General features: G+C 40.8%; 3 protein-coding genes across 3 annotated transcripts in view; 2 read left to right on the top strand and 1 right to left on the bottom strand.

The window, feature by feature from the left end:
- The window catches only part of MBOAT4 (membrane bound ghrelin O-acyltransferase MBOAT4), a gene marked incomplete at its 3' end in the record, with an annotated part of 10,724 nt that extends 5,373 nt beyond the window's left edge, over positions 1 to 5,351 (top strand). The window contains exons 2-3 of the mRNA XM_080710708.1: positions 627 to 851; positions 4,391 to 5,351. Of these exons, the coding sequence (XP_080566834.1) occupies positions 627 to 851; positions 4,391 to 5,351 (1,186 nt within the window). The remainder of the gene's footprint in view (positions 1 to 626; positions 852 to 4,390) is intronic.
- A 19,249-nt stretch (positions 5,352 to 24,600) lies between these two features.
- On the bottom strand, positions 24,601 to 30,309 carry LEPROTL1 (leptin receptor overlapping transcript like 1; the record flags this gene model as incomplete). The annotated part of the gene is made up of 3 exons (XM_080710136.1): positions 30,239 to 30,309; positions 26,458 to 26,644; positions 24,601 to 24,717 (listed from the first exon to the last, which is right to left on the bottom strand). The coding sequence occupies exons 1-3, from the start codon at positions 30,274 to 30,276 to the stop codon at positions 24,601 to 24,603; spliced, it is 342 nt and encodes a 113-aa protein (XP_080566262.1). The 5' UTR covers positions 30,277 to 30,309.
- Positions 30,310 to 46,315: 16,006 nt separating this feature from the next.
- Positions 46,316 to 65,984, top strand: SARAF (store-operated calcium entry associated regulatory factor; the record flags this gene model as incomplete). Its single annotated transcript, XM_080710248.1, has 6 exons — positions 46,316 to 46,427; positions 54,179 to 54,357; positions 59,719 to 60,133; positions 62,209 to 62,347; positions 62,829 to 62,983; positions 65,959 to 65,984. Exons 1-6 carry the CDS (start codon positions 46,325 to 46,327, stop codon positions 65,982 to 65,984), a joined length of 1,017 nt encoding a protein of 338 aa, XP_080566374.1. The 5' UTR covers positions 46,316 to 46,324.
- Positions 65,985 to 72,089: the final 6,105 nt, after the last annotated feature.

Raw genomic sequence — 72,089 nt, 5'->3', positions numbered from 1 at the left:
ACACACACACACACACGAAAACTTAAACAACAGCTACAATGACAAAAAAGCAAAAACACAAACTCAAAGATCCAAAGTGCAGTAGTGAGGGTGAAGGGGAGATACAAAGATTTTCTCCTGAGCTTTCAAACACTTATCCAAGGGAGCGGCTGGGTCTGCTCTCTCCCTGGGGCTCTCTGCAATGCTCAGGGCAGGGCAAACCTTCTGAAGGGAGGCCCCTTGATGAGGAGCATCTAGAGGGCTCTTCTAGAGGCTTTGAGATCCTCACAGCAGATTCACATCCCTTCTCAGACAGCAGGCTGGTAGGTGTTCAAGACGCCCCTCCCAGCAAGCCCTCCAGGATTGTTAGGCCAGCGGCGGACTGCCTTGGTGAGAACCGCTTGAGTGGCGGGCATCCGAGAGAAAGAGAAGCGCCCAGGGTCACCGAGGCGGGCGTGGGGATTTGCCTCCTAAGGTATCAGTGTACAAATCAACCCGGGCTCTTTGTCTGAAGACCAAGAGGAAGGCTTCCGTGTGTGTGACAGGAGCGTGGCTCCTCGGCATTCTGGGCTCCTGGAACGACCTCTGAGTGGTTCCTTTGCCTCTGTGTTCTGAGCAAGAGCCACACACTGTCCTTTTTCTTCCAGGTACCTCTTCCTGCTGGCCGGCGGGGGCGCGCTAGCCCTGGCGGCCATGGGCTCCTACGCTGCGCTGGTCCTGGTCCCCGCGCTCTGTGCTGCGGGGCTGCTCTCCTCGCTGGGGCCGCGGGAAGTGCACAGATGGACCTTCTTCTTTCAGATGTGCTGGCAGACCCTGTGTCACCTGGGCCTGCACTACACCGAGTACTATCTGCAGGAGCCTCCTTCCACGAGGTAAAGCAGCTGCCCATTCAGTAGCAGCAGAGGAATTGTGAGGGCTGAGTTAGCATCCAAGCTCTCCTCAGTTCAGCAGTGGGGTGCTCAGGTTTGAACCCAGATGTGTTCTACCTCAGACCTACACTCCCTAGGTTATTTGTGATCCCCCTGTCTCAGGCTCTTAAGTGCTAGGATTACAGGAGTGTGCCATCATGCCTGGTGCACGTTTATGTATATATGCATATACAAGTATACGTACACACACACACACACACACACACACACACACACACACACGAATAGCAATACCTGTCTTGTTGTGTTAGGGATAACGAATCTAAGTATAATTCTAGGACTGCCCAGTCACCTCATGTTGTCTAGGTAGCACAGTGTCAGGCACTTGGCTGCCATTGTCTCCATGCCCGAGAGGGAGGGGCAGAGTCCCAGAACCCACTGATGAGGTCTGCCTGGAAGCGACAACACAGCTTGCTCACCTCAGCATGGAGGTTTGCATACAACCACAGGTAAGAAATCTGCGGAAGCCCTTGCTGCCTTCCCGTGGTGGCTGCTTACGAAGAGGCAGCTACTGTGTACCTTTTATCTTCACCTGGGCTCCCAAGAAGAGTCTGTTCCATCCCCTCAAGACACACTAGTGTGATGTGTCTAAAGTCCTAGTACTAGTACTTGGAGGCTGAGACAGGTAGATCACAAGTTTGCAGCCAGTCTCAGCAACGTAATGAGGCCCTGCTTCAAATAAAAAAAATAAAATAAAACAAGGCTGAAATGTAGCTCAGAGGCACAGTGCTCCTAGGTTCAATCCCCATCCTCAATAACACACACACACACAACGGTAGTCACCCAATCTAGAGAAAACAAAGGTCCAAACAAGCCAGGCATGGTGGCACATCACAGTACCTAGGACACGGAGACAGGAGGATGGCAGGTTCGAGGACAGCCTCAGCAATTTAGTTAGACACGCACCAACTTAGCAAGACCGTGTTTCAATAAAATAAAATAAAATAAAATAAAATAAAATAAAATAAAATAAAAAAGAGGGCTGAATGTGTAGCTTAGAGGAAGCTTAGAAGTTCAATCCCCAGTACCGCATGCACACATATACACACAGAAAGCCAAGAGTGAATTGTAATCTAGAGAAATGTTTCTATAAGTCAGTGATGTTGCCAAGATTAGGGGAATGAATGTCTTTGCACCTTGAGGCCTAATGTTCCTGGCTCCCTCTGGTTATGGTTTGGTGTGGCTCTGGCTTGTCACTCTCGGGACCGAGGCTGCGGTCACCCGAGGTGGTTCACATGCCTGGTTCCACTGCCACAGGTTCATTTGCTTCCCATCCCTACTGAATTAAGAATCATCAAGGATCCTTGCTGAGTGTGGTGGCACATGCCTATAATCCCAGTATTTCAGAGGTAGAGACATAAGAATCGAAGGTTGGAAGCCAGCTTCTGCAATTTAGTGAGACCCTAAGCAACCTCACAAGACTAGTTAAATACATAAATAGGGCTGGGAATATAGCTTAGAGGTAGAATGACCCTAGGTTCAGCCCCCAGTATCACACACATACACAAAAAGAATCCCTGTCAGGCATGGTGATCCCAGTATTTGGGAAGCTGAGATAGGAGGATCGCAGGTTCGAGGCCAGCTTCAGCAATTTAACAATACCTTATTTCAAAATAAAAAAGTTAAAAAAGGCTTGGGTTACAGTTGAAAGCTAAAATGCTCCTGGGTTTAATATCCCAAACAGAAGAGAGAGAGAGAGAGAGAGAGAGAGAGAGAGAGAGAGAGAATCTTTGATGATGATTGCTAGAAATCAATTTTAGGAAAGCCACCAATAAACAAAACAAACCTCAGGAAACCAAGAGTAACCGGCCAAGGCAACCCACTTCAGCGCAGAAGGGCGCGCACCCTGGGCGGGCATCCACTCGGCATCCGTATGCGAAGGCCACTACCCCACTCACATCGGCTGCAGTATGGCTTTTACAATCTAGTCTGGTTGGCTAGCTTTCATTGGGAGATTTTACAAAAGGAGAAACAAAACCAGCACATTGGACCATCTGGACACGTGTGCAAAAGCTATGAACTGGAAACCTAAGGCACAGCCACAAAAGGGAAGCCTGCAGCTCCATGCGATCTGGTAACTTCAGTAGAAGGCTTTGCATTTCCTTCTTACAACGATGATGACACTTTTCACCAGAGGCTTCAGGCCTTCCTCCCTGAGGAAAATTCAAGATGGCGGGGGCGGGTAGGGCACAGGCATGGCCAGTGGGATGTGGTGAGTGAGGCTTTCAGAAGGAGGCCAGGACCCGATAAGGGCTGGAAGGGCAAGAAGAACAGGATCTGGCAGGCTGGGCGGAAGGCTGAGCCAGACTTGAAACGGGAATGTATAATAGGCTGCTGGAGCTTCCGCACCACAGGCTGCGGCTTAAGCCACGCCATCTCGCGTCCTCCCGCATCCGGAGGCTGGAAGGCCCGGGGGAATTGTCTGCTGCTTGGTCTCTTGGGAGCCTCCTGGCTTGGCTTGGCCACCTTCTCTAGCTTTCCTCTTCATACTGGATCAGGGCACCTTATACAACCTCATTTCAGTGACCTCTTCAAAGACCCTGTCTCCAACTATGGCCACGCTCTGAGGTAGCAGAAGTTAGGACGTCAACCATAAATTGGGGGACGCACTCAGCCCCTAACAGAGGGTGAGTTTTTCAGGGCTTGAAAGCCAGGTTGCTTGCAATGAGGACAAAGGGTCAGATTGCTTTAAATCTTCAGACACACAGAAACAGCTGCGGCAGGAGAGCATCTCTCCATGGGACAGCATTCCTGATTGTAGAATGCATCCCCGGGATTTTCCCTGGTTATTCTCTTTAGTCATTGTGTGAGCGGATGTTCATTGCTGGAGCAGTAAGAGTTCAGGAGACTGGTAAAGAATACAACATAAACTGCTAGTGACACACCACACACCCTGATCTCTTCCTCAGCACAAACCCTAAATCACTCAGAACCTTGCTGTCATACTTGTTCATATTTAAAATCCTCTAGCTGGGTGTGGTGGCACATGCCTGGAATCCCAGTACTTGGAAGGTTAAAACGGGAGGATCACAGGTTTGAGGACAGTCTCAGCAACCTAGTGTGGCCCTGTTTCCAGACAAAAAATAAAAAGAGCTGGGGATGTAGCTTGGAAGTAGAATTCCCCTGGGTTCAATTCCAAGTACTCCAAAATAAATAAATAAGACCTTCAACTTCCTGTAATATCTTCTATACTGTTTTTGTTTCTTCTCTGGCAAATTTCTCCCAAGTCCTCGATCCTAATCTTCACAAGCCGTTCTTAGAACCATTATAATCAATATTTACCTACAGTATTCCTTATTCATCTTTCATTTGCATCTCCGACTAATGAATCATTTCTCCATTTGATCCCATTTGTAGTGGTTTGTGGTTCTGCATTAAGGGTCTTTGGTGGGTGGCATACTTTCCTGTGGGGTCATGTGTGGCAGACTGGACAGAGAGAATAAATATGGAATATTTTCACATTAAAATCAAATCTCTTTCAGGTTCTGCATCGCTCTTTCTTCACTTATGCTCTTGACCCAAAGGATCACGTCCCTCTCTCTGGACATCTGTGAAGGGAAAGTAGAGACAGTCAGAGGCAGCAGGAGCAGGAGGTCTTGGTCTGAGCAACTGTGTGAGGCTCTGCCCTATTTCAGCTACTTGCTCTTTTTCCCTGCTCTCCTGGGAGGCTCCCTGTGTTCCTTCCAGAGATTTCAGGCTTGTGTTCAAGGGTCCAGCTCTTCATGTTCTGGGCTCTCTTTGTGGACTCTGGCCTGGAGGGGCGTGCAGATTCTTGGGCTCGAGTGCCTGAAGGTGGCCCTGAGGGGGCTGGTGAATGCAGGAGCAGGGCTGGCTGACTGCCAGCGATTCCAGTGCATCTATGTTATGTGGTCCACAGCCGGGCTCTTCAAACTTACCTACTACTCCCACTGGATACTGGATGACTCTCTCCTCCACGCAGCAGGCTTTGGGTCTTCTCCAAGCCAGAGCCCCGGTGAGCAGGGCTACATCCCTGATGCAGACATCTGGACACTGGAAACAACACACAGGATAGCCCTGTTCACCAGAAAGTGGAACCAAAGCACGGCTCGGTGGCTCAGGCGCCTCGTGTTCCAGCACAGCAGAGAGTGGCCGCTGCTGCAGACTTTCGCTTTCTCCGCCTGGTGGCATGGACTCCATCCAGGACAGGTGTTTGGTTTCCTCTGCTGGGCCATGATGGTGGAAGCCGACTACCTGATTCACACCTTTGCCAATGTATTCATCAGATCCTGGCCCCTGAAGCTGCTCTACAGAACCCTCACCTGGGCACACACACAGCTCATCATTGCCTATGTAATGCTGGCCGTGGAGGCCAGGAGCCTCTCTTCTCTGTGGTTGCTGTGCAACTCTTACAACAGCATCTTTCCCATGGTGTATTGCATTTTGTTCTTTCTATTAGTGAAAAGAAAGTACAAACTTAACTGAAATCTTTCTCTGCCTTTCATCTTATCCATCCATGAAACAAAGATTAGAAACTGCCTGGTGATGCATTGATGATGTGTATGTTTCAACTCGTCCATAATAAAATGTCAAGTTATTCCATGGGTATACTTCATGACTTCCATAGAAATGCGTGTATCTAATTTAAGAAGCATTCTGAGCCAGGTGTGGTGGTGCAGTACTTGGGAGGCTGAAATAGGAGGATCAAAGGTTCAAGGCAATTCTCAGCAACTTAGTGAACGGCTCAACAACCTAATGATATCCTGTTTCAAAACAAAACAAAGAAAAACAAAACAAAAAAAGGCTGAGAGTTTAGCTTGGAGGTAGAATATCTAGATTCAACCAACCAAGCCCCTGTACAAAAAAAAAAAAAAAAGGAAAAAAAGAAAAGAAAGACAGAGAGAAAAAGCAGTAGCATCTATTCTGCTGCTGCTGAGGACATGGCTTCTTTTTCTTAGGGTGTACTCTTCTAAATGTGAAAGCAAAGTTTAAAGCAATAAATAAAAACACAAGGAAGTAGCATGACAGCATACACCTGTAGTACCAGTGACACGGGAGACTGAGGCCTAGGATCACAAGTACAAGGTCAGCCTGGGCAATTTAGTGAGACCCTGTCTCAAAATAAAATAAAAACATAGAAAGGGCTGGGGTATAGCTTAGTGGTAGAGTGCCCTTGGCTTCAATCCCCGGAGACCCTCTCATAAAACCAACCAACCAAACAAAAACCTCCACATGGGAAACGGTATATTTATGGACATCTAGAAATTGAGTGTCATTCCTGGTGCAGTGGCACTCACCTGTAATCCCTGTACTTGGGAAGATTAGATTGAAGCCAGCCTCAGTAACTGATGAAACTCCGTTTCATAATAAAAAGGACTTGGGGTGCAGCTCAGAGGTAGAATGCCCTTGAACTCAGTCCCTAGTACCAAAAAAAATCAAAATTAAATTAAAAAATTGTCCTGTTGGTCCACTTCATCCTGGAATATAAACTTTAGCAATACTGTATGGTTAGTTTTATTTTGAGCATCTCAAATGATTTTATTATAAAACCTGTCATTTATTGTTCATTCATTTTTCTAAAAAGCAAGAATACAAGAACAGAAAAAACACATCCAAGACTCCCTAGCCCTTGCAGGACAAGAAGAAACCCTGGACAGAGGAGAACCTGCAAGCGTTTCCCTCACACTTAATGTCTGCTCTTCCTCATTCACTCCGGGTTCCAGGTTTTTTCATCTCTGATGAAAAAGGAAACTGACTAGAAGACTCATGCACAGAAAGGTCTCAACCAATTTTAAGGCTATGTGACGCTAAAGGCATTTAAATTATAGTTTGTAACTCTGAGAAACAATATCAGATAAGCACTGTCAAATACTTACTCCCAGCTAACCTTTACCGTCCTTATTCTGAGAATTGCCTTCGGGAATGTTATGTTTTTTCATTGTAGTGTCTGTTTATTTAGGGAGCACAAAACCCAAAATCCATGTGCAGTCTCTGTGTTCAAGCATAAACGTTTGTTTCAGGATAACCCCAGGCTGCCAGTGTTTGTACCTCTGTAGTGTCTGCTGGGCATCAGATCCTTGGTCAAACTGATTAAGTGGCAGTCTAATGTAGGAGGCACACATGGATGCCTTTCCACCGTCAAAGATGTTCCCTGTTTAGTTTGGATGCTGGCCCACAGTCAAGGAGAAATCTTGGAATCAGCGGTCCTGGTTGACTATAATGGTACTCCTTTGGAACAGCTTCTGTCTCTTCACCATTCATTAAAGGGAGTTTTCAAAAGTGTCAGGTATATTCGTAGAAAGCGTCCTGGGATGGAGCTGCAGGGTCCTTGCTTTCAGGCTCTGGAGAGGGCTCTGGCTGAGCTTTTTTTTTTCTGGGCTGCCAGGAACTCATGAACTGCTCATTCTACTGTGGCTTGAAGATGTGGTTTAGTTTTGGATCCACCACTTAAGAAATAATCCTGTCCACTCCTGCTTCCAACATCCCTGACTGAACCACACTCTCCCTCAGACCATTTTGCAACTGGTTCTTTTTCATCATAGGATTCCATTCCTGCTTGTCCAGATGTGTCGACCAGAAATTATCCACTTTTGGCCTCAGGTTTTGTTAAGCTGGTTTGGTGTCCACGTTGGCCAGGCAGTCTGGACGGAAGCTGTCAAACAGGCCCAACTCTTGAGCTGCTGCTCCACCACGAGGGTGATGAGCTGCGGTTTTCCGGGAGGCAGCGAGGCGGGGGTTGACTGGGCCGCGCAGCTGTCAGCCAGGCACAGAAACCCAAGCCAGAATCCGCTCCAGGACCAGGACGGCGGGCCTGGGTGAGAGGGAGGAGGCAAAGAAAAGGAGGTTTGTTTATCCCTTGGTTTTGGAGGCTCAACGTCCAAGATTGGATTGTGGTGGGGCATTTGTTCATCTTGTCGAGGGCCCAGTGACAGATGGTGTTCACATCATGGCAGCTACGGTGAGGGCAATGAATCTTATTTCAGACTGGAAGCCAGAGAGCTGGTGGAGCAGGACTAGGCTTTTGTAACACACCTCTTGGGAGAGCTACCAACAGGTCCATAAGGACTACCTTAATCTCTCTCTCTCTCTCTCTCTCTCTCTCTCTCTCTCTCTCTCTCTCTCCTCTACCTCACTCCCTCATTCCCTTCCTCCCTCTCAGAACTGGGAATTGAATCCAGGAGTATTCTAACTCCAAGCTACACCCCCAGCCCTTTTTTGCTTGAAATAGGGTCTTGCTAGGTTGCCAAGAGTCTCACTAAGTTGTTGAGGCAGTCCTCAAACCTGCAATCCTCCTGTCTCAACCTCCCAAGTAGTGGGATTACAGGTGTGTGCCACCATGCCTGGCTCTACCATAATCTCTTTGGAAGGCACTCTCTCATTTAACCTAACTACCTCAACAGTGGGCTCCATCTCTTTTTTTTTTTTTTTTTTTTTTTAATTTCTTTTTTTTTCTTTTTTTTTATTGGTGCACTGTATTCATACATCATAGTAGGATACATACTTTTGTAGACATACATGCACACTTTTCCCAGTCAGCCCCCACCCAATCCCCACCCCATTCTCTCCCTATCCCTCCCTCCCATGCTTGGCTTAGTAGTTGACATCTAGTATTATGGCAATTTATCTAAAATTAAAAATGATAATCTCACATAACAGTTTCATTTGTCTGATACCAAGCTTTTGATGACTTAAAGATAACATTTCAATATTTCTTTTTGCTTTCTTTCTTACCAGAGAATATTTTTTTCTATTTTTTAGGTGAAACTATCATATATTTATATATATATTTTTCAGAAAAAAATCTATCCTAATATGGAATATGGACTCTAGATACCCAAAACGATCTTGAAAAAGAACAAAGCTAGAAGATATATATTTTCTGATTTCAAACCATATAAAGCTACAATAATTGAAACAGTGTAGTACTATTCTAAAGGCAGATATATAAACCATTGGAGTTAAATAAAAGCCTACAGCTAAATTCTTCCCTATATTGTCAAGTTATTTTTGACAAGGTTTCCACGAACATTTGGTGGTGAAAATGATAATCTTTTAACTAAATATTGTTAAAAAATAATAATTACATGGAAAAGAATAAAATTGGACCCTTACCTAATCCCATATACAAATATTAACTCAAAATAGATAAAAGACCTAAATATAAATCTTAAGACTATAAACTTTTAGGAGAAAATCTGGGTCATAAAACCTCACAACATTGAAATTGGCAGTGATTTCTTGGTTATGATTTCAATGGCACAGGCAACAGAGGAGTATACAGACTCCCTAAAAAATAAAAAAAAAAATTGTATATCCAAAGACAATGTAAACAGAGTTAACAGTTACTAATAGAATGGGATAAAATATTTCCAAATGCTATATCTGAAGGTATATTAATATTCCAACTAGAAATCCTAAAAATTAACAACAATAAAGGCAAACAATACCATTTAGAGATAGGTAAAAGACTAACATAAATAATGAATCTCCACAGATAACCAATATTAATTGTCTGTTGGATGGAAAATCTTATTTCTCTGGTTCTGGTGTGTGTTACCTATTTCTTCTTTGTAGTTAATCTCTTTGAGTATTTTCTCTAGTGCTGGTTTTGAAGACATAAATTCCTTCAGTTTCTGTCTGTCATGGAAGCTTCTTATTTTTCCATCTAATTTGATAGAAAGTTTTGCTGGGTAGGAAATTTTTGGCTGAAAGTTGTTTTCTTTCAGGGTTTGGAATATGTTACTCCAAGCCCTTCTGGCTCTCATGACTTGGTTTGGGAAGTCTGGAGTGATTCTAATTGGTTTGCCTCTGAATGTCACTTGGCCCTTTGCTTTTGTTGCCTTTAAGATTCTCTGCTTGGCTTCCACATTGGTCATTTTGACAATTATGTGGCGTGGGGATCCTCTTCTCCGATCCTGTCTAAAGGGAGTTCTATAAGTTTCCTGGACCTGTGTATCGACTTCTTGCTCTATGTCTGGAAAATTTTCTGCTATTACTTCCTTGAAGAGATTGTTTATCCCTTTGGTTTCACTTTCTTTTCCCTCCTCTATTCCAATTATTCTTAGGTTAGCTCTCTTAAAATGGGCCCATATTTCTTCAATATCAGATTCCTGCTGTCGGATATTTTTTTCTAGATTAGAAACTATGCGTTCATTTTTGGATTGCTCATCTTCTAAGAGCGAGATTCTGTTCTCCATGTGTTCTAATTGGTTGTTTGTGCTTTGAATTGAGGCCTTTACTTCATTAATTGCATCCTTTATCTCTTTTTGGCTCTCTCTGAGTTCTTTTCGAAGCACCTCTATTATTTCTACAGTTATTTTCCTGATTTGATCTTCTAGAAATCTCTGATTTTCTGTTTTATCGGGTTCTGATGTTGTGGGGTTGTGGGCATTAATTGCTCCAGTATTATTCCTCTTTCCCATGATTTCGGATGTTTGTGCCTTCTCTGGGTTCTTCCCTTGGGTCACTATGACTTCCCTTAAGGTGTTCTGGATCTCGAGTCAGTAGTATCTCGGACCCCACTACTCCTTTACTGGGTTTTATCACAGAGTCTCCGATCCAGAGAGTCGATAGAGGCTGCTTTAGACTGTGGGGGGTGCCAGGTTGCACGTTCTCCTATGGTGTGATATCTCTGCCACCGCCCCTCCCCCACTGGGTCAAGTCCCAGGGAGTACAGTACTGGGATTTCTCCTCTGTGGCCCGCAATTTGACTCACTGTTCTTGAGTACGCAGATGTAGCTGTACTGGCCTCGCTGAATTCGCTGCTGCTGCCGCCGGTGGCAATATGGCGCCGCTGCTACGCCCTCGGCTATGGGGCTGGCATTTTTCTTCTTGATTTTGATTTCTACTCTGAATCCCTGCAGCGTGTGCTGAGCTCGGCCACTGGGAGCTTTAGATGCTCTCTGCGCGGAGAAATCCCGCCTAGCTGTTCCGCAGTGGCTCACCTCGGCTTGCTGTAGCCGTCCTGTGAATTCGCCGGTGCCTCCGGCAGTATGGCGCTTCTGCCGCGTCTGCAGCGTCCTTGGGCGCGAGGCCGGTGTATCTCCTCTGTGGCTCTGTTCTCAGTCCGCTTTCTCTCTGGAGCCTGGTGATTTTTTGTTTCACTGGTGATGGTGTTTTCTGGCTATGAAAGGCGCTGACTTTGTGGTAATGGAGATTTGTTGTTAGCGGGGCTCTTAAGCCCCGCTTTTCTCGGTCGCCATCTTCCCGGAAGTCACAAGTCGGGCTCCATCTCTTAAAGGTTCCACCACCTCCCAACATCACTACCCTGGGGACCAGGCTTACCATGCAGAGAGCTTTGGGGGACACTGAAACCATATCTAAACCGATGCAAAACCCAAACAAAAACCTCAATTATTATTATATTTGCTTCTTATGTGAAGTATTATATTTGATTCTTATCTCTATGAGTGTGAAAAATTAGGCTTAAACTTGGAAATTTGAAAAATTAGTATAAACTGAAAAGGCTGATATCATTCCTATGAAATAATAGGTGACAATCAACAAGATAATTACTTACATAATTGTTAAATACAAAATAGACTCAAAATGGAAACACACAAAGACACCAATAGCAGGAAATAAACGCTGTTTTAATATAACTTTGAGGATGGGTCTTATTCCTTTTCCTTGGCATATCCTAAATAATGCCCTCTGTGTTTCTTTCTTTGTTAGGATTTAAACTACACCAGGAGAGCCAGGCGTGGTGGCGCACGCTTGTAATCCCCGCGCTTGGGAGGCGGAGACAGGAGGATTGCGCTGGTTCGAAGCCAGTCGTGCTGGCTTAAGAGACCCTGTTTCAAAAATATAAGATAGGTCTGGGAGTGTAGCCTGAGGTAGAAGGGCTTCCAGGAACCCCAGTACCACCAATAAAATAAAATATAATAAAATAAAGAATAAACAATTGGGCAGGGGGAGTAGCTCAGAGGTCAAATGCCTCTGGGTTCCATCCCCAAACCTGCAAAAAGAAAAAAAAAAAAAAAACTACACCAGGAGAAAGGGATTAGAAATTCCAAGTTAAACTGAAGCAAAGCCATTTAACTTACACTTTCATGATACTGTCCCATCTGTGGGCGCCTATACTATTATATAATTTCCTTCTGTTATACTTTTTATTTATTTTGAAACATAGTTTTTCTAAGTTGCTGAGGGTCGCCCTAAGCTACTGAAGCTAGCCTCAAAGCTGCCATCCTCTTGTCTCAGTCTCCCAAGCACTGGTATAAGTATGTGCCACCACACCTGGCTATGGTTTTTTCCTCTTTAAATCAACTTTAGGGTGGCTTAATTTTTTAAGTTTACCCTCTAAGACATGTGTGGTGGCACATGCTTGTAATCCCAGTACTTGAGAGGCTAAGATAGGAGGATCACAGGTTCAAAGCCAGCCTCCGCAATTTAGTGAGGCTCTCAGCAACCTAGTGAGACCCCATTTCCAAATAAGAAATAAAACTGGGCTGGAGATGTAACCTGGAGCTACAGAGCCTCTGGATTCAATCCTCAGTACAAAAAAAAAATTACCTTCTAGATGCTGGAGACAGTGGCACATGCCTGTAATCCCAGCTACTTAGGAAGTCAAGACAGGAGGGGACTGCAAGGTTAAGGCCAACCTGGGCAATTTAGTGAGACTCTGTCTCAAAATAAAATGAAGATGTAGCTTGCTGGTAGAGTGTTTCCCTACTATGCATGAAGCCCTGGGTTCAATCCCTATCATTGCCAAAAACAAACAAAAATCTTACCCTCTGACTGGGGGTGTAGCTCATTGGTAGAGAGCATGTTTAGCATGCCCTGGGTTCAATCCCTATCATCGCCAAAAACAAACAAAAAACTTACCCTCTGACTGGGGGTGTAGCTCATTGGTAGAGAGCATGTTTAGCATGCACAAGGCCCTTGGTTGAGGCTTCAACACACACACACACACACACACACACACACACACACACACACACACAAATTTAACCACCTTCTAAGCAATGGCATTGATGAAACTTGGGTTTGATGTACTAACTATATCTTATTCTAATATTTACTAAAAGAAACACATACTTGTTCAAAAGACAAAGTCGGTGTACTACTTAAAACCATCTGCTTTCCCAGGATGACATATATCCTACCATAAAAAAGTATCAGACAGGGGCTGAGAGGCTGCTCAGTGGTAGAGCACATGCTTGGTGTGACCACCATGGGTTCAATCTCCAGCACCCACTCCCAAAAAAGCACTGATATTAAGAAAATAAGATATAAGTATCAAAGCTTATCATGTATTCCAAACCAATACTTTTCAAAATGTAAAATTGTAAATAAGGTGTTTTTTTTGGTACTGGGGGTTGAACGTATGGGCATTCTACCTCTGAGCTATACGCCAAACCTTTTTAAAATAAAAAAAATTGAAATAGTAGGTTGATGAGGGTCTTACTAAGTTGCTAAAATTGGCCTCAAATCTGTGATCCTCCTGTCTCAGCCTCTCAAGTACTGGAATTACAGGAGTACACCACAGTGCCCAGGGCAAATATACTTTTGATGTTTAAAATCTAACAAAGAGCCTGGTGTGGTGGTGCACACTTGTAATCCCAGTACTCAGGAGGTTGAGACAGGAGTATTGCAGGTTTGCGGCCAGCCTCAGAAACCTCGTGAAGCCCTCTGCAACTTATTGAGACCCTGTTCAAAATAAAAAATAAGCTGGGCATGGTGGTACATACTTGTAATTCCAGTACTTGGGAGGCTGAGACAGGAGGATCACAGTTTCTCAGCCAGCCTCAGCTACATAGTGAGGTCCTCCAAAACTTAGTGAGATCCTATTTCAAAATAAAGAATAAAAAATAGGACTGGAGATGTAGCTCAGAGATAGAATGCCCCTGGGTTCAATCCCTGGTAACACACACACACACACACACACACACACACACACACACACACAAATTGGGCTGGGTGTGGTGTGTAGCTTGGAGGTAGTATGTTCCTGAGTTCAATCCTCAGTACCAAAAAACAAACAAACAAACAAACAACAAAAAAACCCTCACATACTACTAGCCAAAAGTTATAGATCACCTACAAAGTTATGAGCCAATGCAACTAACTGCCATTAAGGCAAACAAGCAAGCCCAACCTTGGCCCCACAGACTAGCTTTCAGCTTGGCTGAGCAGCAAGGGTGTGGATGAAGAGACACACATGTATTGAAGTGGCCTTATCCAGATGATTCTGCACTTTGTCTCCTCATATTCAGTAGCTCAGAGGAGGCAAAGCAGACAGTGGGTTTCACAGAGTTGGAATAATCAAGGGAGGAAACAGTTGATGATTTGGGGAGCATTAGATGACTCTAGATATTACAAATCAGTTGCTTAAATAACCATCTTTTTTTTGGGGGGGCGGGGTACTAGGGATGGAGCCCAGGGGTATTCTACCTCTGAGCTACACTTTTTATTTTACTTTCCATCTTTTTTTTTTTTTTTTTTTTTTTGGTGGTACTGGGGTTCCTGGAAGCCCTTCTACCTCCGGGCTACACTCCCAGACCTATTTTTACATTTTTATTTGGAAACAGGGTCTCCTAAACCAGCACGCGTGGCTGGCTTCGAACCTGCACGATCCTCCTGTCTCTGCCTCCCAAGCGTGGGGATTACAAGCGTGCGCCACCACGCCCGGCTACTTTCCATCTTTTTTTAAAAAAATTTGCGAGTCTGGGGATAGAACCCAGGGGCATTTGACCTCTGAGCCACGCCCCCTGTCCTAATTTTTATTATTTATTTTGAAACAGGGTCTCACTAAGTTGCAGAGGGACTCACTAAGTAGCTGAGGCTGTCCTTGAACTGCGATCCTCCTGTCTCAGCCTCCCGAATGCTGAGATTACAAGTGTGCACCACCACGCCCATCTTGAAAAAGGGTCTCACTAAGTTGCTGAGGGTTTTGCTAAGTTTTTGACGCTGGCCTTGAACCCACAATCCTTTTGTCTTAGTCTCCCAAGTACTGGGATTACAGGCATGTGCCACTGTACCCAGATAAAATGATTATCTTTATACTAGCCCAGAAAGGCAAGTGGGGTGGTTGTGATACTATATGGGAGGAAATTTAAAATAATCATCATTGCTGTATTTTTTATTACAAAAAAGAAATCAACATTTAAGAGAATGGTTAAGCAAATGATTAACCATTATGATTGACTATCATGGAGCTATTAAAAACAAGTGCTTTTTGGCCGGGCGTGGTGGCGCACGCTTGTAATCCCCGCGCTTGGGAGGCAGAGACAGGAGGATCGTGCAGGTTCGAAGCCAGCCGCGCGTGCTGGTTTAGGAGACCCTGTTTCCAAATAAAAAATGTAAAAATAGGTCTGGGAGTGTAGCCCAGAGGTAGAAGGGCTTCCAGGAACCCCAGTACCACCACAATAATAATAATAATAATAATAATAATAATAATAATAATAATAATAATAAGTTCATTAAAAATTAAATTTCCTGAGACAGGATGAAAGCCTGCCCTCTACTGAAAATATTAGGGATTTGCCTAGATGATAAGGCTCATATTCCAGATGGTGAGGGACAAATTCATGCATAGAATAGCCACCAAAGTAAACTACAGTTGCCTTTACTTATTAGCATAGTAGAAAACACTCCCCAAGGTGGAGACTGAAGAGGGTAAGGAGACATGCCTGCCATAAAGAGCAGGATGAAAAAGAGTGCAGGCTCAAGTAAAACACGCTGCTTGTGAAGACACTGACAGACTGGCTACCTGCCGACCTGGTGATGCCAGCGACCACCAGCCACATGCCTATCTTGTAGTTTCTACCACTTGGGCCTCTTTGATATAAGGGCCCCCTTGGCTCACCTGCCCCCTTTTTTGTAGTACTGGGGATTGAACCCAGGAGCATTTTACCTTTAAGGTATACCCCAAGCCCTATTTTATTTTTTATTTGAAAACAGGGTCTCCCTAAGTGGCTGACAGCCTCACTAAGTTGCTGCATCTTGCTTCGGACCTGAGATCCTCCTGTCTTAGCCTCCCAAGTACTGGGATTACAGGTGTGCACCACCATGCCCAGCTCGCCTGCCCCTTTATGGTACTATTCTCCCATGCTTGCTGCAAGCATTTCAGGCTCCAGTTTCTCTCCTCAATTTGACTCCTTTTGTTTTCACTGAGCTAGTGAAAACCTAGTCCATAAAATATTTAACTGTGTGAGCCCTCTGCTTATTATAGTTAAATCTCACATCCACTTTATCAAGCAGGTACTAAAATTATTATTTTATAGATGTAGAAATGAGACAGAGGTTAAATAACTTGGCTAAGTTCACTGTGTTAGCTTTCCATTACTATGACAAAACACCCCAAGATAATAAACTTAAAAGGAGGAAAGGTCTATTTTGGCTTAGTTTCAATTTTTCCTGTTAATTTGGACCTGTGGTGGTTCAGTATATCATAGCAGAAGTGTGTGCTGGGAGTCAGGGTGGTCAGGGAGCAGAGATAGGAAGGGGTTGAGGTCCAAATATTTCCTTCAAGGACACACCTCCAATTATCTAACTTGCTCTCTCTAGACCCCACCTCTTAAAGGTTCTACTGTCTCTCAAGAGGCTGGGGACCAAGTCTTTAATACCTGAGCCTTTGGGTGACACTTCATACTCAAATCATAGCAGTCACATAGCCTCTATATGGAAAAACTAGAGGTTCAGGCCATCTGACTCCAGAGCTACACCGTAACCACCATGCTGTGTACTACTATGCCAACCTTCAAGGGACTCATAACATAATTATAAAGTCTCACAAGTCTCAGTAATGCTACTGTTTTGTTTGATGAAGTTCTGAAATAAGGCATGATGGCATTTCTAGGTTAACAAATGGATATGAACTCATAGTTTGGACATGTAGCTCATAACCTTATTTTTTCCCCCCAACTCTCCATACTATTTCTCACACCTGCCCTCCTTAAATGGACAGTCTGAAACTTGGCAGTCATCCTTGATGCTTCTCCAACAAATCTGCTTGGTCATTCCTTTAAGAGGCCAACTATTCTCACCTCTTACTTACCTCTTGTATGGCAGCTGAGACCCAGAGAGGGAGGGGTCAGAATGGAGCTACTGCTGCCCCAACTGCTTCCCAAACCCCAGGAAGCTGAAGAACTAAGAGCAGAATGCTGACCCAGGGAAAGGCACCCATTTCCAAGCCCTGTGTGCCAGCATGAGGCTGCTCAGAGTAGAATAAGCCTTCTGCTTCTCAAATCTTTTCCTTCCATGAACCTCCACATTTCTCTCCTGGCCTAGGACTAGTTTTGCTTTTGTGTCTTGCCTTATCTCATTAGATTGCTAGTTCAGAGACCATTTGGTCATTTCCCTCCCCATTTCTCAATCCCACCTAGAAGGCCGTCATTCATGTAGTTTGTAACTGCCACTAGGAACAGGGACATTTTCTAGGTGAAAAGCTTAACCAAATGTGGAGTGTCAGCAAAAGGATCTCAATGGAATAGCCAAGGTGAAACAGGTATGAACACTATTTTTTTTTCTTTTTTTTTTCTTGGTGGTGGTACTGGGGTTCCTGGAAGCCCTTCTATCTCCGGGCTACACTCCCAGACCTATTTTTACCTTTTTTTTTTTAAATTTGGAAACAGGGTCTCCTAAGCCAGGGTGTGCGGCTGGCTTCCAACCTGCGCGATCCTCCTGTCTCTGCCTCCCAAGCGCGGGGATTACAAGCGTGTGCCACCACACCCGGCCACTATGTTTTTTTCTACCTGATTGCTTCCATAGTCCCTCAGTATCTACAAGGGATTTTTACTAATATATTTTGAAATTATTATTTTAAGCTCTGGATTTAAAAAATTATTGCTTGTCCATTTATATTTGTAAATGGCAAATATCAGTTGTAGTAATGAAGTATGGCTCAAGACCAACTTTATTTTTTTCTTTTGTACTACTGGGCACTGAACCCAAGGGTATTCTACCTCCAAGCTACAACCCCAGCCTTTTGTTGCTAGGTTGCTGAGATTCTTGTTATATTTGAGGCTGTCCATGAATCCATGATTGCTGTCTCAACCTCCCAAATACTGGGATTACAGGTGTGCACCACCATGCCTGGAAAGATTTACTCTTTTAAACCCTAGGAAAGTAAGGCCCTCATCTTTATTGCTGTACTCATAACTAGGTTTTAAAGCAGATTCTTATGTTTTAGAAATTGATTATATATATATTTATTTATTTATTTTTAGTGGTACTGGGGTTCCTGGAAACCCTTCTACTTCCAGGCTATACTCCCAGACATATATATATATATATATATATATATATATGTATATGTATATGTATATGTATATGTATATGTATATGTATATGTATATGTATATGTATATATATATGTATGTATATATATATATATATATATATTTTTTTTTTTTTTTTTTTAATTTGGAAACAGGGTCTCTTAAGCCAGCAAGGCTGGCTTCGAACCTGCGAGATCCTCCTGTCTCCGCCTCCCAAGTGCAGGGATTACAAGCGTGAGCCACCACGCCCAGCAGAAATCGATAATTTAGATCATATAAAAAGTAAACCTGCCTTAGTTTAATTCTAGAAAGCTGTTTCAATTATGAACACCTTTAGAAACAATACCCAAATGTTTGATATTAAGTAAACCTAGCTTTCAGGAAAACATTTGCCTTATTTTTGGAAGGGTCACAATTAATTCAAGTTCACTTAACTTTTATTTCAGAACAATACTCATATTTTATGTAATAATTTGATTTCCAAAAAAAAGATCCTCTGGTATTAAATGCCACACATATAATGAGTCAAGGTAACTTAATTACTAAAAGCAATGCTCTTATGAACAAATATGAAAATACTCAGGTTTATTCCTTAGTATTTTATTCTATGTAATGGTTTCTATGGTTGTAAACTGCAACAAAGCTTTTATTTCTTAGTATTAGCCATTCTACTGACTTCTGTAATTAAAAAGATACCCCAATTTCCCCCATTAACACTGCTTCTGCATACATGTCTCCCATTAGTAATATAGAAAACAAAATTATAACTGAAAAAGGAATGCTTTTTTGGTGGTACTGGGGTCACCTCCGGGCTACACTCCCAGACCTATTTTTTATATTTTTATTTGTAAACAGAGTCTGTTAAGCCAGCGCGGCTAGCTTCGAACCTGTGCAATCCTCCTGTCTCCACCTCCCAAGCACAGGGATTACAAGCATGCGCCACCAAGCTTGGCTGAAAAAGGAATGTTTTATGGTTATGATCTCTCCCTCATGATGGCTTTTTGAATTCTCTCTGCCTATTCCCACTAGAATTTACATGTTTAACAATTACTGTCTGAACTGTGACTATAGTGTGTGGTTTTAAACCCAAGGATGGCTTTGAACAATCTTAAAAAAATTAGAGGCAAAATAGAGTACAAAATATCTTGTAAAAATTAACTTCATCCCTTGACATTTTGTAATTAAAAACAAATGGTGAAAACCCAGAAATGAGAAAAATGTCTGAGTATCTTAAGCTCAGAAAAACTATTAAAGGACAGAAAAATAATTAGGTTTCTGCTGCTGTACAGCACAGTAACACGTATATAGTGACACTGGATTATATGGTAGACAAGAACTAGCTTTTTTTTTTTTTTTGGTGGTACTGGGGTTGCTGGAAACCCTTCTACCTCCGGGATATACTCCCAGACCTATTTTTATATTTTTATTTAGAAACAGGGTCTCTTAAACCAGCGCGGTTGGCTTCGAACCTGCGCGATCCTCCTGTCTCTGCCTCCCAAGCGCTGGGATTACAAGTGTGTAACACCACGCCTGGCAAGAACTAGCTTTTAAAAAGTCCTTTTAGCAGGAAGAATAGCTATCTCCAAGAAATTCATTTGTATGAGGTGGGAGACACTAATTATGTACACTGATGTTGCGATGTGTATTCTTATATAAATTGAGTAATTTTTTCCTGAACTTTTCACTCTTCCTAATATACTGTAAATTAGCACATTAGAAACAAATGAAGTGGTACTAGGCACAAGCAATTATAAGAAAAGCCAGCAAAACAAAACAAAATAAAAACCAAAACTACAAGTCTGTGACCACTTAAAAATAGGGGAAAGAGGGTTTATGATGGTGACAGTCTTGAATTACAAGGACAAGCTAAAATGTTTTATTACTTAAAAAAAAAAAAAGCACACAAGCTGGGCATGGTGGTGCATGCTTATAATCTCAGCATTTGGGAGACTGAGACATTTGGGAGGATTGTAGTTCGTGGACAGCTTCAACTACTTAGTGAGGCCCTTTGCAACTCAGCGACACCCTGTTTCAAATAATAAAAAATAAAAAATAGGGTGGGGGTGTAGCTCGGACGTAGAATGCCCCTGGGTTACATCCCCAATACCACCAAAAAAAGAATAAAAAGCACACATATTATGCATTTAATAAACTTGTCAAATGGCTAAAATAAAGCCATTAGTTAGTTGTTAATGAGTTAAGCTTCACCTATCTGGAATATTTAAATATTTAATTTACCTACAGGATATGTTTTCTTTCCTGGGAATGCCATACAGTAAAAAAGCTTGTAATAAAATAAGAGCTCCTAGTCTTCACTAAAAGACAATTTCCAACCAATTTTATGCATCAAAAAGCATCCTGAGGTCTATAACATATATTCTAATTAACAGTGACAGGTTTTGTAAAGTTTGACATAGTTTGTTTGTTTTTTTTTTTTTTTTGAGGTACTAAGGATCGAAATCAGGGGCATTCTACCCCTTAGTCCTATTTTTTATTTTGAAACAGAGTCTCACTAAGTTGCAGAGGACCTCACTAAATAGCTGAGGCTGGCTGCAAACCAGTGATCCTCCTGTCTCAGCCTCACAAGTACCGGAATTATAAGCATGCACCACACCCAATGTTGACACAATAATTTAAAGTTACCTGAAATCTATGAATCATGTCACATATTATGATATTTAAATTAATCAATATTTATATCTTGTCAATATAAATATTCTAGGGTTTACTTTAGAAATCTCAATTATTTATTTTTTTTGGTGGTACTGGGGGTGAAACCCAAAGGCTTTTCTACCTCCAGGCTACACTCCCAGACCTATTTATACTTTATTTAAAAACAAGGTCTCACTAAGTTGCTGAAAGCATCACTAAGTAGCTGAGGCTGGATTTGAACCTGTGCGATCCTCCTGTCTCAGCCTCCCAAGCACTGGGATTACAAGTGTGCGCCACCATGCCCGGCTAGAAATCTCAATTATTTTGGCAACATCTCCCAAATTATTTAAGGCAGACACTAAGCACCTATGATTTAAACTTTTAAAAGCATATGATGAGATTATAATTAGGGCAATTTGAGACAAAATTAACTTGCTAAAAGACCAACACTGTTCTCTGTTGATTACTTTTTTTTTCCTTTTGTGGTACTGGGGATTGAACCTAGCTCTGAGCTATACCCAGTCCTATTTTATCTTTTATTCTGAAACATGGTCTCACTAAGTTGCAGAGGCGCTCACTAAGCTGCCGAGGTTGGCCATGAACTTTTGATTATCCTGTCTCAGCCTCCCAAATATTTGGATTACAGGTGTGTGCAACCAAGCCAGGCTCTCTATATATCCATATATGTATATATGTATTCTAATCTTTGTTTGTAAAAAACAAAATTCTCAAATGATGGATGGCAGTAAGTATATAATAAAGGTCTGGGATGGAGCTCAGTGGTATAGTGTTTGCCTTGTATGCACAAACTCTGGGTTTGACCCACAGCACTGAAAAAAAAATTGATGTACTATATAATAAAACATGTAGTCATAAAAACTAAGAATAAATAGTATATTTTGGGGGGTAATGGGGATTGAAGCCAGGGGTATCCCATCACTGGGTTATATGACCCCCAAGCCCTTCTATATTTTATTTTTGTGGTACTGGGAATTGAACCCAGAAGAAGCATTCTACCTTCGAGATATACCCCCAGCACAATTTTATTTATCTGGAAACCTGGTCTCACTAGGTTGATGAAAGTCTACTTGCTGAGGTTGTCCTTGAACCCATGATCCTCCTGTCTCAGCCTTCCAAGTACTGGGATTATAGGCATGCCACCATACCCTGTTCTTTTTTTTTTATTTTAAAACATGGCCTTGCTAAATTGCTGAGGCTGGCCTCAAACTTGCTTGCAACCCTCCTGTTTCAGACTCCCAAGTTCTGGGATTACAGGTATGTACCACAGTGCATGACTCAAATAAGACCTTAACTTTAGATCACTATTCATCTTTTTATGTGAACAAAACACCTATCACTGTTTCTGTAAAAAGTAAACATTCTGCTTCCCCAGATTACCAGTCCTTTTCCTATAGTTTAAAATCACAAGGCTTCATTGTAGTATATGTTACTAGGGTTTCAGTTGTGTTTCTACATGTCTGATGTTGTAACTAATGTTATATTTGCTTTATATCACCTTGTTAAAATGTTAGTGCACTACAGAAACGTAAGTGTGAATTATACTTTAATTCCAAAAACACTCACAAACTAAAGTGGATATTTAAAATCTTTATTGTTTCATCATCAAAAGTTTTCTTTCCAGAGAAGAAGGGCAATGTTGTGTCACTGCATATTCTATGGGAAAACTGAATCTCATAAGGAACTAGCCTAGAAACCAAACAGCTGTCAAGTGAGTGTGCAAGGTCAAAGACACAATATTGCCAATGCAATTAGTATACAGAAAGAATATGCAGCTGTCAGAAAAAGTCTATGGCCAAGGTAATAAGAGTAGCAGTGCACCTCACAAAAATTCCAGAGGAACAGAAGATGCAGAAGATGGAGGACCAGAGAATGCATTTCCTGAAAGAAAAAAAAAAAAAACAGAAAGAAAGAGAAATAGCAAAAATAATTTCCAGTAGATCACAGGCACAAAGTATTTCAACTGTATCACCAAACATGAAATTCATGTGTACTTGCACCTTCCTCTAAGTTGAGAATGTTATTACACCACAAGTCATTTTCGGTCTATGTATGACTGGCATAGCCACGTACAGTTATTTCATACTGCTTTCCACATTCAGTCAAAAGTAACAAAACTTCAGTTAGACAAACTTCTCCACAAAAAACAAACAAAAGACAAAAAAAGTGTAGCTCTAGGTATCTTCGGTAAGAAACTGAAATTTGTTCCCATTTTCTCAAGAAATAAACTCTTTAGAAAAAAAACCCAAAAGCTGTCATGACTCTTCAGTTTTGACTAAAGACAAATTTTTTGTATTTAATATATAAGTATACGTAATAAACATACAAATATCCTTAGCAAATACTGTCAAATCAACTCCAACATTTTTATAACCAGCTACTGAAAAAAGTACTGGTAATCATAAGATGCAAATAACCATTACAATTTAACCATTACAATTAAATCATGCCTGGTTATGGGAAATTTTTTGATCAGGTTCGTGTCTAAAAATGCTACTCAGTTGGATTTGGCAATTCTCCCTTAACTTATATGATACTTACTTTTTAGAAGGAAAGAGCAGATCTACTATGATGAAATCATAACCCTAACAATTGAGAGGTATACAGGAAACTTGTCTTAATTATTTTAAAATTACATATGATATAACCTTAGTATAAGAACTACCTTTACCATGGTCTAAAGCTTAAATTGTTAATGCATGAATTATCTGCAGGACTAACAAATCACTTGTTAATCATGCCACGGCCTTCTGAGGCATGATTAATGGATAGCATAGCAATTATTTTCCAGGTAAGTTAAACATTTCTAAGTGTTGTTAAACTATATTTGAAAAGTTCTTTTACTTAATACATACAATATACAAAATAAGTTAAAAAGAGGAAACAAATGAAGGTTTTCTCGTATATATGATGTAAATGTACAACTTTCTCTCATCAGTAGTAGTTCCATGTCTGTCCACTTTACCCCATGGTAAACATGAAAGGTTGAAAGATCAAAAATTTCACTTGTAAATAGAAACAACATTAAAACAATGAAATTTCAGTGTTGTTTCTTCCCACACTGCAATTCACTCTACTTTGAATATAATAAGTATAAATAAAAACCATCTCAAAAATCTGTTTTTACATGTTACCTTAAAGTTTAACATAAATCCTTCTAACAATTGAGAAGAAAAACACTCCTCTGTAGCAATTTCATAAAATAATTTTGAATTCACAAAACACCTGTCTACATGTAAAACCAGCAACCCTTATAGAGGGCATGGGCATTAATACTTGGCCCCTTTGAGGTATAAATGCAGCTATATTTGCACTGAGTAGATAGTCTATAAGGTATGTCAATGGTTGATATGTTTGTGTAAGATTGGGAGCAATATCACCTTGACTGATTTAACTTATTTAAAGCTTTTTTTTTTTTTAATAATGATGGAAGTTAACTAATTTTAAGAGAAAATATGTATTTTAGCCTAGTAATACAGCCAGGAGAATTCAGAATTCCTAAAATAATGCAAATGGCTGCTACATTTAAAAAAATGTTTAACATGGCATTCTGATTAAAAAAAAAACTGAATAGGAAAAACACATAAATATTTAGATTCAGCAGGACACCACAAAAAGCATACTATAGATAAGTGTGAAATCAGTCAAGCTTTTCCAAAAGAGAAAATCCTTTAATCCTTCACAAGTCTCTGTGAGAATAGTACACATACAATAAAGGTGAAAGGGTGCACAGAGAATACCCCAAGAGGCCTGCTCCACCATTCAGTACTACTGCTCCATCTCCCGTGTGCACGGATGGTCACAGATGACAAGTCCAAGTGACAACAGTTCAGTAACTCCTTTCACCACTGCTGCCAGCTGAAGTCATCATTACTTCCAAAGACCAAGAAAAAGCCTAGTATAGTTGCAAAGATGACTGTATTTCCTGTGAGAACAAGTGCGCAAGCTCCCCATTCAATCTATGGAAATAAGACAGACATTCAGTTAATAGATATCTAAAAACAAAAGGGAAACAAAAAGCAAATCAAGGTTCTAGCTGTACGCCAATCATGATCTAAGGCAAACATGGTTTGTAGTAACTTTCACGGTACTGAACACTTAATGGTACATTTATTTATTTATTTATTTATTTATTTATTTAGTGGTACTGGACATTCAACTCAGTGACATTCTCCTTCTGAGCTACACCCTCAGCCCTTTTTATTTTATTATTTGGAAACAGGGTCTCACTAAGTTACTGACAGCCTAAGTTGCTGAAGCTGGATTTGAACCTGCAATACTCCCTGTCTCTGCCTCTCAAGTTCTGGGTTTACAACTATGCACCACTATGCCCTGCTTACTTAATGGTACTTTTAAATTGCTGTTTTTATTTATCTTTGGTTGGTTGGTTGATTGATTGATTTATATTAGTACTGGGAACCCAGGGGCCTTCTACCTCTGAGGTATACCTCCAGACCTATTTTATATTTTATTTGGAAACAGGGTCTCACTAAGTTGCAGAGAGCTTCATTAAGATGCTGAGGCTAGCCGGGCGTGGTGGCGCAGGTTTATAATCCCCGCGCTTGGGAGGCTGAGACAGGAGGATCGCGCAGGTTCGAAGCTAGCCGCGCGCGCTGGCTTAGGAGACCCTGTTTCCAAATAAAAATGTAAAAATAGGTCTGGGAGTGTAGCCCGGAGATAGAAGGGCTTCCAGGAACCCCAGTACCACCAAAAAAAAAAAAAAGATGCTGAGGCTAAGGGCCGGGCGTGGTGGGCACGCTGTAATCCCCGCGCTTGGGAGGCGGAGACAGGAGGATCACGCAGGTTCGAAGCCAGTCGCACTGGCTTAAGAGACCCCGTTTCCAAATAAAAATATAAAATATCTGGGAGTGTAGCCCAGAGGTAGAAGGGCTTCCAGGAACCCCAGTACCACTAAAAAAAAAAAAAAAAAAAAAAAATGCTGAGGCTGGCTTCAAACCTGTCATCCTCCTGTCTCAGCCTCCCAAGTACCAGGATTACAAGCGTGCACCAGCATGCCCAGTATTATCTTTGATTGTTTTAAATGACAGGAAGTATAAGAGGTGGTAACTGTTCAAAAACAAGCTTAACATCTGGGCAATGATAATACCGCATAATCTACAATTTTCTGTTTACAAAGAAATCTGTTCTCTTTATAAATAAAAAAATCTACTTAGAAAATAGATTACATTTAAAGCACTAGAGATGAAAACACTCTTGTGCATATTTTCTTTTGAAGAAGCAGGGAGAGTGATTAGTTGCTTTCTCCATGTTGAAGGGAAGCCAGTCATTGCTGCCTTCTCTACCTTTCCAGCGATGGAGCCGTGATTTGGACTGGTGAATCTGGGAAAAAGAACTGTGTATACGTGGCCCAGCCCTTTCTGCTCTGACACTCTTATGCCTTCAGAGAACAGTGTTCTTATGTCCTCCATGTTTTCAGTGTCACAGGGCAGGCCTGTGGTTGGTCAGCACTGGGTGAGTTATCGGGTCTGATTCTGATAGACCGGTATTTAGCAAGCCACCTGCTGCTACAGACCCATGCAATGTTCTTTAAAATATCGTTTTTATTAGTTAGAATAAACAACAAAGATTTTAATCTCTTCTAGCTTTCTATGTCTCTCATCTCTTTTTCATGTCAATAACAAAAACTTCCTCAAAAAAGTCTAATATAAAATTATTCATAGAAAAGTAAATTTACTCACCAGATGCGCTCTGGCAAACACAATAGGGAGTCCAAAAGCAGAGACAACGATGCCTGTTGTAAGGAATATGGCAAGTTCCTTACAAGCATTGCTCATAGCATCTGTGTCATCTACTAATCTTCTTGCTATGCAGTATGGAATAGGTGAAAGGATGTAAAAAAACAGCACAAACAGGGGCCAGTATTGGCTGGAAAAAGAAAAAGAAGTTAATGTAGTTTCTGCTTTCTGTGTTACTTTCCTAGGTTCAAAAATATGCTTCTCTTTTTTTTAAAGACCAAAGGAATTGCAAGGTACAAAACATGTTACAGTTGAAAAGCTGCAAGCTTAACACTGAAATAAGAAACATTTTTAGTTACATTACCTGTAAAACCAATTATAACACAATATTAAGTTTTTCTAATATTAAAGAAAATGCCTTTTAAGTTTTATCAATTTGAATCAAGGCTCCAAATCTAATTTTTTTGTGGTCCTGGGGACCGAACCCAGGGCAATTTTACCTCTGAGCTACATCCTAGTCCTATTTTATTTTTACTTTGAAACAAAGTCTCACTACTTGCTGAGGCTGTCCTTGAAACTGTGATCCTCCTGTCTCAGCCTTCTAAGTACTGGTACTAAAGATATGTGCCATAACACTGGGCTTATTTATTTTGAAATAAAGTCTCATTAAACTGCTGAGGGACTCACTAAGTTGCTGAGGCTGAATCACAACCATGAGCCATCATGCCTGGTCTTATTTTTTCTTTTATTTGGAAATAGGGCCTCACTAAGTGGCTGAGGACCTTGCTAAGTTACTGAGGCTGGGGTCAAACCTGTGATCCTCCTGTCTCAACCTCCCAAGTATTGGGATTACAGGCATGTACCACTATCCCTGGCTGAAAAATAAGATAATTAACAATAATTTATAAAACTCAAGATTCACTTTTTTTGGAAATGGAACCCAGGGGCATTCTTCCTCCGAGCTACACCCCTAGCCCTATTTTTTTTTTGTGTGTGTGTGTGTGTGTGTGTGTGGTACTGGGATTCCTGGGAGCCCTTTTACCTCTGGGCTACACTCCAGACCTATTTTATATTTTATTTGGAAACAGGGTCTCTTAAACCAGCTGAGGCTGGCTTTGAATTTGCGAGATCCTCCTGTCTCAGCCTCCTAAGCGCAGGGATTACAAGCGTGCGCCACCACACCCGGCTCTTATTTTTTATTTTGAATCAGGGTCTCATTGAGTTGTGAAGAACCTCACTAAGTAGCTGAGGTTGTTCATGAATGCGATCCTCCTGTCTCAGTCTCCTAAATACTGGATTACAAGCGTGAGCCACTATGCCTGGAACAGAGTCACACCTTTTGATATCCTGCTTTATCACAAAGCTAAAACACCTATTCCCAAGCTTTTCTCAAGTCACCAGGAACTCTCCAAATATAGAAAACTAATGGAAGGTAATGCTGAACACTTTCAGTACTGTCAGAATGTAAAACTTATCATAACAAAAACTGATGGTGTTTAGTCATCATGGTATTGTGCCAATGTCACTTCCTGATTTTGATAATTATGATTATATAAGATGTCACGACTGAGGGAAGCAGAGGGAATCTCTGTACTATTTTCAAATTTCTGACAGTCTAGAATCATTTCAAAATAAAAGCTAAAAATAAACAGATGGTCTTTAAAACTGCCACAGAATAAATTACACATCATCTTAAAGATTTGCATGTACCTAGATATTTATATTAAGTAAAAACTTGTTTGTATGTTTTTCCTAAAAATCTTTTCCTAGACATTTTAATAAAATTTACAAATGGAATATATGCTTAAGAAAAAGATTTAAAGCTGGCATGGTGGCTTATTTGGGAGGCTGAGAAAAGAGGATTATGGTTCACAGACAGCCTCAGCTACTACTTAGTGAGGCACTTTGCAACTCAGTGAGACCCCATTTCAAAATAAAGAATAAAAAACAGTGCTGGGATGTAGCTCAGAAGTGGAATGTCCTTGGGCCCCATCCCCAGTACCAAAAAAAAAAAAAAAAGAAAGAAAGAAAGAAAGAAAGAAAGAAAGAAAGAAAGAAAAAGATTTAAGATAATACAAAGGCAAAAAAATTAAAAACTAAAAATTCAGCTGGGCATGGTGGCACACCCTTGTAATCCCCGCACTTGGGAGGCTGAGAGAGGAGGATCGCACGGGTTTGAAGCCAGCCTCAGCTACTTAGTGAGACTCTCAGCAACTTAGTGAGACCCTGTTTCCAAATAAAATATAAAATAGGTATGGAAGGATAGCTCAGAGATAGGAAGCCTTTGGGTTCTACCCCAAGTACCCCTCCCCAAATAAAATAAATAAAATAAAAACTAAAAATTCTTCAAGTCTTTCCTGCCTTCTCTTTTCCACTCTCTTATGTAGCTTCTTGTGGACTCTTCTACAATCCCATATAGGTAAACTTAAAAAAGGTGAATGGGGTTATTGCACTGGTTTTCATTTAAAAATATATTTGATCATCTTTATAATAGCTTTTGGAGTTCTTCCTCATTTTCTAAGGTTTTTAATATGGTCGTTGATGGATGTACCATAATTAAGCCAATTTTCTTTTGATATTTACCATGCTATCAGTTTTCCATTTTTGCTATTATAAAAAGGCTGCCATGGACATCTATACTCTCCCTCAATTATATATATATATATATATATATATATATATATATATATATATATATATATATATATATATACACACACAAACACATACATCTTTGCAAATATCTGTAAGTAGATTTATGTGAGAGTCAACGAAGTAGAAGGCTAGCTCCAAGAACTACAAGTTACAAGCAAACTGGTCTTCAGGGAAAACACACCTAAACTCCTAATCCTCCTTGCTGTAACAGTACCCAACAGCACCAGTCGGCCCTGCCTCTTATTTTTGCCAATAGATTTCACTTAGTTGAATGAGGCGGAGTACATTCTCACGTACTTATTAGCAATGTGTGGTTTTCTTTTTGTGTTGGTCATTCGTTTTTCTATTGCGTAGTCTATTTTTTCTTACTCATTTATCTAAATATTAATTTATTTTTCTTATTTTTGTGGTGGTGGGAATTGAATTCAGGGCCTCATGCATGCTGGGCAAGTGCTCTACCACTGAGCCTATATCCCAACTCTTTCTCTCTCTCTCTCTCTTTTTTTGATACTGGGGGTGGAACCCAGGGGCTTTTCTACCTCTGGGCTATACTTCCAGAACTATTTTATACTTTATTTGGAAACAGGGTCTCACTAAGTTGCTGAGAGCCTCACTAAGTAGCTGAGGCTGGCTTCGAACCTGTGGGATCCTCCTGTCTCAGCCTCTCAAGCGCTGGGATTATAAGCATGCGCCACTATGCCTGACTAACCCAACTCTTAAATGTTAATTTTTAAAAGTTCTAATTGTTGACATCATATTTAGGTCAATTGTGTTCTCATTCTGCTTATGGGAGTTTCTATAAACAGATGCCTTTTAATTTTCTTGTATTTAATATTATCAATAGTTGTTCAAAACTGAGCAATAGGCTGAGCTATTGTGTTGCCATCTTGCCATTATAGATTAGACATTGGTCAAAAAGCAGATAATAACCAAGAATGTTTTTATACTTTGGTATGCTAATAATATTACAAATAAATTTTTAGTGATGACTTTTAAAAAGGCTTGTGTTTGGTAAGTATTTCTCTGCATGACTTTTATAGTAGAAGACAAATTATTTTAAAAACTTTAAAAGTAGAAAAATAACCCTTAAATAAATACTCTTCTTCAAAAAGATAAAAATTTCACATACTTGTATATTGGAAGGGCACATCCAAGCATCAAAAACATCAGCCCAATTGCTCCTCCAAAGGACAAACTAATCAAAGCTGCAAAGCAAAGGTCCAACAGAGATATCAATTAACCAAGTAAATATTTTGTTAATATTCATATTAGCAGTCTAAATATTACTTATAATCCCAGCAGCAAAACAATATACTCCGCAGACCTAAATGTACTATAAAATTCCCTGTCTTCAAAAGTTTAAGTTATGTAGTCTCAGAATAAGTGGCATTTTAAGGCAAAAAAAGTGATATAGAATATCATCCCTAATCTGAAAATTAAATCTGAAATGTTTCAATATCTGAAATGTTCAGCGTGCTGACATGGTGCCAAAAGTGAAACATTTCATAATATGAAACTTTTTTCATGTATAAAATTGGTAAATATATTATAAAAATATCTTCAGGCAATGTGTGTAAGGTATAGATGAATCATAGAGGAATTTCGTGTTTTAGACTTAGGTCCTATTCCAAAGATGTATCATTTTGTATACACAAATATTCCAAAATCCAAAACACTTTAGAGTCACAAGCATTTCTGATAAGGGATACTCAACCTTTAGTGATTTCCAGAGTTTTGACCTGTTTGACACACCACCACATTCCCCAATTGCTGGTTCCATTTCTAATGAATATCAGAGTCCACAGGATCAATACCCCTCTAGGCATTAATATTACACTTATTCCATAGATCATTACAATTTCTTTTTTTGTGTGTATGGTGTACTAGGGATAGAACCCAAAGGCATTATATTTCCGAGCTATACCCCCAGTCCTATTTTATTATTCTTTATTTTGAAACAGGGTATCACTAAGTTGAGGAGGGCATCACTAAGTAGCTGAGGCTGGCCAAGAACCTGTGATCCTCCAGTCTCAGACTACCAGTACTGTGGATTACAAGCATGCACCACCATGCCCAGCTGATCATTATAGTTTCAAAAAGCACTATATGGAAAAGCTCCACATTCTCAATTCTTCTTGATTTAGAAGCTTCGTCCTAGGGGCAAGCCTCGCCCAATCAGTTCCTGTTCCTTCAATATACACCCTCAAAATGCATAAAACTGACAGAGCTTGGGACAGTGGTCTATGCCTGCAGCTCCAGCTACTCAACAGGGTAGGAAGGAAGACTGCTTGGGCACAGCAGCTCAAAACCAAGCTGTACAACAAGGTAAGACCACATCTCAAAACAATAAACAAAACCTCCAAACTGATAAAACAAAAGTCCAAACATATCTATAGTTAATGATTTTATTCAATTAATTTTGTTACAGATCTTTAAGTGGTTTACACAACTATAACTGGGTTTTCTCTGCTAACCTCTTATATCTTAGAAAAATCTATAGGAAAATGGGTTCAACCCCTCTGTGGTACTACTATTTTATTTCTCCCTTTCCTTTCTTCCCTCCTCTATTCTTTGTACTGGAGTTCCCCAGGAGCATTCCATTTCTGATATGCCCAACTCTTTAATTTTTTTTTTAAATTTTAAGACAAAGTCTAAGTTGCCTCAGGAGTATGCCACTGCACTAGGCCTTGAGACAGTGTTTCTAAAGACTAATACTAAATATTTCAAAATGCTTTAACACATACCAATGAGTAGAAATGACTTAGGATTGAGCATAGAAATAAGTTATCAGTTTGAGTTCTACATAACATGTATTTCTACAGCTACAGTGACTAAGAGAATAATTTCTGTCTTTTGTTTAAATAAATAGGGTCTACTAACCTTAACAGACAAATTAAAAATTAAAAGATGCATAGAGCTGAGTATCATGGTGCATACTTGTAATCCTAGCAAGACTCTATTTCTAATTAATTAATTAACAAAGAAAGTTAGGGGTATATTTTGGAGGTAGAATGCCCCTGGGTTCAGCCTCCAGTACCAAAAACAAAATGACCCCTAAACTGTAACAAGAACAAAAAACTGACTGAACAAAACACCCAAAAGAAAGTTAACATATACAAACCAAAATTAACAGTAAATGGATTAAATACTATCAAGTATTACTGATATTAACTTCAGAACTAAAATGAACATAATCAAAAACATCCACTGACAATGGTAGCTAAGTATGAAGCTAACTGAAGCTAAGTATGCAAGAGGTGCTGGGGATCTGGCAGTGACTATACATGGCCATTCATGATCATGGAGCAGAGTGTGATTCTTGACCCCTCTCTCTTCCTGCTTACTAACCCTACTTTTCTTTCAGCTCTCAGATCAATCATCTCTTTGTCAGTGAAGTTTTTCCAAACCTCCCTACTAGACCAATTCCCCATTATATATATTTTCATTCATTCATTCATTCATTCATTCATTCATTCATTCAACAAATATCTATTGAGCTCCTAATGTATATCACATATTGTTCTTGCTACTGGAGATAGAACAATTAAAAAAAAAAAGCTCCATTTCTCATGGAGACAACATTCTAGTGGGAGAATAAAATTATTTAAAAAATGAAGTAATAAATGTTCAGTGATGAAAAAAATCAGGTAGGGTAAGGGATTCAAGTGTAAATTTAGAAGTGTAGAAATAGGGCCTAGAAAGTGTCTTTGGTGAGATGATATATCAACAGAGATCCACAAGAAATGAGGAAGTAAACCATGTGGTAGAAGGGGCAGAGGCCCTCTCTGTACTGCAAGCTTCTTCTTTTCAGTTATTGCAGATATAATTTCATAATATTTTTATTTGTCTTTCCTTCTCAATGTTTGCTTTATGAGAGCAGGGAGCACATTTTTCTGTTGCTGGTGCTTGTATTTCAGCTCTTAACAATCAATAACAAGTACTCGTGGAATGAATACAGCAGAGTGGAAACAGCACAGATCTGAGACTTAAAAGGTGCCAGGTTCCAATGGCCGGCATTGGAGCCTGTCGTGAGGCAAGGCCGCTACTGGGGTCTCCAAGGCCAGGACTGGAGCCTGCTGAGGGGTTAGGCCAATGCCGGGGCCAGTGGCCAGCATCAGAGCCTGCCGTGAGGCAAGTCCGGTACTGGGGCCTCCGAGGCCGGGATTGGAGCCTGCAGAGGGGTTAGGCCGGTACCGAGGGCAGCAAGGCCGGGATTGGACCCTGCCGTGAGGCAAGGCTGCTACTGAGGCCTCCGAGGCCGGGATCAGAGCCTGCCTTGAGGCTAGGCCGGTGCTGGGGCCACCGAGGCCGGGATCGGAGCCAGCCGAGTGGTTAGGCTGGTGTCCGGGCCAGAGAGACCAGAATCGGGGCCTCCCATGAGGCAAGGCCGCTGCTTGAGCCAGCGAGGTCTGGATCAGTCCACCGGGTAGCCAGGCCACTACTGGGGCCTTCAAGAGTGGGATCGGTACTTGCAACACGGCATGCACAGGGAAATATCGCAGAAAATAAAAACCAGATGCTTCCCCTAATCAGCAATAACTAGGAGGAAAGGGGCAACAGGAAGAGGTCGAGCTATAGAAAGGGCCCTATAGTGAAGCAATTAAGGTGACCTATCAGAAACGGGCAACAGGAAGAGGTCGAGCTATAGAAAGGGCCCTATAGTGAAGCAATTAAGGTGACCTATCAGAGGGTATGGAATAGGGGAGGATGGAGCCTCTTTAAAAAGCAGGAGGTATATAAACAAATGTATCAAAGTTAATCACCAAACAAGCATGGGATTGAGGGAGGGGGAGGGAATGGGATGGGGACTGGATGAGGGCTAATAGGATGATGTGTGCTTATATATCCTCTCAAGTCTTGTATTCCAATGTGATATATGATTACAATGCACCAATAAAAATAATTAAAAAAAAAAAAGGTGCCAGGTTCTAGTCCCTCCTGCCCACTAGCTAGTTATCTAAATATTTATCTGACTCTCAGTTCTGTCTTTTCTGAAATGGGAGTTGGGCTGGATCTAAAAGGCAAACCATTTTCTGAACACTAGAGATACTATTATAAAACATTATGAAAAACACAGCAAATTAACCCTCCCCCCTTGTTTTCAGTGCTTGGGACCCATTATATGTCTCACTTTTTGAAATATTGTTGCCAAACATTCAAGTTCTAAATACTAAATAGTAACACTTTAAGTGTTCAGAAGTCATTTATCCAGAACACTTCTACACAAAGAGATGAAACAGATGTTGCAAAGCCTATATAACTAAGGCTAACATTCTCTATAAGTAGGCCCTAACCTCTTAATCAGAGATTATTTATTCATTTTTGTGACAAAATTGCCAGGTGTGAATTCAAACAGTAAATTTTTTATTTTAAAGAATCATCTGTGCTTATTTATATATTTCTTTCAATAGATTAATTCACATACACAGAACAAAATTCATGGAAAGTAATTTCTCTTCTCAAAGGGAATCCATGGTACATCTATCTTATGACATACAGGCAAATTTTTTTTTAAAAGTTTGATTATTTTGTTTCCCACATTAAAATTAATGAGAAATAGAGAAAGAGCTGTATACAAGCAAGAACTGTCCTCTGGGAGAAGACTAAAAACATTTGAAATCAGCAGAAAAATCTAAAAAAAAAAAAAAAAAATTGCCGTAATCTTGGCAAGGGACAAGTAACCTTAGGATCTTGATGGTCTCTGAGGGTAGCTCTGTTCTACTGCAGAAAATAATCATTTGTGTTCTGATTTTAAAAAGAGTAAATCTAAATTCTTTGAGCACTCTTTTTTTCTTTTGGTGGTGCCAGGGATTGAACCCAGAGGCATTTGACCTCTGAGCCTTATTTATTTTTTTAAAGCAAAACAGGGTCTCACTAAATTGTGGAGGGCCTCAAGTTACTGAGGTTGGCCATGAACCTGCAATCCTCCTGTCTCATGTGCCACCATGCTTGGCTATATTCTTAAAAGGTTAATGAAAAATGATTTCTTAATAAGTCAGTTAGGCCTGGTGATGCAGGCCTGTGATTCCACAGGTACTTGGGAGGTGGAGACAGGAGGATTGCAGGTTCGTGGCCAGCCTCAGCTACTTAATGAGGCCTTCCACAACTTAGTGAGACCCTGTTTTAAAATAAAGAGTTAGCCGGGCGTGGTGGTGCACGCTTATAATCCCTGTACTTGGGAGGCTGAGACAGGAGGATAGCACAGGTTCGAAGCCAGCCTCAGCTATTTAGTGAGGCTCTCGGCAACTTAGTGAGACCCTGTTTCCAAATAAAATATAAAATAGGTCTGGGAGTATAGCCTGGAGGTAGAAAGCCTCTGGGTTCCACCTCCAGTAGCACCAATAAATAAATAAATAAATAAATAAATAAATAAATATAAAGAGTTAAAATATAGGGCTGGGGATATAGCTCAGAGGTAGAATACCTCTGGGGTCAATCGCCAGTAACACACACACACACACACACACACACGGTTAAGAAACTAAAAGAAAATAAGGTTCAGGCACTCAAAACAAAAATTTAAACACAAAAGATTGTTTTATTATAACTGTGGTGACTATTAATCTATTAATACTGGAAGAAAGTTATTAATATATAAATGGAAATGTTATTAATACCTTAGGATCTAATTTCTTTCAAATGCAAGGAATGAAAAAATAAGGCCCTTGGATTTGTTGGGGGAATCAAAATACTATAGGATAAAACTTAAGTTTAATTCAACACTCAACATTAAAAAGATGTTCAAGCCTGGCATGGTGGTGCATGTTTGTAATCCCAGTACTTGGGAGGCTGGCTGAGACTGGAGGATCTGGGTTCATGGTCAGCCTCAGCTACTTAGGAAGGCCCTCTCCAATTTAGTGTGACTCTGTTTCAAAATCAAGAATAAAAAATCAGCTGGGCGTGGTAGTGCATGCTTGTAATCCCAGCGCTTGGGAGGCTGAAACAGGAGGATTGCACAGGTTCGAAGCCAGCCTCAGCTACTTAGTGAGGCTCTCATCAACTTAGTGAAACCCTGTTTCCAAATAAAATATAAAATAGGTCTAGGAGTATAGCCCAGAGGTAGAAAAGCCCCTGGGTTCCACCCCCAGTACCACACACACACACACAAAAAAAAAAAGAATAAAAAATCAGGCTGGGGTGTAGCTCCGAGATAAATGCCCCTGGGTTAAATCTCTAGCAACACACACACACACTCACACACACACACGCACGCACGCGCGGGTTCAAGCGAGGCGTGGTATAATCTCAGTTCTTGACAGGTTTGAGACCAGTCCAGACCTTAAGACTTCTGGCAACCTACTGAGAGCCTGTTTCTAAAACATAAAAATAAAAAGGGCTGGGGGTGTAACTTCCTATCTCACACACAAAAATATGTTCAAAAACAGTTTTAGGGATATCTCATGTCACAGCCATACCAGATAAAAGTTAATGAGATTAAATAAATTGCTCCAAAGTGTTCTCAAAACTTGTAAAGTTTCCTCAGACTCATGAAATCTGCAATTAGGCTGACTTTTGTATATAAACTGTAGTATTTATCTTTTTTTTTTTTTTTTTTTTTGGTGGTACTGGGGTTCCTGGAAGCCCTTCTACCTCCGGGCTACACTCCCAGACCTATTTTATATTTTTTTTATTTGGAAACAGGGTCTCTTAAGCCAGCAAGCCTGGCTCCGAACCAGCGCGATCCTCCTGTCTCTGCCTCCCAAGCACGGGGATTACAAGTGTGCGCCACCACACCCGGCTAAACTGTAGTATTTAAATGACACATCAGCAAGCTAAGAATTTATACAGTAATTGGGTGATGCAATATTTGGAAGAGAAGACTTACATGAATCTGGTTTCTACTCCCAAAGCCTCTAGCCTAGGGATGGAACACTCCAATTATCTGGCAACATTCTCTAGAGACATGGTGCTCGCTCTGTGATTACAAAGAAATTGGAATAGAATATGCCAGTTTTCAAGCCTGGAATCCAGTAATATCAAAAAGTAATAAACATACGGCTTGAGAAATGGTATGGGTTGCTAATTTGAGCAACGGTTCTTAATATAAAAATGGCAGGCCAACAGGAAGAAATATCTTGATAAACAATAATAACCATAAAGTCTCACAGACACCCAACCAAGTATAATTCTACTTGAAACACTTTTGCCTAATTAATATTCTAGATTTGGGGAAGGACATATAAAGCGATTTTCTTGAGAGAATCCCTTATTACACCAAAGAAATGGGAAAGCACTGAGAAACAGGCAACATCCTAAAAACTACATTTTTACAGTAGATCCCTTTCACATAAGGATTTAAACGGTCTTACTAGACCTCAAAAGGAAATTAGGATGTATTCTAATTACTCATGCAACAAGGTTTATATGAGAAATGAAATGTTTTAAGAAATTAAAAATAAACTAAGTATGTGACCCTGGGAAAGCTCAACTAGGAAAATACAAAGAAAAACCATTGCTTTTCAAATTGTCCCGTTCTGACTTGCCTGTCCCTTCTACAAAGCGGCAGGTCAAGAAATCAATGTAAATCGTTTAGAGAAGTAAACTGAAAACGGCTCCTAATCACACTGACAACAAAACTACTTAACGGCTGGAATGAGTGCAACACTGGCTCTTTCTAAAGACTATACACGAAAACAGTAAATTTTCATTAAGCTGTAACTTCTATCTAGATTTTAAATATGCTCTTATTCGTGCGTCGTAGTCTCACATAATGAAGTTCAGAGCGATGAGGATATACATGCACACAGCGCCTACACAGCGCCTAGTCAGCTTCCCCCAGCTCCCTACCCACAATATCTTAAAAACCCAAACAAACCTCACCAAAGCTAGAATGGAAGGACAGGAGAGGAAGAAGGCTGAGGTTGATTAATGAAGGAGCGACATCGAATTTGCGTAAAAATATAAGTATGGCATGGTTAACCTGGACACTCATTGTTGGGAGGGGGGAGGGCACCAAGCATGGTATGGATGTATGCCATTTTCAATATGTTCCACATAAAAATAAATTTTAAAAACCTCAAACTTTTACACACGAAAAAGCCTCAGCGTGCAGCTGTGAAGAAGGGAGGATGCCAGAAGACCCTTGAGGATTTTAAGGGGTCTGCTGCATTCCCCGAACGCCGGGATGAGAAAGCATCCGATTTAGGAGTGCCCGGGTGTGGACGGGACTGCCTGATTTCGGAAAGAGCCGTCACCGCGCCCGCAGATCGCACTAGTGCGCTGGAATGCAAAATGACACCGATTCCCCACAACTGGCATCCCTCAAAGACCCTTAAAACCACACTCAGCGCGCCCGCCTCTCTCTTGAATGCAAACGCCTGCAAGAAGCCCCAGTCGCCCCGGGTTCCCGACACATCACCGACCACTTGGTGTTGGGCCGGGGGCGGCCGGGGCCAGAGGGGGCGGCGGCCGCGGGGTGGGCCGGGGGCGGCTGCGGCCCGGGCCGGTCCCCAAGGCGCCGCGCCCACCTCGGCCCGCGGCGGGTCGGCGGGCCCAGCAGGAGCCCGCGAGGCCGGCCGCCGCTCTCCCGCGCCCCGGCCCACCTTTGATGCCGGCCATGGCGGTGACGTCGCTGCTGGCTCCAGGACCCGAGGCGGCGGCGGCGGCGGCCGGGAGACCAGAGGCGGCGGCGGCGGACAACACCCGGAAGTGCGCGGCGAGCACTTCCGGCGCGACCCGCTCCCCCCGCGCGCTCCAGCGCCTCGCGCCCCCGCGCCTTCCGGCCGGCCGGAGAGGGGAGGCGGGCTGGTCTCGGCCGGCTGAGGTGGGCGCTGCGGTTTCCTACCCAGAGCTAGGGTTCTGGCGAGGACCCTCTCCTGGGCGGGAGCAGCAGGGCCCAGTAGAGGGGAGGGGTGCTACACATGTGACCCCTGGGAGTTTGTGAGAATCGCTCTCTTCTTGGTAATAAAAGGGATGGGGAGGGGGGGATAAAGCAGAGATCTAACACTTGTGTTTAGCCATCCTACAAATACTCAACAGTTACTCTGTGTTGGCAGACTGGGGTGAGCAAAACTAGGTACGGTTTCTGCCCTTGGTTGCTTGCAGACTAGCGAGGAAACAAACACCAGGAAGTTAAGATTGCAACACTGAGAATCGTTAGTGGGAAAAAACAATATGTCACTAGAAAATATGCTCCTTGGGCATAAGGATTATTTTGGGTTGCAGGCAAAAGAACCTGCAGATATAAGACGAATTGTCTGCTCTCCCTCTTTTCTGTTCCAGAGCAGAGCATAAATTTCCCTTTAAACGGTAACATAAACTTCTGATTGTAAAAAGAAAAAAATTGCAATGTATATTTTCCCCCTTATAAATATTTCCATTTTTCTCACTAGGAGTTGATTGATTAAGGAATCCATCCTGTAAATAGCAGTTAATTATGAGTCTTCATAAACATAACTAAAATACCTTACTTTCTTTTTCCTATACATTTATCCCACAATCTACTGTCCCTAGAAGACCAAATCTCTTTCCTTTGTCTAGTAACTTTTCTACAGTGTATCACTCTTTGTTAAGATGATATATGCTCCCAGGCCTAACTGCTTCTTTGGGTTTTCCCTTCTTTTCTGGAGTCTCATTATGCATACCGAATAAACCTTTTTTATTTTCTTTATTAATGGTTTTTGTCAACTTAATTCACCACGCTGGGCGGGGACTTCTCGTCCCCCCCCCCCCCCCGGAGATGGGGATGGAACCAGGGCGTTCTGTGTCCCAGCCACACACCCGGCCCTTTAATTTTTTTTGTCAACTTAATTCATAGTTCTCAGGCTCTGCATTTGAGTATACAGGAAGTTTTTTTTTTTTTTTTTTATCCTTTCCTATGTTAGGAAAGATGAGTAAATAGTCCCATGAAGGCCTTCCCCCCCCCCCCTTCAATATTTGATCTTGAACCCATGGGCAATCTACCACTGAGCTACATCCCGAAGTCCTTTTAGATGTTGAAACAGTATGATCTTACTAAATTGCTGGGGTCTGGCTAAGCTGCTGAGGCTGGACTGGAATCTGTGATCCTCCTGTCACAGGCTCCTCAAGTACTGGGATTACAGGGTGTGCCACCATGCCCAGTTTTATGAATTCCTTTGATTTGGATCTTCAAGGAAAGATTTCTCTAAGGAACAGACAACAAAACAATGAACATGTAGGTAACTAGAAAAGAAAAATGCTGTCATAAGGGTGTGGTGGTGTGTGTGTGTGCACACTTTGGCAACAAATGAAGCAAGAATTGGTGCATTGGAGATAGAGAAGGTTGCTCAGGGTTGATGTGAGTTCTTTTTCTTTGAACAAAGAGAATCTTTTGAAGGGCTTTAAGAAGCAGATGGAGGTTAGTGACTTGAATTTTTAAATCTTTTCACTTGTCAGACTGGGATAAACTGGCATATAAAACTTTGTTGAATGAATCTTTGGAAGTCACATTTCTAATATGCTTTAAAACGAAAACTGCTGGAAAGCTTAAGACATTGTCCAGCATGATTGGGACCAAATTACCTTTTTTGTTTTTCCCCAAAATGAGATCAGCTGTGGCACATGATTGTTGTAATCCCAGTACTTGGGAGGCTGAGACAGGGGAATCTCAGGTTTGTGGCCAGCCTTAGCAACTTAGGCCTTCCACAACTTAATGAGACCCTATTTGCAAATAAAAAATAAAATAGGGCTGGGAGTATAGCTCAGAGGTAGAATACCCCTGGGTTCCATGTCTAGTACCACAAATAAAATGAAATCACTTCTTGAGGCTTACTGCTTTAAATAAATCTCTAGGTATCTTGTGGGAGAGATTATTTTTTTATTCAAATTAGTGTAAAAAGTTCAACTATTTTTTTCCCTGTACCATGAAAAAAAAATTCTACTTTTTTTTTGTGATAGCCAAAACACAATATATTCTTTTTAACGTGTGCCGAGGACAAGTGTGCTGTTTATACAACAGCACACCTGTGAACTACCAGCTCTCTTGTACTAGTATTGGGAAGAGGGTTTAAAATGTATTAATGTGTCAGTATTGGGAAAGATTTCCAATTTTAAAATATATCTTCTTTACTAAGAAAGCCAGGGTTAGCTAACGAGAAGAAGAAACTTGTAATTTCCATTTATAAAAGGAAGGAAGGCTAGAGCCAGGAAAAAATGTGTGTCCTTGCATTCTTAAAAACAATTTAACACATTTTGGGGAATAAGACCGAAAGGTAAAAGCCTGTGTCTGGAGACAGAGATGCCTCCCCCTTTAGGCCATAAATTCGGCTGGAGAGATAACAGAAGCAGAGCCAGGGCTGGAGATAAGGGGTAACATTATCTCCAAAATCAGAGGGACCTGCTGGACTTAGACAGGATAAAAACTCAGTAAACTGGAGTTTTTTGGCATTTTCATTCGAATTGCCTTCCTGCGCCCTGCTCCAGCACAGGGCTGTAACTATCTCTATATTTCTATCTTTCTAATAAACTTCTTTAAATCTTCAGCAGCTGTCCAAGCAATGAATACTTATTCTTAGCTTAGGACAAGAATCCACGGTTTTTCTGTTTGTCTGTCTGTGTGGTGGTGGTGGGGGGATTACTTCTCCCCCCACACACACCACGCACACTTTCCCCCCCAGCAATACTCTTTCCTAAAGGACTGAAGCAGTTTTACAAACTCTTCTTCCTAGCCATTATGAACAGAGTGGGTAGATGCTGCAGCTTGAATGTGTCCCTTCTAAAATAACAACAACCCCTCTCTCCCAAAGCAACCCCCCATGTGTTGGAAACTCATTCCCAAAGCACGTGTTGGGAGGTTGGGTCTAATGGGAGGTATCTAGGAACGAGGGCTCCACCATCACAAATGGATTATTGCCAAGTATAAACAAGCTCGAGGCCATTTTGGTGTTTAATGCCATGTCATCATGTAATGCCTTCACCATGAAATGATGCAAAAAGTTTCTCACTAGATGTGGCCACCTGTTCTTGTGTGATATTATGTTCAACAACACAAAATTAAGATAGTAAAATTTCTAGAGAAGTGAATGATTCCATTACCAAATATCATCTAAACACTTGTTCTTTTGTTCCGTAATATTACATCATTGAAAGCAGGAATGGTTGATGGCTGATCAGTGGTGATTTTGGGTGGAAAGTGATAGGTTCACATCTCAAGACTCCTAACTTGACTCCTGAAGAAAGATCAGACTGTAGAAAGTCTTTTGAGGAGAGGCTTCCATAAGCCCCAAAGGCAAAGGGGTAGTCCTTATCTTCTTTTTGGAATACATGTGTTGGTCATTGTAAGTGTCATTGATGACATTAATAAGCAACTGGGATCTTTCATCTGATGAGAGAGTTCTATATTCTACTATTTCCATGGTCACAGAATCCTAGGAGATTGTGCGCCTTTAACTTTCCCAGGAGATTGTGTTTCTAACAAGACAACACTACTCACAGGATTATTTTTGTTTTGCAGATGCTGTTATAGGAGCTAGTACTTTAAGACCTTTAAAACAATATTTCCAAATGTTTTGTTTCAAAGAGCACTTATAACAAAATTCCTTGGTCTGCTTCCCAAATTCCTGTGTGCCACCACTTCACATCTTCTCAATTAGAACTTTTTTTTGGTGTGTGTGTGTGTGTGTGTGTGTGTGTGTGTGTGTGGTACTGGGGATGGAATCTAGGGGCCTTTTACCTCTGGGTTACACTCCCAGATCTATTTTATATTTTTTATTTAGAAACAGGGTCTCTTAAGCCAGCAGAGGCTGGCTTTGAACCTGTGCGATCCTCCTGTCTCAGCCTCCCAAGCATGGGGATTACAAGTGTGCGCCGCCATGCCTGGCTCAATTAGAACTTTTGTGAGCATAGCCCAGAAACCTAAAATGTTAACATTCATCTCAAAGCTTTTATACAAATGAAGACTCCCAAAAAGGTAGAATATCAAGAATTTTCTTTAAAGCTGGATATGGTATCACACACTTGTAATCCCAGCATTCGGGAGGCTGAGATCAGAGGGTCCTGGTTTGCAGACAGCCTCAGCTACTAAGTGAGGCCCTCCACAACTTAGTGAGACCCTGTTTCAAAATAAAGAATAAAAAATAGGGCAGGGGGTGTAGCTCGGAGGTCGAATGCCCCTGGGTTCAATCCACAGACCCGCAAAAAAAAAAAAAAAAAAAAAAAAAAGTTCACCAGTTTTCTAAATGAATCCTAAATGATAGTTAATATTTTATCCTTTAAGTATTCTCTAAATATTATTATATAATAGTAAACCATGTTATCTTTCAAAGTTTCAATACTTTTCAAGATGACTTCCTTTTCTCCAAGATTAATTCACAGAGATGGGTTTAAAGGAAGAGATCTCTTGTTTATTGGGCAGCTACTGCTTGGTGCTTTAAGATTTATCTGATTTTAACCTTTTCCACATTTGGTAAACTGGGAATTACTAATTCTTACAGGTTAAGTCAGAGGAAGCTCAGAGAAGTTTTTAGTTTTTAGTTTTTTTTAAAATTACTATGGCCGGGTATGGTGGTGCACGCTTGTAATCCCAGCATTCGGGAGGCTGAGACTGGAGGATCATGGTTTGTGGACAGCCTCAGCTACTTAGTGAGGCTCTCTGCAACTTAAACCCTGTTTCAAAATAAAGAATAAAAAGTAGGGCAGGGGGTGTATCTGAGAGGACGAATGCCTCTGGGTTCCATCCCCAGACCCACAAAAGAAAAAAGAAAAAAAGAAAAAAAGCCGGGCGTGGTGGTGCACACTTGTGATCCCAGCATTCAGGAGGCTTAGACTGGAGAATTGCGGTTCACGGACAGTCTCAGCTACTTAATGAGGCCCTCCATAACTTAGTAAGACCCTGTTTCAAAATAAAGAATAAAAAATAGGGCAGGGGATGTAGCTCAGAGGTCAAATGGCTCTGGGTTCCATCTCCAGACCCACAAAAAAAAAAAAATTACTATGGAAAAATAAACTATAAAAAGTAAAATAATATAATGAACTCTCATGTACCATCAGCTACTGTCATTTCTCAACATATAGTCAATGTTTTATTTATATTCCTCATCCATTTTCCCTCAACCCCATTTTAGTTTTCCTCATATTATTATTGTTGTTGATTAAACCCAGATGCAGTCTACCCACAGCTCCTTCTTTGTTACGGTTTGAGAAACTGTCCCCAAGGATCTTTGTTAGACACCTGGCAATAATTTCCTGAAAACTCTCCAAAGAAAGAAAGAAACAAACAAAAAACAGAAAAAAGCACGGGTTTTTGTCCTGAGGTAAGGGTAAATATACATGAGCCCGGGCTCTTGCTGAAGATTTAAAGAAGTTTAATAAAAAGATAGAAATACAGAAGATAGTTACAGCCCATGCCAGAATGGCATGGAGGGGTGGTTCAAATGAATACCCCACCAAAGATACAGCACGTGGACCGGACTTTTTATAGCCATGACCTCCATCTTGTTTACGTAATTCTGACATACGGTAGTAAACGTCCCTGTAAGGTTCCTCCCCCAGTAAGTGTGGCAAGGTGTCTCCTTTCGAAGGTCGACCCCTCCTCCCTTCCTAGCTGGATTATCCAGTTATTATGTAAACCTGCCTTTAGAATGAGGATGAGGAAGTCCTAGTTCCCCTCTCCTATAGACTTGCTAATTACCTTTAGCTAGGTTAATTTACATTGGAATAATTATCTGCTTCTAGGCAAAAACCACATCCTTTCACAGATTTGCCCCTCACCCAATTTTTGGAATATATTAATAATCAGAGCTTTCTCAAATCTTCTTAGCCATTCCCAATACTGGTACATTCTTTATTTTATTTTATTTTATTTTATTGTTTTGCAGAACTGGGGATGGAACCCAGGGGCGCTCTACCTTTGAGCTATAACCCCAGTCCTATTTTTTAATTCTTTATTTTGAAACAGGGTTCAAGTAAGTTGTAGAGGGCCTAAGTAGCCCAGGCTGGCCGGGAACCTGCAATCTTATCTCAGCCTCCTAAGTACTGGGATTACAATCATGGGGCACTGCACCCATTTTTTTTTTTTTTCTTCAGGTTTTAGGGATGGAACCTAGGGCCATTCTACCTCTGAGCTAAAGCCCAGCCCTATTTTTTATTCTTTATTTTGAAACAGGGTCTCACTGAGTTGCAAAGGGCCTCACTAGGTAACTGAGGCTGTCCTTGAACCATGATCCTCCTTTCTCAGCTTCCCAAATGCTGGGATTACAAGTGTGTGCCACCACGCCTGCTTTCACACCCAGCCTTTATTTTTGTTTTGAAATAGGGTTTTCCTAGATTGCTGATTCTTTTAAATTGCTGAACCTGTCCTAAACCTGTGATTCTCCTGTCTCAGATTCCCAAGTACTGAGATTACAGGTATGTACCATTACATTTAGCTCTTCATACTATTATTATTCTTATTGTTATTATGTTTTTGCAGTACTGGGGACTGAACCAGGGACATTCAACCTCAAAGCTAGAACCCTAAAACTATTTTTTTGTTTGAAACAGGGTCTCACTAAATTGTGGAGGGCCTAAGTAGCTGAAGCTGGCCATGACCCTGCAATCCTCCTGTCTCGACCTCCTAAGTACTGAGATTACAAGTGTGTGCCACCACGCCCAGCTTCTTCAATTATTTTGAAGCAAATTCCAGACATAATTTCACGTGGTGGGGAGGGTAGTGGGAATTATGATTTATAGCCAGTCAGAAGCACAGGTCACAACTTGGCACTTGAGACTGGTGCCAGAGGTGGGGGCAGTCTTGTGAGACTGAATCTTTAACCTTCAGGATTTGACACTATCTCCTAACCGTACCTTTTTTCGGGAAGGTTACTGAAGTTTTAGAACTAGGTAAATACTTTGCCTACACTTCGATCTCCGGTCTAGATGGTTTCAACCTCTCAAAATGCGTCATCTCCGCGCCTAACTTTTCCAAAGTGGGGATCTAGACTCTAGATGCAGCAGCTCTAGCCCCCTGCCCTAGGCATCCATGGCAGATAAGCCCCGCCCCGCCCCGCCCCATAGCCCCGCCCAGCACACCACAGCCCCGCCCACTCCCCGGCTCTGCGCGGTGGGGGCGGGGCGGGCCGCGGCCACTCAGGGCCGCCCACGCGCCCCGCGGCTGTGACGTCACGGCGGCTCGCGGACCCGCGCTGCGCTGCGTCTCCGCGGTCAGACGCCCTCGGCGGTCTCGGGGTCCCGGGCGAAGCTCGCAGCGAGCGGAGCGCCAACTTCCGCCGCCGGTGCGGGCCCGCGAGCGCCGGCCGCCGCGCGGTCCTCACCGAGCGCCATGGCCCTGGCCGGCGGGCCGGGGGCGGCCGGGCGCTGCCAGCTCTTCGACCTGCTCTTGCTCCTGCTGATTGCGGGCCCTGCCCAGGGCTGGAACGACCCCGGTGAGTGCCACGCGCCCTCGGCACTCACTCCAGCCCCGCTGCCGCCGTCGCCACCGGCTCCCTTCGGCGCTCCCGCCTCTGGGCCTTTAGTCCTCATTTCTGGCCTCTAGGCTGGCCTTCTGTTCCCCGCTGACCACTGCTCTGCCGAGGGGGGACGGTCGAGGGACGGCGGGCGGGACGACTCTGCCTGATGTCCTCCTCCCCCTTCCGTGGACTCCGCATTTTGCCCACTTTTTCTCGGGCCGCGAGCTCTCCTCACCTGCGCACTTTGCTTTGTTTTCGTGGCTGGCCGACGCGGGCGCCCGCGGTTGTCATGGCCGCCTGTTGCTGCGGCTCCGAGTTGCCCTGCCACCTGCAGTCTCTGAGTCACACCCCGCGGACGGACGGAGCCGCAATCTGGTAACAGAATCCGCGTGTACTGTGAGCAGGATTCTTATTCTGGCCTTCACAGTGAAATACAATACAGTACAAGACAATTCCCTCTTGTTTTCATCGTACGGAGGAATTAAATTTTTTTGAGCGATGGTACATAATAAGCGATTTCTAGGGAAGAGGCTCATTCAACATGTTATAAAAATGCAAAACATGTCTTTTCATCAAAACAACATAACCTGGTGTGGAGAGTAAAAGATGTTATTAAAACATAGAAAGCATAGCGACATTGCATCTGTGATTTAGTTGGATGTCTACATTTTTGAATTTAAGCCACAAGTTTATTTTTGTAAGATCTTGTTTTCTTCCTCCATGCTGAAATGAGAGACAAGGTGGTATTTGCAGGTACTTTCCTCTGAGTAGCCCATTTGACGCGATGTTTTATTACAATACATAAAAAGCTAAGTTAGATTTAAACATCTGTACATTTTTCTTATGTATTCCTAGAAAGTTGTATAAATATAAGACACTTGATCAGAATTATTTATTTATTGGTACTTGGAAATGAACTTAGGGGCATTATATCTTTGAACTACATCCTAGCCCATACTGGGGATTGAACCCAGAGGCATTCTACCTCCAAGTTATACCCCCAGCCCAACTTTTTTTTTTTTTTTTTATTTGGAAAAAGGATCTCAAGTTGTGGAGTGCCTCGCTAAGTTGCTGAGTCTGACTTGGAAGCTGCCATCCTCCTTTCTCAGCCTCTTAAGTACTGGAATTACAAGCATGCACCACCATGCCTGGCCTTTTTTTTTTTTTTAATATTTTGAAACAGGGTTTTCTTAAGCAGCAGAGAATCTGGCTAAGTTTCGGAGGCTGGCTGTGAACCTGCTATCCTCCTGTCAGTCTCTCAGGTGCTGGCCTTAACAGCCGTGTGCCACCATGTCCTGTTCAGAATTATAATTTAAAATCTGGACTGAAACATCTAGTCGAGCCTTTAATTTTTAAGAAAAAGAAGAAAATTTACAGATGAAGAGTCAGGGAACTACCAAAAGAAGACCACATTTAAATTAATGGTGAACCACTTCCTGATGGTTGTCTGCGTAACTTGTAAAACTGTTGTTCTGGAACAAAACCACCAAAATATTTTGCAGTGTAAACTCTTTGTTTTTTATTTTACTTTAAGTGTAAGCAACTGTTCTGTGAATGCAACATATTGTGATACTGCTTACCAATACTTGGTAAAGTAACTCCCTAATTTATTTTTTGTTTGACTTTGGATGCATTTAATTTGTCTCTCATAATATAGAGAAGTAATATATTTGAAAAAAGTTCTAAAGAGATTACTAAGAATTTTCAAAATTCTTTGTTGAAGGTAATCTGTCATTCTTCTGGATATCTAGACTATAGCTGTGAACAAAACAGTCTGCTCCAATGAATTTATATCTCTTGAGAAGAAGTAGACAGTATATGAAGAGCGTGGCATATTGTGAAAAGTGGTATAGATAATTATGAAACAGGATTCCAAATTCAAAAGGCCAGCTTAGCAACTGAGACCCTGCTTCACAGTGAAATGGGCTGGAGATGTAGCTCAGTGGGTTCACTCACCACATCTCAAAAAACCTCAAAAAAATCACATCTCAAAAAATTAAAATAGTAGCCAGGCGTGGTGGTGCACGCTTGTAATCCCCGCGCTTGGGAGGCTGAGACAGGGGGATCGCAAGGGTTCAAAGCCAGCCTCAGCTACTTAATGAGGCTTTCAGCAACTTAGTGAGATCCTGTTTCCAAATAAAATATACAAAAGATCTGGGAGTATAGCCTGGAGGTAGAAAGCCTCTGGGTTCTACTCTTAGTACCACAAAAAAAAAAAAAAAAAAAAATTAAAATAGTAAGGAGGACAGGGTATGTAGGCAGTACTTATTATCTAATTGTGTGTGTGTGTGTGTGTGTGTGTGTGTGTGTGTGTGTGTGTGTGTGTGTTGCTTGAAATCAAACCCAGGGCCTTGTGCACGGTCCCTTTTGTTGTTGTTTTTTGGTTATACTGGGGATTGAATCCAGAGGCATTCTATCTCAGAGCTATGCCCCCAGTCTTATTTTTACCTTTTTAATTAATTAGTTAATTAATTAACTAATTGCAGGTCTGGGGGTGGAACCCAGGGCCATTCAACCTCTGAGCTACACCCCCTGCCCTATTTTTTATTCTTTATTTAATTTAATTTATTTATTTTTTGCAGGTCTGGGGATGGAACCCAGAGGATTTTGACCTCCAAGCTATACCCCCTGCCCAATTTTTTTATTCTTTACTTTGAAACAGAGTTTCACTGTGTTGCGGAGGGCCTAAGTAGCTGAGGCTGTCCTCGAACCGTGATCTTCCGGTCTCAGCCTCCCAAATGCTGGTATTACAAACCTGCATCACCATGCCCAGCTTTATTCTTTATTTTAAAACAGAGTCTCACTAAGTTGTGGAGGGCCTAACTAAGTAGCTGAGGCTGTCCACGAACAGTGATCCTCCAGTCTCAGCCTCCCGAAGGCTGGGATTACAAACATGTGCCACCATGCCTGGCTACTTTATTTTGAAACGGGGTCTCACTAGGTTTCTGAGGGCCTAGCTAAGTTGCTGAGGTTGGCCTTGAACTTGTGATCCTCTTGCTCAGCCTTCGAAGTACTGGGATTACAGGTATATGCTGCAATACCCAGCTCTTTCTTTTTTTCCTCTCCATCATTTTCATAAATTTCCACATGATTTGATCAACCAGTCATTTTCCTTGCTGACCAAAATCATTTGCTTTTGATCTATAGGGGACCTTCCGCTGATTTGGTGGTGTCTTTAATCTCAGTACTTGTCTGAGACAGGAGGACCACAGGTTTAAGGTTGGCCTCAGCATCTTAGATCCTAAGCAGTTGAGCACAACTCTGTTTTTATTTTTATTTTTTTTACTTTTTATTTTTTATTGTGGTGCTGGGGATTGAGCCCAGGGGCATTCTACCTCTGAGCTACGTACCCCAGCCCAATTTTTTATTCTTTATTTTGAAATAGGGTCTCACTAAGTTGCAGAGTGCTTCATTAAGTAGAAGACCCTGTTTTTAAATAAGAAAGTGTGGGGGTGTAACTCAAAGGTAGAATATTCCCCTGGGTTCAATCCCTAGTACCAAGAAAAGTCAGATGTAGTGGTGCATGCTTGTAATCTCAGCATTCCGGAGGCTGAGACAGGAGGATCATGGTTCACAGACAGACTCAGCTATTTAGTGAGGCTCTTTGCAACTCAGTGAGACCCTGTTTCAAAATAGAGCTGGAGATAGAATGACTCTAGGTTCCATCCCAGAACCACCAAGAAAAAAAACAAAGACTTCCTCCCCAGGATCATAAACACATTCTCTTGAGCTTTTTTCCAATATTTTAAATTTTTTATCTAATGGTATGTTTTTGATCATCAGAGATTAATTTTTGTACATGGTATGAGATAAGATCTAATTGCCATGTACCTATACTCTTTGCTTCAATAATTTTGTTTCTGAGTAATTGATTCCATTCCACTGATTAGTTTTTCTAATTCTGTTCCAATACTATATTATTTAACTGTATACTTAACTATGTTTTGATATATACTTTGATATATATCAAAACATATATATGATAGATATAAATATATATCACAACATATATATTGTTTGATATATATCAAAATATACATATATATAAAACACCTAAATTTTTTTCTTTATTGTTACTATTTTCTTCAAATAGTCTTAGCAGTTTTTCTATATTCTTTCACTTAGAATAAGTTTTGGGATCAATTTGTCAGGATTCAAAGAAGTACTCTGTTAGGTAATCCCAGTATTTGGGAGGATGAGACAGGAGGACCCAGGTTTGAGGACAGCCTTAGCAATTAGTGAGACTCATCAACCTAGTAAGACCCTGTTTCAAAATAAAACAAGTAAAATAGGGCCAGAGGTATATCTCAGAGGTTCAACCCTCTGAGTTCAACTCACATTACTCCAAAAATATAAAAAAAGTACCATGCTAGTCTCACTACTTGCTGAGTCTGTCCTCGGATCATTGATCTTTCTTAGTTCTCCCAAGTATCATGCTTGGTTTATTTTAACTTTTTTTTTCCTGCTTTTTTTCTGTCTTTCCTCTTGTTTTTTGTTGGTAATGAGGATGTGAACCCAGGCCCTTGTGTAAACTAAGGGGGGGGGGAATAGGGCTGGGGCTGTAGCTTGGAGGTAGAAGTCCCCTGGGTTCAATTCCCAGTATCACCACCACCACCACAAAAACAATAACAACCCCCCCCTACACACACAAATGAAATCAGCTGGGTGTGGTGGCACAGGCTTGTAATCCCAGTACTTGGGAGGCTGAGACAGGAGGATAGCAGGTTCATAGCCACCCGCAGCTACTTAGTGAGATCTTGCTTCAAAGTAATAAATAAAAAGTAGGGCTGGAGGTGTAGCTTGGGGGTAGAATGTTTCTGGATTCAATAACTAGTACCACAGCAAACAAAGAAATGAACTAAAATAAGGAGAAAGTCTTTTCTGTCCCTTAGATTTTGTTTTTAAACATTTTTATATTAAAATCTGATGTTTATAGATGTTGGACCAATTTGCCTTAAATTTTTTTTCTTTTTTTAATGTGTGCTTTGAGGATTGAATGAAACCAAGGGCATTTTATCTCCAAGTAACACTGGTGACCTTATTTTTTATTTGGAAATAAGGTCTCGCTAAATTGTTGAGTCTTGCTAAGTTGCTGAAGCTGGTTAAAACATAAGATCTTCCTGTCCCGGCCTCACATTTACTGGAATTACAGATATGAACAACCACACCCATCTGATTTAAAATACTAAAAATTTGAATGCCTTTCATTGGGGTTTGAATTCTCCATTTGCCACAAATACTAGCACTTCGTGCATATTGCACTTAGCCACCTTTAGCCAGTGACTTCTTTATTTTAAATATTTGGTATTTGAAGGCATTTGAGTTTGTAAGTTCAATTCTAACCTTATTTTGATGTCTGTCTGATATAAAGGTATGCTTTCCATTTTCAATTAAATTTTTTGAATCCTTATTTTTTATACTTATTTTATATGTATGCATTTGTGTGCATGTGTGTATTGGGGGAGGGGGCTACTGAACTCAGGGCCTTGGGTATGCTAGGCAAGAATTCTGCTGCTGACCTACATCCCCAGCTCTTTAAACTTTTTTTTTCCCTCCTGAAATGGGATCTCACTAAATTATCCACACTAGTCTTGAATAGCTGGGATTACAGATGTACATCACCATGGCTGGTTTGTTTTCTTATATTTTGATAAGGAAATGTGGCCTATAAATCTCAGTCATTCTTTTTTTTCTTTGTGGTACTAGGATTTGAATCCAGGGGCAGTCTACCTTTGAGCTATACTCCCAACCCATTTATTTATTTATTTATTTATTTTTTCGAGTCTGGGGATATGTCAGGGGCATTCAACCTCCGAGCTACACCCCCTGCCCTATTTTTTATTCTTTATTTTGAAACTGGGTCTCACTGAGTTGCAAAGGGCCTCACTAAGTAGCTGAGGCTGTTCACCAACCTCGATCCTCCAGTCTCAGCATCCCAAATGCTGGGATTACAAGCGTGCGCCACCATGCCCGGCTATTTTTTTTGTTTTTGTTTTTTTGAAACAGGGTTTTGCTAGTTTGCTGAGAGTCTCACTGTATTGATGAGGTTCTCAAACTTGTGATGATCCTGTCTCAGCCTTCCATATTACTGGGATTACAGATGTGTGCTCTCATGCCTGGCTTTAGTCGATAATCTTTTAATAGGAGAATGTGGCCTATTAATCTTACCAGAATTTATTAAATTGTTTTGGTAGGATACAAATGAGATCTGTATCTGCTGACATAAAGGAATTTTCATATGTCTGAAGAGTGATATGAACCATATGATTCACTTATTAATATAAAAATCATCAAGAATCAGGACAATCTTCCTATTTGTATTTGAACAGGAAAAAGGATGAGAAAGGATACTATTAGGCTATTAATTTTGACTATCAAAGAAATGTTGGAAGAAGAGTGGGTTTTACTTTTTAAAAGGAAAAGATATTAATTTAACATTTTAAAATTGTGGAACATGTATTTAACAGATAAATACATAAAATTATATGTATAGTTTAAAAGAGAATAAGATGAAAATCAGTGTGTCCCCATCCACTTAAGATGAGAAGCACTCTGTATGTTCCTTTCTTCTCAGAAGTAACTACTGTCTCATCTTTGTGTGTGTGTGTGTGTGTTTGTGTGTGTGTGTGTGTATGTGTGTGTGTATGTGTGTATGTGTTACCAGAGATTGAGCCCAGGGTATTCTACCTCTGAGCTACACCCAGCCCTATTTTTTTTTTTTTTTAAATTTGAAACAAGGTCTCACTGAGTTGTGGCGAGCCTTGCTATAAGTTGCTGAGGCTGGCAACCAACCTGTGATCCTCCGCCCATGTGCTGGGATTACAGGTGTGTGTCACCATGCCCAACTCTGTCCTAATTTTTGAATAAGTTCCTCACTATTACTTTTTCATATATGTGATAGAGCTATACAGGTTTTGAAAAATTGATTAGCTCTTTTTTGAGAAGTGTAAAGTCTCTGCCTTTAGGTTTCCTTAGATTTTTCTTTTTTCTTTTAGTTACAAATTTTTATTTCTTTTGGTAGGGATTGAAGTCAGGGGGCATTCTACTTCTGAACTATACTCCCAGACCCTTTTTATTTTTTATTTTCAAAGAGGGTTTAAGAGTCCTTTCTGGGGATGTCATTGAGAAAAATCATGGGTAACATGGAACTTACCATAGTTAGGATATCTATCTAGGGTTCTTTTGGGCAGGTACGGAACATTTGGCAGAACTATGGCCAGTGTGGAAGTAGAATGCTTTATATCTTCTTTTCTAATATTCTGGTCTATCTGAGGCACTCAAAAGTAGATTAAAGCCAGAATGGTTTTGTATGTGACCTGTCCTTTCCTTCCTCCAACTCCCCTTTTTCTTCTGGCAGTTTGTAGAATCTTTTTTTGTTTCCAGTGTTCCAAAATTTACCTTTTCTGTGACTTTGTGTGTTCTGTGTTCAGGTGTGGACATATATTGAATCTTTGGCTTACCAAAAATGATCTAGAGTTTGTGAAATAGAAGTATCTGGCTTGAAGAGAGGTCTGAAAGGTGTGGCTATTTGAATTTTGTTCAGAAAGCCTAACTGTTGTTAAGATGGCTCTGAGAATAAGTCTTTCTTAGTCACTCTCAAAATGCAAGAAAAGAATCTTACTTTTAAAACTGTTTCCCATGACAAAAGTTTTCTGAGGATGGATTTTTCTATTTCTGTGTTTGTCAAGATATTTACTCTCTGTCCTTCTGTGTTCTTACTATTTCAGATAGAGTGTTGTTGCGAGATGTAAAAGCTCTTACCCTCCACCATGACCGCTATACCACCTCCCGTAGGCTGGATCCCATCCCACAGTTGAAATGTGTTGGAGGCACAGCTGGTTGTGATTCTTATACACCAAAAGTCATACAGTGTCAGAACAAAGGCTGGGATGGTTATGATGTACAGGTAATCTCTACTACACTGATGGTTGTATATTCAGTAAACTCTTTATTAGGACATTAGTATTTTAGGGAAGCCCATATGGAAAATCTTAGTTCAATGTAGAATATATAAATAAAGTAGAAACTTTTCCCCTGGAAAAAAACCTCTTCAAAAGAAATAAACTGATTTTAAAGCCTGGAAATGAATATTCATTGTAAGTTTTATACTGTGACTTTCTTCTAAGACTTCAGTAAATTTTTACAACTTTTTAATTTTAATTTTAATTTTTTTGTGGTACTGGGATTCCTGGAAGCCCTTCTACCTCCGGGCTATATTTCCAGACCTATTTTTTAATATTTTTTATTTGGGAACAGGGTCTCTTAAGCCAGTGTGGCTGGCTATGAAACTGCGCGATCCTTCTGTCTCTGCCAAGTGCGGGGATTACAAGCATGCACCACCACGCCAATTTTTAGAACTTTTTGAGGATCTTTTCTGGTTGTCATTTTCTTGTCATTTCTCAAAGAGTACTATTCTGTCCTTAAGAAATAAAGTTAGGGTGATCAGGAATCATAGGAGGAGTACATGTTTCCTTATTGTTTTTCAAACACTTGACTTAAAAATTGTTTTGAACTGGGAGTGGCTACTTGAATATAAGCATCTCATGGACTTCATTTATTTATTGCTTTTGGGATGCTGGCATTTTGTATATAGGGCAGAACATCCTTTTGAAGTTCCAAGATGTAATAGGCAGTAGACTTGGGCATGGCAGTTCACACCTGACATCCCAGTACTTGGAGGGTTAGACAAGGAGGATTGCAGTTTTGAGATCAGCCTCAGCACCCTAGTGAGGTCCTCTTTCAAAACAAAATTTAAAAAGAGCTGAGTGTGTAGATCGGAGGTAGAATGCACCTGGGTTTGATCCCCAGAACCAAAAAAAAAGGTTATGTATATACATACATGTTTTAGAGATGGGATAGATTTTATTAAATAAATTCAGTTTTAATCATTATTTATATATTTCTACCTAGTATTTTGCCTGTTTCCAAAGAGAATTTAGGATGCCTGGTCACTAGACAAGAATCTTGTATTATCCCTTTCCATGATATTCTTTTCTTTTTTCTTTTCTTCTTTTCGTACTGAGGATGGAACCCAGGGGGCTTCTACCTCTGGGATACACTCCCAGACTTATTTTTATATTTTATTTGGAAACAGGGTCTCACTAGGTTGCTGAGAGCCTTACTAACTAGCTGAGGCTGGCTTCAAACTTGTGTGATCCTCCTGTCTCAGCCTCCCAAGTACTGGGATTACAAGCGTGCGCCACCACGCCCGGCTGAAGTACTATATTTAAACTCCTGCTACTAAACAAACACCAATGTATGCTATGTTCTATACTTCTTTGCTGTGCTACTCCTTTCTCTCTCTTCATCTCTAAAACTCTCATCCTAACATAGCACAAATATCTCCTCCACTAAATTCTCTTCAATGTCCCCAACTACATTACAACATTTTGTTGGTATGTGCATATAATTTGAGTTTTATCTCTTCTACTAGGAAGAGTTTCTTTACTGGAGCAAATTCATTTTTGTATATAACACAGTTAATACATGATTAAAAGGAATGACATCACTTAGTGTTTTTTAATTGACTGTAAAAGTAATTTAGAAATAATATGAAAGCAAAAAGTGTGTTTTAACTTGAATATTCTATGATTCAATTTAGCAATAAAGAGGAAAAAAATGCTGTGAAATTAGTATCACCCAGCAAACATGAACTCTCTATCTGAACTCAGAAGCCATGCATAAGTTTTACTAAGTAAGAATATCATTCTGCCGAGCGTGGTGGCGCATGCTTGTTCCCAGGATTTGGGAGGCTGAGACAGACAGGAGGATCATGGTTTGCTGACAGCCTTAGCAGCTTAGTGAGGTCCTTTGCAACTCAGTGAGACCCTCTCTTTCAAAATGAAGAATAAAAAATGGGGCTGGGCATGTTGCTCGGAAGTAGAATGCCCTTGGGTTCTATCCCCAGTACCGTTAAAAAAAAAAAAAAAAAAAAAAAAAAAAAAATATATATATATATATATATATATAAAAACTTCCGCCACTTTTAGTATGTACTGTTAAAGAAATGGCAATTAGCTGGGCATGGTGGCGCACACTTGTAATCCCTGCACTTGTGAGGCGGAGACAGGAGGATCGTGTAGGTTCGCATAGGTTCAAAGCCTGGTGCAATGGCTTAAGAGACCCTGTTTCCCAATATAAAAGTATAAAAAATAGGTGTCTGGGAGTGTAGCCTGGAGGTAGAAGGATTTCCAGGAACCCCAGTACCACCAAAAAAAAAGGCAATTAATATGAAATATCAGTATGGATTTTGCTGGCTTTATGAACAAAATTATGAATATTTCTCCAAATGAAATTATTAAAAAAATAGTATAGCTACAATAAGCAGAAAATGGAAAAATTGCATAAAAGCCAGCCTCAGCTACTTAGTGAAGCTCTCAGCAATTTAGTGAGACCCTTTTTCCAAATAAAATATAAAACAGGTCTGGGAGTATATCCTGGAGGTATAAAGCCCCTGGGTTTCACCCCTAGTACCACCAAAAACAAAAAAAACCCCACAACTTTTGGGCTTCAAAAGAACCATCAAGAAATTAAAAATACAACCCAGAAAACGGGAAGAAACTTTATCAATCATATCTGATGAGGAACTTGGATCTAATATAAAGAACTATTTTTATTTACTTATTTATTTATTTATTTATTTATTTATTTATTTATTTATTTATTTAGTGGTTCTGGGGATGGAACCCTTTTACCTCTAGGCTACACTTCCAGACCTATTTTATATTTTATTTGGAAACAGGGTCTCTTAAGACAGCGGGGCTGACTTCAAACCTGCGCCATCCTTCTGTATCTGCCTCCCAAGCACGGGGATTACAAGCGTGTACCACTATGCCCGGCCAGAAACTATTATAACTCTATAAGACAACCAAATTAAAAATGAGCAAAGCATCTAAATATATAGTCCTCCGAAGAATACATGAAAATGACCAAAAAACATGACAAAATGTTTACCATCATTAGCCATCAGAGAAATGCAAATCAAAATTGCAATAAGATACCACTTTATACACAATAGGACAGCTATATTGAAAGAGAAAGATAACTGATGGTGAAGATATGGGGAAATTGTAGCCCTCATATGCTGCTTTTGCGATAGAAAATGATGAGCTGCTTTGGAAAACTGGAAATTACTCAAAAGGTTAAACAGTTATTACATGTCTGTCACTTGGGAGGCTGAGGCAATATTTATAGGAACATTTTCAAAATGGCTAGAAAGTAGAAATGATCCAAATGTTCATTATTGATGACTGATAAAACGTGGTTTGTCCATACAGTGGAATATTTTTTAGTCCTTAAAAAAACAAAGTATGGGTACAAGCTACAACATGGATAAATCTTGAAAATGTTAATGCTAAGGGAAAGTAGTCAGTCATAGAGACTTACTTATTCTATGATTTTATTTATATGAAATGTCCTAAAGAGGGAAATCCAATAAATACAAAATTGGTGATAGGAATGGGGAGGTTTAGAAGGAAATGGGCAGTGATTGCTAATGAATTTGAGATTACTTTTGGGGTGATGAGGAAACTTTGAAATTGGTTGTGGTTATAGTTGGTAAAACTGTGTGAAGATGCTAAAAATACAATGTGTGAATTATATGGTATGTGAATATCTCAATAAAACTCTTATTAAAAAAGTAAAATAGTATATCTGTACTTTGAGAGAGGAAGACAATTTGTACAAAAACTAATAAAGGGAATAGAACCAGTTAAGTCTACTGTAAGATTATATCTCTTTTACATAAATGTTAAAGATATGTTACCTGTTCAGCACAAAATATAGGGTTTAAATGAAACTTGAGCTTATTTTTTTACGGTAGAAATTCTTTAGACTAACTTGGATTATTTTTAAATTTTCCTATATATCTTAACACCACCAACAACAAACCTTAAGAGAAGTACATAGGATTGAATCCTGGAAAGTTAGCCTATGGTTTTGTAAAATTTGTATAAAAAGTCCTGTTTTTCAGGTGGTATAATATTTCTTTTTCTTTTTTTTTTTGTGGTACTGGGGTTCCTGGAAGCCCTTCTACCTGCGGTCTACACTCCCAGACCTATTTTATACTTTTTTTATTTTTGGAAACAGGGTCTCTTAAGCCAGCCCGGCTGGCTTCGAACCTGCGTGATCCTCCTGTCTCTGCCTCCCAAGTGCTGGGATTACAAGCGTGCGCCACCATGCCCGGCAGGTGGTATAATATTTCTAATTCTCTATGTAGCTACCAGATCTTCATATATGAGTTTTGAGCCTTAGCATCTTTAAAAATCTGTTTTTTAAAAAAGCATGTTGAGCCGGGTGTGGTGGAGCACACTTTGTAATCCCAGCTTTCGGGAAGCTGAGACCTGAGGATCGTGGTTTGCGGACAGCTTCAGCTACTTAGTGAGGCCCTCTGTAACTCAGTGAGACCTGGTTTCAAAATAAAGAATAAAAAATAGGGCAGGGGGTGTATCTTGGAGGTCGAATGCCCTTGTGTTTCATCCCCAGACCCGCAAAAAAAAAAAAAGAAAAAAAAAAGAAAAAAAAAAGCATGTTGAACATTGAATAACAGGAGCAAAAAGTTGATAATTTGAAAACGACTTAGCCGGGCGTGGTGGTGCACGCTTGTAATCCCCGCGCTTGGGAGGCTGAGACAGGAGGGTTGCACAGGTTCGAAGCCAGCCTCAGCTCCTTAGTGAGGCTCTCAGCAACTTAGTGAGACCCTGTTTCAAAATAAAATATAAAATAGGTCTGGGCGTATAGCCCGGAGGTAAAAGCCTCTGGGTTCCACCCCCAGTACCACCAAAAAAAAAAAGACTTAAATTTTGTAAATTATGGATCACCCAATATAACAGTTTATATAATGTGACTATGTAAGGAATGAAGGTTGGTAATAAAGGGCTGGTGTATAGCTCAGTGGTGAAGTGTTTGTCTAGTATATATATATGAGGCCCTGGGTTTAATCTCCAGTACTATAAAACCAAAACAACATAACAAAAGCACTGGTGGTCAGATACTCATGTACTAGCTTAAGATGTAAAACAATAACATCATCATTATTTTTGAAGCCCCCAGTTTGCCTTTCCCCAGTAAAGAAATAATTATTGTCCAGAATTTTGTTGACCCTTCCCTTGCTTCATTTTGTAATTTTATGACAGATGAGTAGTCCAGATAACTAACACACACACACACACACACACACACACACACAAACACACACACACACACACGGACGTATATATAATCAATCTTTTGGTCATGATAACCTATTTCTATTTTTTTTCCCTCACAGTGGGAATGCAAGACTGATTTAGATGTTGCATACAAGTTTGGAAAAACGGTGGTGAGCTGTGAAGGCTATGAGTCCTCCGAAGACCAGTATGTACTGAGAGGTTCCTGTGGCTTGGAGTACAACTTAGATTATACAGAAATTGGCCTGAAGAAATTGAAAGAATCTGGAAAACAGCACGGCTTCTCTTTCTCTGATTATTACTATAAGTTGTACTCTGCAGATTCTTGTGGCTTTGGTGGATTGCTTACTGTCCTGGTTCTACTTACGATTGCTTTTGTAGTTTATAAGTTGTTCCTCAGTGATGGTCAATGTTCTCCTCCACCGTATTCCGAGTACCCTCCATATTCACAGCATTATCAGAGGTTCACCAACTCAGCAGGACCTTCTCCCCCAGGCTTTAAGTCCGAGTTTGCAGGTATGTTTTTCCTCTTTGAGGGTCGTAAATAGGGTGGATGGGAGCTAGTGAAGCCCGTGCTTGTGTCTGAAATAGAAAATGGTTGCATTGGGAAACCAAAGTAGATTGATTTTCTCATTTTATTTTGTACTTTCAACTTCCTTTACCTCTTCTATTCTGCTTCTTTATAATTTATATTGAAAATATTATTTTAAAGATTGCTGGTTAAATTATATCATCTTTAAGAAAACTTACTCAGATTTGATATATAGCCTTTACCTTGACTCTTGTTTTACACTGTGCACAAAAATAAATTTACCAGTATTGTAGATCTTAATATAAAAAGATAAAAAAAGTTACTAGACTAAAACATGGGAGAGAATATTTGTCATGATCTTAGGATAGGCAAAGGTTTCTTAAACAGAACACAAAAAGTACTAGCTATAGAGGAAAGATGGATGAATAAGACTATTTCAGGTGAGCACATGCGCTCATTAACGGATACTCTTGAGAGAGTAAAAAGCAAGCTGAAGACCTGAAGAAAGTATCTGTAAAACATATTACTAACAAGAGACTTGTGTCTTGAATATATGAAGAACTCCCACAGATCTGAGTAAAGACAACACAATTTTCAAAATAGAGGCCTCAAACAGCCATTTTATGATAAAAGAGGATATCTATATGGCCAAAATATGGCTTTTCATAAAAATATGAAAAACTGTTTATCATTAGCCTTCAGAGAAATGCAGGAAAAACCATGAGGTTATTTTTAACCACCAGATAACCACCATAATGAGTCACCTAAAAAGAGTACCAAGAATTGGTAAAGATACAGGGTGACTGTAGCCCCCCACCCCTCTGTTTTCAGTAATAGAGTGTGAGCCCAGGGCCTCAAGCATGTTAGGCATGTGCTTTACCACTGAGCTACATTGCCAGCTCCTTTTTAAATTTTTATTTTGAGGCAGAAGGCTATTTCCCAGCCTGGTGTTGAACTTGGAATCTTCTTGCCTCAGTCTCCCAAGTAGCTGGAATTATAGGCGTGTACCACCACACCAGCTGGAACTTTCATACTTCTGATTTTAGGAGTTAAAATGGTAAAATACTTGAATACTGTCATTACCTACTAAAACTAAATATATGCCTATCATATTACCAGCATTTCCATTCTTAGTTACTTACCTAAGGGGAGTGAAGGCTTATATACACAAACATGCATAAGACTGTCAATAGAAATTTTATTCATAATGGCCCCAAATTGGAATAGAATGTTAGAGTAGGGTAAATTATTTTTTTCACACAATGTAATACTATACAAGTGAAAAACAAAAGCTACTGGGTTGAATTTCATAGGTATAATCATGTACCAAATGCAAGAGAGCATATACTGTATGACCCTATTTAAAAAATTCAGGAATGGACAGAATTAAAGTATGGTGAGAGAAGTCAGAGTAATGTTTATCTCACACATTGATTAGTGTCTGTTAGGAATTATCATGAGTCTTTTGGGACAGCAGAAATGTTTAATTGATGTGGGAAGTTACATGGATGGATACATATGTACAAATTTATTGTGCTGTATGGAAGATTAGCATGTTTCTTTATATTATACATCAATTTAAAAATGGTATCCTTGACCAGAAGATACTGTTTGGGTTGTTTTAAGATCTGACTTTTCAATAGATACAATTATCTGGCTGGTTTCCTCCATTATAGATCCAGGTATAGCTCTTCCCTGAACTTCTTAAGAGAGATTCACAGTGCAGAAAAGGGGGGGGGGATCTCTATGAATGGGAGGGGTCATTTAACAGTTGATCTTTAGCAGGGCAGACATAATCTTATAGGAATACGTGATCTTACAGACATAATACCTTCCCTTCAGGTCTAAAATTATCCCTCTTCTTTTTTATGGGAAATAGGTTTTTTAGTTATAAACCAGTATTTTACAAATACTGTTTTGAATACAACTTTATACAAGTTGAGGCCTGAGTATAAGTATTATAGTACAGATAAAATAATTGAAATGTCATGTTTGCTTTTGTAGGTCTTATTATGTTTAAGTGAGGATACAGAATCTAATAAATTATTCTTAATTTTAGGACAGAATAATGGCCGTGGTGCAACGTCTGGTTTTGGGAGTGCTTTTGCAGGATCACAAGGATATGAAAATTCAGGACCAGGGTTCTGGACTGGCCTGGGAACTGGTGGAATATTAGGATATTTGTTTGGGAGTAATAGGTATGTATTGCATTGATGTCTTTTGCCCTTTCCTTCTTTGTGTTTCTTCCTTTTCATATTGTCTTTATACATATTATGTGGTATGTTTACTTGATATCTGAAAAAATTAGAGGGCAGAAAGAAACCCAACATTTGGGGAGGGCACAGTTAGTGAGGTAGGAGAATAATAGAAGCAAGGATGGAAAGAGTGGAGGAGGGGTAGATTTTGGAATGTCTTGAGTATTAAGGGTCCTTTAAATTTAGAATTTATTTGTGTGCAAACTCATAAAGAACATTTATATCCTGTCACTTTTCTTCTTGTATAGCAATGATTGTAACAATAGCAGAAATGTAAAATGATTTGTATTAACCCTGATATACTAGAACTTTCAGAAAAAAACACATGATAAAGATATTTCTTTCCTGATTGCTTAGAAAGAGGAACGTAATTAAAAATTATAGTTATGAGAGAGATGCCTAACACCTTTCTGTGTCTTTAAAGAGCAGCAACACCCTTTTCAGACTCATGGTACTACCCATCTCATCCTCCTTCGTACTCTAGCACATGGAATAGTCGTGCATACTCACCACTTCATGGAGGCTCCGGGAGCTATTCAGCATGTACACACGCAGAAACGAAAATCAGAACAGCGTCAGGTAAGAGTAGAGAGAGAGGTGTTCCTGTTTCCTGTTGGGTAGCAGGGAGTAAATAGCTTGGGAACTTAAGAAGATGACTGTCTCTAGCAATCATGATTTTATTTGGTATACCTATCAAAAATATTAATAGCACAATAAATTGAGATTAAAGTATAATTTGTATTCATTCTTTTCTCCCACTTGTAAACATTCTTTAAAAATCAAAGAAGGGTTTGATTTTGGCTCAGCTCTACCATTAACAAGGGTTTTAACTTAAACCTGGCTATTAGGTTCTGCAAATGTTTAATTCTATGATCTTTAGATCCATTAAGCTCTAAGCCAGACTTTTTAAAGTAGAAGTTTGAACTTTTCAAATTTAGAGGAAATAAAAAATATGCACATACATGTATATGTGCATGTGTGCATGCACACGTTGTGTGTATGTATGCTGCCTCGGTTGATATCAAACTCCTGAGGTCCACTGATCCTCCTGCCCCATGCCTCCCTAGTGCTGGGGTTATAGAAAAGCACTATCTTACCTCACTTCAAAAAACATATTGAACCATTCTTTAAATAATTGTAAAAAATGTGATTATATGTTTACTGCAAAGGGTAAAGAGGATATTTTGTAAAAAAAACAAAAGTATAATACAAAAAAAACAAAATAGTAGCCATTTGAAGTTAAATAGCTACTCAGGAATAATTCTTAAAATTGATAGAAAAAATATATAAGTATGTTTAAAAGTATAAGAATTAAATTCTTATAGTGCTGATTTGTATATAAATTGATACAACCACTTTGTAAAACAAGTATTACCTACTAAAATTGAGCCTAAGCATATTCAGGACCCAGCAGTTTTAACCTCAGATATGGTTGTCCCCCTATATTGTGGGGGATTGGTTCTAGGACCTTCCAGGGATACCAAAATCTGCAGATAAGTTTAAGTCCCCTCACTTTTTTAGTGGTAGTGAGGATTTAATCTAGGACTTTGCACAGGCCAGGCAAGCTCTCTAGCACTGAGCTCTATAGCCCAGTCAAGTACCTTATATAAAAATGTTATAATATTTGCATATAACATAAGTATACCATCTTAAATACTTTAATTTCTATATTACCTATATTATCCATGCAATGTAAATGCTGCTTTAATAGTTATATTGTATTGTTTAGAAAGTAATAACAAGGAATAAATTCTGTACATTTTTAGTACAGATACAAATATTTTTCCAAAATTTTTTTTGTGAGTTGCTGGAGATCGAACCCAGGGCCTGTGCTTGCTAGGCACGTGTTTTACCACATATATCCCCCTCCTTCTCAGTACTAAGGATTGAGCCCAGGGACATTTTACCTTAGAGCTACACCTCTAGCCCAATTTTATTTTTTATTTTGAAATAGGTCTCATTAAATTGCTGAGGGCCATGGTAAGGTGCTGAGGTTGTCTTTGAACCTGTCTGTGATCCTCTTGTCTCAGCCCCCCCACCCCCAAGTACTGGTATTACAGGTGTATACCACTGCATTTGGCTACTCCCAACCCTATTAAGAAATATTTTTAATCCAAGATTTATGGATGCAGGACTCAGAGTTAGGGAGAGTCAAATCTATATAGTAACAGAAATGCATATACTTACTTATACACTAGCAAAAAGTACAGAGATGTTCATAGCATTTCTATTCATAATAGCCTTCAACTGGAAGGAACCCATTAATCAGCACTAAATTGGATAAATATATATTTATATATTGGAATATTGAAAAAACAGTGAAAATAAATTAAGCAGTTGTATGCAATAATGTGGATAGATCTACCAAGTATAAAGAAGCCAGGCATAAAAGAATATATACAGTATGATTATAGCATTTATACATTTTCAAAAACACACAAAATTAACATAAGGTGTTGGCTGTTAAGATAGTGATTACACAGGCACAGTGGTATGTGTCTATAATCCTAGCTACTTGGGATGCTGAAGCAGGAGATTTACTTAACCCCAGAAGTTTGAGCCTAGTTTGGACATAATCACAAGACCCTGTTTCAAACAAAACAAAACAAAACAAAACAAAAAAAACAAAAACAAAAAGAAAAAAGATGGTAGTTATATTTGGAAAAAAAGATGTAGTGGTTATTGGGAGAACATACAAAAATATGGCTAGATAAGACATGACTGAAGAAATAATTCTCACTGGAAACAAAATTTGCAAAAATCATAACTATCCATTAGAAATACATGTGCTTAAGCCGGGCATGATGGCGCACACTTGTAATCCCTGAGCTTGGGAGGCTGAGACAGGAGGATCACACAGGTTCGAAGCCAGCCTCAGCTACTTAGTGAGGCTTTCAGCAACTTAGTGAGACCCTGTTTCAAAATAAAATATAAAATAGGTCTGGGAGTATAGCCCAGAGGTAGAAAGCCTCTGGGTTCCACCCCCAGTACCACAAAAAAAAAAAGAAATATATGTGCTTTATGTGAAGAAAATCATAAAATATTACAAAATAACCTAAAGGAAAACTCAAAAAAATTGAGAATTTCTAGATGGGAAGATTTGTTATATTGTATCCTCTTAGTAATGGCATGTGTGTAGGGGAAAGGGAGGAGTCTATTTAACACTGACCATTGAAAGTTAATCCCCCCTCTGTTTACCACTGGAGTTGGAGTTGTGAGAGGTTACAGGACATAGCTTATGCTCCATTAATCTCTGCTTTTTGGCTCAGACTCTCAGTATTGGCTGCCCTATGCTGGCTGCGTAGTACACATCTTTCTTGGTTTCCTGACTAGAAGTTATTTATAGGAAGCTGTTTGGGTTTATTGGTCCTGATGACTTAGGACATTGCTGTGAGAGGCATTATGTGGTCCTGCGTAGTCCTATTCTACTCATTCTCTCTTCCATCATGTCTTGTGCTTATTTGCTAACAATAAATATTGTATTACTTTTGTAATTTTATAAGCAATTTTAATGTATTTTTAAAAACTCATAAAATTTTCTCTTCTCATTTTAGGATATGGTGGAACTAGAAAACGATGAAGTAAAAAGTTGAAGTCAAATATCGGATGCAAAATTTCTGATTTTTCATCACTTTAAAAAAGTGCTAACTGCTAACAACTGGGGAAAGGGAATATTCAAAAGTTATGTGTTTTGTCCCGTATAGCTTTCTGTGTTTTATTATTTGTGGCTAAGAGTTGATATGTGACAAAATTCTTATGTAATATATATTAGTGTAACATGTAGGTGTATATTGCTGGTTTTGAAAGCAATGATTACTGTGGAATGCTTAAAATATATTGTTAATTTATAAAACCTGTGATGTCATAAGACATTAAGAGTGAAGGCATTATACCAATAGGAACTATAGACACAGGAAATTTTTATCTCAGGTGGTTTTAGCTGATGAGTAATTACTTCATAGATATAATAATATTTTGTTTGTTATTACATTTTTTTGTGTTTACTGTTCTTCAAGCATTTAAACCAAGCTTTGGAATACTAAGTATGGTCATTTATGATTCTGGTCACTATTGAGCTCCAGAGATTTGACTCTCTTAGTGGGAGTGGGCTTCTGGCAAGTGAAAATAAGCTTCTAGAAGACTGTTGTGTGCCGACAGAATGTGAAGCCTTCACATTTCTTCAGTTCTCAAGAGTGAAGTTCAAATGCTTTAGCAAAAAGTCTTTGAATAGCAAAAGCATGCAGTTCTCTGTGGAATCTCAAATATTGTTGTAATACTCTGTTTCAGTCTTACATTAATATGAAAGAAAAAATAAAAACACACAAAAGATATTACTATTATTCTTTCTACTAATCTTGGCACAAATGGGTATAACATTTTTTACCTATTTTTTCCAGAAGAATGGGGTTCATGCTTTAAGGCATACTCCTATCCTGGCATTGCTGGCTCCAGCTACGGCCTCACCTCATGGCAGGCACTGGTCCCGGACTTGCCGACCCCAGCACTGGCCTCACTGCATGGCAGGCTCCGATCCTAGCCTTGGAGGCCCCAGCACTGACCCTGTCTCACAGCTGGCTCTGATCCCGGCCTCGCTGGCCCCGGCAACAGCCTCACCCCTCGGCAGGCTCCAACCCCAGCCTTGCTGGCCTCGGCACTGGCCTCACCCCTCAGCAGGCTCCAATCCCGGCCTCCAAGGCCCCAGCACCGGCCTTACCTCACAGTAGGCTCTGACCCCGGCCTGGCAGGCCTTGGTGCCAGCCTCACCCCTCAGCAGGCTCCAATCCCGGCCTCAGAGGCCCCAGCACTGGCCTTGCCTCACAGCAGTCCCCGATCTCGGCCTTGCTGGCTCCAGCCTTGGCCTCACTTCTCAGCAGGCTCCGATCCCGGCCTCAGCCCCAGCACCGGCCTTGCCTCATGGCAGGCTCCAATCCTGTCCTCACTGGCCCCAGCACTGGCCTCACCCCTCAGCAGGCTCCAATACAGGCCTTGGAGGCCCTAGAACCGGCTTTGCCTCACGGCAGGCCCCAATCCCAGCTTCACTGGCCCTGGCACCAGCCTCACCCCTTGGCAGGCTCCCATCCCGACTCCGAGGCCCCAGCACTGGCCTTGACTCACAGCAGTCCTAAATTCCGGCCTCACTGGCCCCAGCACTGGCTTCACCCTTCGGCAGGCTCCAATCCTGGCTTTAGAGGCCCAGCCACCGGCCTTGCCTCACAGCAGGCTCTGATCCCAGCCTCAACCCTCTGCAGGCTCCGATCTCTGCCTTGGAGACCCCATTACCGGCCTTGGCAGAGTAGGCTCCGACCCTGGCCTTGCTGGCCCCAGCGCTGGCCTTACCCCTCGGCAGGCTCCGGTCCTGGCCTTGGAGGCCCCAGAACCAGCCTTTCCTCACGGCAGGCTCTGATCCCAGCCTTGCTGGCCCAAGCACTGGCCTCACCCCTCAGTAGGCTCCGATCCTGGCCTCGGAGGCCCTAGCATTGACCTTGCCTCATGGCAGGCTCCTATCCTGGCCTCAGAGGCCCCGGCACCGGCCTTGCTGTGCATCGGGCTCTGGTCTCTGTCACTATGAGCAGGTCATCTACAGATGTTCCCTTTTTTCTTCTTTATTTTTTGGTCTTACTGGGGTTCCTGGAAACCCTTCTACCTCCGGGCTACACACCTGGAGACCTATTTTTTAAAAATATTTTTATTTGGAAACAGGGTCTCTTAAGCCAGCGAGGCTGGCCTTGAACCTGTGCGATCCACCTGTCTCCACCTCCCAAGTGTGGGGATTACAAGCATGTGCCACCATGCCCAGTGTTCTTCGATTTTTTTTTTTTTTTTAATATGAGAGAGCAGTACATGTCTTTTGTGAAAGCTGGGACCCCAAATACTTAGTAGCAATGAATTATGTCTTCCCTCCAAAGGCAGAGGTCCACAGCTTCACTTCGGAGAGCAGGCTCTGCTGTTCCACGTGCACCCTGGCCTCTCACTCTGCGCAGAGGAGCACAGTGGCCGTGAGTGCTGATGACTTCCAGCACATGTAGCATGGTGGCCCATCCTGGCTATGCGGGGCTCCCTCTGAACCCCCCCAAACCCCTTTACCACTTAGCATGTTGTCCAGAATTCCCAAGCATGTGTGGCAGGAACAGTCTACTTTTGGGGAGAGTTCCTCAAAAGTTCAAGGTGGACTGGACTGGATCTGTCTGCCCCTCCAAATTCTGGTCACCACCACTGTTGTCGCCACCACCATCTCAGTTCTCTCCTGAACACCTTTCCCACACAGTTTGTTTTCCAGAATTCCTGAGCATGTGTGGCAGTAGCAGTATACCTTTGAGGATATTTCTTTAAAATTATGAAGTGGATTGGATTTAATCTCTGCCTCTACTAAATACTGACCACCGCTGCTGCTGCCACAACCATCTCGGTTCTCTTCCGAGCCACCTTATTCACACAGCATGTTGTCTCAAATTCCTGAGCTTGTGTGGTGGTAGCATTCTACCTTTGGGGTGATTTCTTCAAAAGATGAAGGTGGATTGAATCAGATCTCTGCCTCTCCTGAATACTGGCTGCTGCCATTGCTGCTGTCTTCACCATCTCAGTTCTCTCCCAGACACTTTTCCCACATTGCATGTTGTCCAGAATTCCTGAGCATGCGTGGTAGTAGCACCCTACCTTTGGGGCAATTTTTTCAGAAGATCAGGGTGGGTTGGATCAGATCTCTGCCTCTCCCAAATACTAGCCTCCACAGCCACCACTGCTGCCACCGCTGCCATCACCGCCACCACCTTCCTCCTGGTTCTCCACTGAGCTCCTTTCTTACATGATATGATGTCCAGATTTCTTAAGCATGTGCGGCAGGGCAGTCCCCTTTGTGGGAATTTTTCCCAAAGTTCCAGGATTTGTCTGCATTTCCTGAATCCTGGCTGCTGCCGCCGCCATCTTGGCCCCTCTCCAATATATTTTTTTTCTAAGAGAAGACAGTATGTGTGCTTTGAAGAGGTTGTGGGATTGAGCTCTCAGCAGCAATGAATTTTATCTCCCCTCCAAGAGCAGAGGCCGACAGCCTCACCGCATAGAGCAGGATCTGCTCTTCCGAGCACAACAAGAACCCCAGCAGCATAGCAGAGCATGGCGGCCAGGCGTGCTGAGCTCCCTGGGACATATGGCTTGGCTTCCTACCTGGCGTTGCTGTGATCCCTCCACCATGTCCGGATCATTTTTCTTACAAGGTATGTTGTTAAGAGTCCCCAGCATGCGTGGCTGAAGTGGTCTTTAATGTTCTTCCAAAAATCACTTTTCTTACATGGCGTGCGCCTCCTTGTCATCTTGTTTCTAAATCCGCCATTATCCACTCTCTCTCCTGTATTTTAGATAGGAAGTCATGGCTGAAAATGTCTCCTTAAGTTGTCCCAATCAGATATTAAACCAAAATCTGGTGTTCAGGGCTTCTTCGAGGAATGCATGTCCTTTTTGGTGACTGCCATCTTGAAGAGCTATCCACATTGGATATTTTAAAATGCCATACCCAGATTCATATTTTTAAACATATTATTGCAGCTCATTGGGATCTTAAGAAAATAATGAGTGAATGTAAAGAGAGTGGATTAATTTGGTGGCTTTTAGACTGCTGTGGAGAACTTGTAGTGCTTTTTAGGCATTTTAGAGGATGCTTGAGAAAGGAAGGAAAGAGGCCAAATGTAGGCCTCGGACCCCTTCCCCATTGTTTCTCTTCTATCTGTTGCATATTTATACACTTCCATAATTGTTGTTTTTAAAAACAATTCCTAATATTGCTTCCAAAAATCTAAGACTTTCAGAAAACAAAAGTTAGTACAACTAAATCTCAGTCTCAAAATTGGGATGGCTGCCAAGGGACACTGGGATACCTTCATGGGAGAGTGGTGGCTTGTTTGGGAGGACACAAAAGCAGAAAGAGAAGTAAAAGGATACTGAAGACCAGCATTACAATTTTTATTCACACAGAGTTTAGTAGAATCTTTTGGATACTAGGATGAGGTTGATGGTTATTTTAACTGGTTAGGGGTGTGCTATACTTTCAAGGGAGCTTCTTTCTGAAGATTTTTTTTTCTATTTCATTCTGACACCTAGCCTCCAAGACTGGTATAAGTTTATCTTGCTCTTCTATAATGTGTTGTATGCACTTTTTTTAAAATTGTACTTGGTGTGCTGTGTCAGTTGAGTATTTTTTGTCAACATATTGGTCAATTTTTAAATATTTTTATTGGTGCATTATAGTCTTACATCATAACGTACTTCATAGTGATAGTGACATCCATGCACACCGCACTTGGTGGGTTTTTCCCTGGCTTTCTCTTCATTCTCTTCCTTTTCCATTCCGGGTATTGAGATTGACATTGGTATTCTTATATATATATATATAACTGACTATATACTACATATATGTGTGTGTGTATTTATTCAGTTAAAATGATTCTTTCATTGATACCCTACTCCTCAATTCCCCTAGATCACCTCCCCACTAACGTTTCTCCTCTATGATCTTATATCCTGATTACTCCCGAGCTTCTGAATGTGAGAGAAACCATATGACCCCTTACTTTCTGTGACTGGCTAATCTAATTTAGCATAATGTTCTTCAGGTCCATCTATTTTCCTGCGAATGACAATTTTTGTGTGTGTGTGTGGTACTAGAGATGGAACCCAGGGGCTTTCTACTTTCGGGCTGTACTCCCAGACCTATTTTATATTTTATTTGGAAACAGGATCTCACTAAGTTGTTGACAGCCTCACTAAGTAGCTGAGGCTGGCTTAGAACCTGAGTGATCCTCTGTCTCATTCTCCCAAGTACTGGGATTACTAGTGTGAGCCACCACGCCTGGCATAATTTTTTTAAATTCTTGAATAGAATTCCATTGTGTATATCCCGTAATTTTGTAATTCATTCATCTGTTGATGGACATTAAAATTGGTTCCATAATTTAGCTATTGTGTATTATGCTGCTATAAACATGGATATGTATATATTACTATGATTTTCTGATTTCAGCCCCTTTGGAAAGATACCCAGGAGTGGTATAACTCAATGATATAGAGGATCTATTCCCAATTTACTAAAAAATATCCACAGCAATCCCCACAGCAGCTGGAGTAATTTGTAATCCTACCAATAGTGTAGAAGAATTTCTATTTCCCCACATCATTGCCAGCATTTATTGTTTGACTTCTTGATGATTGCCATTCTGATTGAAGTTAGAAGGAATCTCAGTATGGTTTGATTTGCATCTCCCTGTTTGCTAATGATGTTGAACATTTTTTCATTTATTGACCATTTGTATCTCTTCTTTTGTGAAGTGTCTATTTAGTTCAATTGCCCATTTATTTTTTTTCCCCTTTTTTTGTGGTACTAGAGATTGAACCCAGGGGCATTCTACCTCCAAGCTACACCCCCAGCCCTATTTTTATCTTTATTTTATTATTATTATATGAATGGAACCCAGGGGCATTCTAACTCTGAGTGACACCCCAGACCTATTTTTTATTCTTTATTTTGAAACAGGGTCTCACTGAGTTGCAAAGGGCCTCACTAAGTAGCTGGGGCTGGCTTCAAACCTGCGCAGTCCTCCTGTCTCAGCCTCCCAAATGCTGGGATTACAAGCGTGTGCCACCATGCCAGGCTAAATTGCCCATTTTTTGATTGGATTTAAAAAATATTTATTTATTT

Source organism: Muscardinus avellanarius, assembly GCF_963383645.1.
Source record: "Muscardinus avellanarius genome assembly, chromosome: 14".
NCBI lineage: Eukaryota > Metazoa > Chordata > Mammalia > Rodentia > Gliridae > Muscardinus > Muscardinus avellanarius.
Note: the sequence above shows the minus strand (reverse complement) of the source record. Positions and strands in the feature narration are given on the sequence as shown.